Source organism: Miscanthus floridulus, chromosome 10, assembly GCF_019320115.1.
Source record: "Miscanthus floridulus cultivar M001 chromosome 10, ASM1932011v1, whole genome shotgun sequence".
In the NCBI taxonomy this organism is placed as follows: domain Eukaryota; kingdom Viridiplantae; phylum Streptophyta; class Magnoliopsida; order Poales; family Poaceae; genus Miscanthus; species Miscanthus floridulus.
In genome coordinates, this window is record NC_089589.1 from 74,166,629 (window position 1) to 74,238,717 (window position 72,089).

The 72,089-nt window shown below is 45.6% G+C and overlaps 1 protein-coding gene across 1 annotated transcript; it reads left to right on the top strand.

Annotated features, from left to right (window-relative positions):
- Positions 1–18,489: 18,489 nt before the first annotated feature.
- On the top strand, positions 18,490–24,162 carry LOC136484893 (disease resistance protein Pik-2-like). The gene is made up of 3 exons (XM_066481864.1): positions 18,490–19,814; positions 21,019–21,663; positions 22,330–24,162. Exons 1-3 carry the CDS (start codon positions 18,747–18,749, stop codon positions 24,160–24,162), a joined length of 3,546 nt encoding a protein of 1,181 aa, XP_066337961.1. The 5' UTR covers positions 18,490–18,746.
- Positions 24,163–72,089: the final 47,927 nt, after the last annotated feature.

Genomic DNA, 72,089 nt, shown 5'->3' on the forward strand with positions numbered 1-72,089 from the left:
GAAACATCGACAGTCCCCTCAAGGCATTGATTTTGCCTATGTGGAAGAATTTGATGAGGAATGTCGTGGAACACAGCTTCCCGTTCCTTGTAGAACCACTGTTTTGCCCTCTCCGAGATGGAGAAGGGAAACAAGCGGAGCCTGATGATTGCAGGCTCAACGTCCAAAATGACGATAGTGTCGCAGAGCTCGAGGAAGTGTTGGAGATGCAGGTTCGCATCCTCGCTTCAAAAACCAGAGAATTGTTTTGCCTGCACCATCATGATGAGACCGGTGTGGAGCTCGAAGTTTCCATTGCCAGTGTTGGGCATGATTGGAGTAGCGGATGGTGCGGGGGTGACTAGTTCATGTGTTAGTGGAGTGGCAGAAGAAGAAGCGGCACGAGACCATTTATTCCTTAGGAGTGCCTCTAGATTTGCGGTGTAGTTGTTTGGCAGATCAAAACCGGTCATACACTATCCTATTTTCATCCACAATAGGAGAAAACAAGTAAACTTATCCTGCATAAACAATGGCTACCTTACATGCATATCATCATAAACATGTCCTACTAGATTCTTTAATCAATATGCCTTTCCCGGCAATGACGCCAGAAATGCTTGTTGGTATTTCTCAACGTCACTACTAAGTATGGGGTTTGAATCCATCCTCAACAATGGCGCCAGAAATACCTTGTTGGTACTTCTTAGCAACATAACTAATGTGTAGCCATGCTACTAAGAAATAGCCTTGATAGTTCCTTAACAATTTTAGATATTTATCCGCAAGCGCACAGAGCTATCATTGTAGCATTTCACCTGAAAGTATTCAGGGTATCGTTATTTATATTTTCCCAAAGAAAGGCATTTGATTAAGAGTCTAGTATGGATATGAACTTGAATAATAATGCTTGCAAGTACACCAATATTTATAACAGGTGTAAAAATAGTACTCCCGAGATAGTGGACACACACTAGGCATTCCCCAAAGGATAAAATAGAAAAGAAAGGATAAAAGAATAATCCTAAGTCGAGCAGGCATTGGTCTAGTGTAGTCATACAAAGGTTAGTTGATAATCATATAAATTACATAATTAGTTTTAGGGCTAAGTGTGAAGCAGGTCGGGAGGCCACCGAGTACTGATCTACCAGCAACCTCATGTGACAATTTAGACTCCTACACCCTAAACGAACGTGGGGGTTACGAAGGACGGACAGGGCTGTCACCACCTGTCGCCCACCCCTCAACTGGCGAGAAGGACAATGCATTCACATGTCTCTCAATACCCAAGCACCGCGCTTGCGTATACAGAAACTACCCAAATCCCCTCGAGTCCCCGACCCTACGGATCGACAGGTAAAGAACTTGGGCACACCTGACGGCACGATGAACCGCCACCTCAACTTAGCTCTAATTCCGATTATATAAGTTATATGATTGTTTAAGCATAAAGTTAAGTGTGCTACTCCCATCACACATAAACTATGTACTAGTTCATATATCAAGATCATAACACAATAACTATACTCTAATTCTTAAGTATGACTATAATAAAATGAAGACATGACTTTGGAAGAACCCATATTGATATTCATACCAAGAATCTCTTCTTCCAAGGAGCCAAGCTCTCCAAGGTGGCTTTGTCTTGCTCTAATACAACTGAAAGGTAAAACTAAAGAGAGTAGAGAGTGAGGTGTTGCTCAATGTGGTGTGTGTTGAGAGAGGGGGGTACCCCTTCTATTTATATAAGAGCTAGGCGGTGTTGGGAGGCTATTCTTGGCACTTCCCCGGCTCCCACTGCCTTAGCATGCTTCCATGCCACCGCCACAGCAAGGGGTGGCTGAGCAGCGCCGGCAGGGGGCCGACCGCCCCTTGACCATGGCCACTCACCACCGCCTTTGCATGGCAGGCCGTGGGCGGGACCAGGATGGCTTCCCCGTGGTGCTTTGCCCCATTTGCATTGATTTGATAGGCGTCTCCCTTGTTTCTTTGCACAAATCAGCGTCGGAAAACGTCTTTCAGTGAATTATTCCATGTATTTGTGTTTGTGACCTGCAAAATAATATTCTCCAAATACATATGGAACTTGGTTAATAGTTAATGCATATGCGTTTAAGATTGCTTATTTCTCCTCTTTTTGTGTCTTAATTGACGGTCGAATTTAATCGGTAAAGACCGCCAACACAGCTCCACAACTCCGCTCTAGAAAAAAGATGCGACGCTCTACAAACTCTATGTTTGTATGAAGTTGCTCCATAATGGAGTCTACGAAGTAGTCCTGAAACCCTTAATTTTTGTGCAGGTAGGGATGGAAACAGACTGAATACTATAGATATATATATGGACACAAATACAGATAGGTTTTGGGTTTCATATTAGAACAAAGATATTGCTAGATGTCTCAAATCAATACTACAGAAATAGTTTTCACCAACAATATTTTCACGGCTTCTGCTCCGGTACTCCTTATAAAAAGCAGCATGCATTTTGAAGCAAACCGATTAAGCTATTTTTTTTTCTCTGGGTCACGTTTGGACCCAACCCGTCGAGCCCAGCCTTGGGTCAGCCCACCTCCAAATGTAAAGTCACGTACTCCCCTCCTCTGAGACGCACCGCTGCGGTGACCATTCCGGAGCAGCGGCAATTGGCGGGACGGAGCGAACGGCGGCATGCCGGTACCTCCACTCCCCTCCTCTGAGGATCTCGTTTCATCGTGTGCTGGCAGCCGGCAAGGAGGTCTGGCGGCGCCGTTCGATTTGGCATGAGGAGCTCCGTGCCTCCATCGTCGTCCTCGACGGGGGTGCCGTTCTCGACGGGCGGCGCTTGGCCACAATTCTGGCCACATATATCGGATGATCAGTGTTGCATGTACGCACCCATCAGTTTGCTATGGCACCTGCCGAATAGCTTTACTTGTGGAGTAGTCATCGTCGTCCTCACGCGCCGTGCGTCGAGAACGGTACCCACAACGAGGACGTCGATGGAGGTGCGGACCTTCTCGATCACGCCAAATCGAACGACGGTGCCGGACCTCCTTGCCAGCTGCCAGCACACGACGAAACGGGATCAGGGGAGGAGGGGAGTGGAGGTGCTGGCGTGCTGCTGTTCGCTCGGTCCGCCGGTCGCCGTGGCGGCGCCGTCTCCTTCGTCGAGGAATAAACGGCAGAGCAACACGAAAGGGGCAGAATGGAATACATGACTTTACTTTTGTAGGGGGGCTGAACTCAGGGCTGGGTTGGATAGGCTCGGTGCAAGCGTGACCCACACTCAAAATAATTAAGAAAATAACTATAATTAGTTTTGCTTTCAGATGCGTGCAATTTTTAAAGAAAGGAGTACCGGAGCAGATCTCTAAATAATATACTACCTCAATTTCAAATTTCAAGTAGTTTTAATTTTTTTAGATACACATAACACATATATCTATATGCGTATTAAAAGTTAAGTACCTAAAAAAAGTCAATAACTTATAATTTAGAATAGAGAACTAAATACACTTTAGTATTCCTTTCGTTTTAAATCATAATTTATGGTACCTTTTCTGAAAAGGTTAGAATGACCTATAATTTAAGGTATGTTTGATACATAGGCTAATTGCTAGCTAGCTAAACTTAGCTCTAGTGCACCAAACGGAAGAGCTAACAGGCGAGCTAATTGTTTAGTAAAAGTCTTGAACTAACTGTTAGCCAATCATAACTAATTTAGACTAATTTTTTAGTCCCAGCTAGTAACTAGATACGTGTACATCAGTAGCCAGCTATTTGGTTATATGTATACGACAACAAAGGCTGCATGTATGTGCTGGGCGTGTCTGGATGCAGAGCAAAATGCAGCAGCTACAGAAATACGCATGTTTATTCTCTGCATCGTGTGTTCAACTGTTCATGGCAGGTGGGGTGCGAGACATTATCGAGATCACGGAAGATGCGAATAATTCGCAATATGTATTTGTTCCATGTCGTCTTGTGCATACCTCTACCTGCCGTTTTTTTTTCATGCGTGTGTACAGGAATTAATATTAATATTTATTACCCGCTGGATATCCAATCGCCATGTACATACATATCACTACAAATAAATAAAAATACTAGTATTCGTACCAGATATCCCTTCGCCCAAGTTTCGATTTTACTAAGAAGCATTTTGATCCAGTTTTGATGGCGGCTTATGTCGCATCCACACACTGAGAGGGCCGGCCACTGCACGCGCGTGCAGTGTGCTGTCCAATGCAGAAGCCCACTAACTAGCCGGTTTGCAACTAAGGTCTCTTTGGCACGGCTTATGCCGACTTCGACTTCATCTATTTTACATAAATCGAGGTACTATAGCGTGAAGTCGTTTTATAAGCCGGGATTAAAATGAACTAGAAGCCAAGAAAAACCAGTTTTTCTGGCTTCACCAGCTTTGGCTTTACCGGTGAAGCCGTTTTGGATGAGCCGTGCCAAAGGGACTTTAACCCTCATCAGTGCCACCAGCACTGTATAAGCAGCACCAGCCTTATAGGAGAGGGCAACAGCAGACTGATTTACAATAGCTAGTGGAGTAGAGGTTAACGCAAGAGATAGAAGAACTCATCACCAATGAGGCCGCTCCTTGTGCTTGCTCTGCTTTTTGTGATTGCCGGTGTGGCGCACGGCGCGGGGGAGTGCGGGAGAGCCTCCGCTGACAGGGTGGCGCTAAGGCCTGCGCCATGCGTCTCGACCGCCGACGACCACGAGCAGCTGCTGCTCGGCCGTGCACGCCATCGGGCAGAGCCCCAGCTGCCTGTGCGCCGTCATGCTGTCCGGCACCGCCAGGGCTGCCGGGATCAAGCCGGAGGTCGCCATTACCATCCCCAAGCGCTGCAACATGATGATCGCCCCGTCGGCTACAAGTGCGGAGGTACGTGTATGTACATGCATATATATTTCAAAGAATATATATACATTTGTGCAGTTCGTTCTCACCTGAATCTGTTTGACTTTCACAGATTACACGCTGCCCTGACCACATCGTCAGCGAGACCGTGTGCGAGGGATTATGACAAAAGCTGATGAACGCGCCATGCAAGGCGTTGTGTTGGAAAAATCGAATCCTCTAGAATAAATAAGTACGTGGACGACGGGCTCTTGCTGTATCACTACTGGACTTTGCTTGTGTGTTGCACTTATGTCAAAAATAATAAATATGTTCCGTTTTCTAATATAAGAAAAATCTGTTAAGCTCATTTCACTGTACCATGATACTACAAAAGGGCAGATTTGTTATCGCCAAAGATGCCCCCAGCTGCACACTATATCCGACGGGACTGACATTACAGCCAGCATAAATTTAGACACGAAAGCAGAATCTTTATCGACCGACGATAATGAACAGGGACAGCCATTTTTGCTTTCGCACGGAGATGAACTAATCAAGTCGACCATAATATCAAAACAAAGGTGACGGACAGAAACTCAACAAAGTTTCTGCTATTTTTAGCCTCTACTTTTTTCCATAGCACACTACAATAGTAAAGGTTAATTTGAGGTGGGCAAAAAGAGTTTTGAGATGCAGATGCGGGGACACCTGTCACATAGCATATGTATAGATCCAGATTTACATCAAGTCGCAAAAAAAAGGGTCCAGATTTACACATGTGGTCAACGCTCATCTCTACAATTGAGATTTGAAAAAAAAGAGTTTTGGACCAGGATTAGAGTAGTTTAATATATTAGGGACCTAAATACGTAGTTCCATAATTTCGGGATTTGGGAGAGAATATTGTGATAGTTTAGAGACCGCCCACCTACTATAAGCTACAGATCCATACGTTGATTTCACATTGAAACACCACAACAGCTAATAACATGTGATGTGGCTACTTTGGACCGTAGTATAGCGACCTTTTTTAAGGGTCAGCAGGGGGAGGCCCCTACTTAATTTTTATATATACGAAAGGGAATATTTACAATTTACAAGGCTTGTAAAGCCCAAACAGGGAAAAAAAAGTTGTCTGCGCTTTAGATATGCAATTTCACACTTCAAGGACCTGGATGATGACGTAATAGTATATATAGGGATCACTAGTGTAATTTACGCTTATATTATATGGCTAAAAAAAGTTGAATTCAACAAGGGGAGGGGCTACATCAGCAGCATTAGGTTGAATACTTTCACTTTGTTTGAGATATCAGGTAGTCAATCAATTACAGAGGGTCATTATGGACATTTCATATGTTTATATTCTACTAGAAAACTAGAACCCATTTTACCAAATGCTTTTCTAAAATGCTTTAGCTCAACCGGAGAAACTGCTTCTATAGAGAAGCCAGAGCCATTTTAAAGAAGCCTCAAAATTGGCTATGATGTCCTTGTTTTTTAATATTCTTTTACAATAAATAGTTATCAATATGCTTAAATGTATATTCTATTGAGGTTAGCACTCTTGGTTTCTCATAGATCTCACACTAAACTGCACCGTCGATCTTGAGCACCGTAGTGTATACTTAAACGAAGGGGGAAGCTAGAATTTTAGCCCTGTTCGTTTCTCTTATAATCCGTCTTTTTTTAGCTTATTTTTTTTAGCCGGAACAGTGTTTCTCTCTCACAACAAATCAACCGGAACAGTGTTTTGTCTTGTTTTTTCAGCAAAACGAACAGGACTATTTTATTGATTATAAAAAGAGGTTTATAAATGTTAATGAGGAGATTCTAGTTGTTTTTTTGAGGGAAATGAGGAAATTCTAGTGGGAATAAGAAAAGCTATTGGGCTTAGCTGACCACAGTACAATTATGTACTCCCTCCGTTCCAAATTATAAGACGTTTTGCGAATTAATCATAGATTAGGTGGTTGGGTTCCTTGTGGTGGAACCTGCCCACCCGGGTTCCAGTCCTCGACTTGGCACAGATGTTCGCATTTTTTGGGATTTATTTCAGGATTTAACGGCGCTATGCTTTCAATTGTAGGCGACGTCTCCGTCAACAGCGAGGTGCTTGTGGTGACTTCGTAAATCTCGAGATCTGCCGGCTCAGTCCTTCAGAGGTACTCATAGAGTTTACGCGTGTGCGTTCATAGGGATGAGTGTGCGTACGTGTTGAGCGTCTACGTTGTACTATGTAATTCTAAAAAAAAAGACGATTTGACTTTTCTATATATATAACTTTGGTCGTACACTTATATATATACTAAGCAATGTATTTAGAAAAAGTCAAAATATGTTATAATTTGGATCATAGTGAGTTTACGCCATGGTAGCAATATATAAGAGTGCAGCCTGCATACAAAAATCATCATTTTTTAATAGCGCACAAATGATAAGACTATTTTTTTTCGTAGGCTTTGGTCAAAGAATATTTTTATTTAAGATAAAAGTAAAATAATATAAACTTTTAGAACCAGTAGAGTATGATAAGTGGTGCTCTTTTAATTATTATTATATGAAAATGTTCTTTTCCATGATGCACACATAACATTACAAATAGTACCGATCAATCTGTCTTCACTTGACAAGAAATATTCTCTTTTTCCAAACAGGTTACAGATCCACATCATTAAGGTATGACATAGTTGCAGAAACACCACTGCACATATGTTGAAGTATGTGAAACTAAAAGTTGAAGGGCTCAAGGGGGGCGACTGTGTTTTGCTAGTCAACGGCTAAGTTGATATATCAGAGATCCAACTCAGCTCACGGATCTGGCCAGGCAAGACTTGCTTTGCAATGTCCCTGAAGGACCGGAAACGGCGACCAGAGAGGGGGTGAATGGGAGCCTCAAATTTCTTTCGAAATCTTCAACCACTATCCCAACATCAATCCCCAAAAAGCATACACGAAAGACTTGATGACCACGACCCTAGAGAAGGGTGGATGCTCCCTCAGAACACAGCGGGTCACCACAGAGCAAACGAAACACAGATCGAAGCCCAAACGAGCAAACTCCCAAAAGAAAACAGCACTGCTCCTGCAAATATCGGACACGTCCGGTATTTTCGGACACGTCCGGTATGATCTCGGACACGTCCGGTATTTTCAGCAGCAAGCTGACCAAAAGAGAAAAATCCAAAACCCCGTCAAATGGTGTCCAAAAATCATGAAATTTTAACCATAGCTCTTTAGACACCAAGGGAAGGTCTCCACCAAATTTCAGCTCAAAACTCCAAAGTGAGAAATATCGGACACGTCCTAGATCATATCGGACGCGTCCGGTATGAACGAGCAGTTTCTCGGGAAAAATCAAATCAAGCCATAACTTGATCAAATCAACTCCAAATGACTTGAAACTTTGCACAAAGGTTCACAAGCGAGTAGAAAGGCAACCTCTAAAGGATCATGGCCCGAAACAAACTCTAACTCTGTGAATCGAAGGAATTGAAGAATCTCCCAAAAATAGGTCAAGAACTTAAATTGCTCGGATCTGCGATCTCGTGAGGAATTAGTGGATTTCCTTCGGTGGAAAGCTTCTACTCATGTCATTGATCGATCCAAGGCAACAAGAACGAACCAAAACCATCCCAAAACGAAGAAACGAGAGGAGAAACAAGAGGGGACAAAAGGAGCTCGTGAAGAACACCAAAATCACATCAAGAACACAACTAAATCATGAATCCCGGAGGGCATACGGTGGTTACGACCACCGATTCCTTCAAAACCAAGTCACAATTTGAGTTGTGGACCTCTCTCATACATGGAAGCAAACTAGAGGAAGAAACCCTAAAGGAGAAAATGAAAACTGGAGGAGGTGAGGGAGATGGGGCTCCCTCATCCTATTTAACAGGGCTATTACACATTCCAGTTTTGCCCCTGGATACAAATGAGTTGAACCGTTAAGCCCAAGGGCGTTGTTGTCCAACCCGGTGTAATCTTGATCCGACGGCCACCGCGCCTTCTCATCGGTAGCTTCGCCTCGACGCGAACTCCCCGATGCCGCCACGTGCCGTCCGTCCCTCCTCAGAACCTCCGCCCGGGTTTTGAGGCCCAAACCCGTAAACCGTCCATCCGATGGTTTTGAGGTCCAAACCATCAAACCGTCCGCGAGTAGCGTACTCCATACGCGTCCCCCGCCATCCGACGCGTGTCACCGCCGTCCTCGACTGGCCGACCCGCCAAGTCCTCCTGAGCCTCGCTCGACTCACGCGTCCGCCGTCTTGACCCGGTCAACACCGTCACTCCATGTCTTCTTGCACTTGTCGATGTCCCAAGTGTCAGCCACCGCGGCTAGTCACCCGGCCTCTGGGTCCCTCGGTCCAAGCCTCACGTCCGTCCTTCACTGCTCCCGGTCTGTCGGCATGGCACGTCCTCCTTGACCTTCACCTCACCGTTGACCACCACATCCGAGCTCTACACCTGCACAACACAAGCCAATAGACATGTCGCACACATAGCTTTCGCCATGGTAAGGTTAGTCACCACTCAACCCACTTCGTGGATCACATTGACAATCACTTATCACAAAACGAACACACAAGGGTACTTGTCAACCTTGTGTTCGCAATCTCCCCCTTGATGAGTGCATTGTCAACACCAATACACGAACAGTTTGAGCAAAAGAAAAAGAAAAAGAAGAGAAAAGAAAGAACTCACCCAAATGACCAAAAGCCAAAGAAAAGCCAAGAACTGGGTCATTTGAAAGTGAGCAAAACTTGGTCCCCAAAGACACGGGCAACGGCTCGACGCAACCAAGTAAAACAAAGGTAGCCCTCAAGAAGAGGCAACGGGCTCAACACCACTAGCAAAGCCCGAAAAACCAAAAAACTGCTAGACCCTCCAGAAGAGGCAAAGGCTCAACACATCTAGCCAAACACCTCAAATGCAACTCCCCCTGAACAAGTGCAATCTCTCTCAAATGAATGCATATCTCTCAACTTTAGGTGAAATTGGAAGTTTCTTCCCCTTTTCTAAATATTTCTCCCCTTGTGTCATTGTGAGTGTGGAAAACTTCTCCCCCTTGTTGACACATGCACTTATCAAGCTAGAGCCCAAAGATTGCATCTCCCCCTCAAATCATGCTATGAATGCAGAAATGCACGAATGCAGAAGCTTCAAGATTATAGTAAGTAGATTGAAAAGAGGCTCTAGTTGATGCTGTCATGTATATATAGCAACACATACAAGTGCTAGCAAATGCTCAAAGTAACCAAATGAGACGAAATATGGCATTTAAGCAATTTTGATCAAGTTTGAGCAATTTTAAAAGAGGGTTCACCACCAAAGGAGCACATAGCAAAAGTAGACAGGAGATCGACCTTGTGCTACACATGTATGCAAAGTGAACTACCCCAAACAAAGTTCACACATCATGTCATGAGACAAACTTGTGGTTTGATCAAATTTTAGACACCAATTGAAATTTATCAGAGTTATGCAGCTTATTACCAAAGTTTGTCAGACAAGTGTGTGCGGGAGGTTATCTGTGCCATCAAAACCTGACTTAGCGACCATGTCAAGCCTATGCCAAAGGCAATCAGAAGCTTAAGACAATGATCTCGGTATCCATTACAGAGCTCAAGTTCACCAATGAGTGCAATTTGGAGCTGTCTCGATACTCTGACATAGGATAGTACAGACCCATCCCGATCTTTTCAAATCACTTAGTTTGATTTTCAAGTTTTCGCACAAATTCAAGTTTCTCAAGCAAGTGTGTAACTCAAGGTATGAGCCGTAGCAACTAAGCATATATATGAAGCAAGAAAAAGATCTCGACACATTCTACACATGCTAGTGCCACAAGTAGTGGTGAACACATTTCATGTTTCAATAAGTTTTAATCAAGTTCACAGTTTGGAAAACAAGCTTAGCTCATAACATGCATCAATTGATCAAGAGGAGCCTAAGCCAAAAGCACATCATGTATATCCATAACATCCCCAACAAGAGCATAGTGTCAATCTAGCTACTATAAGGATGAAGCTCAGGATGCAATATGATACATGATGATATGATATGCAAGTATGATATAAAAACAAAAACAAAGGCTAAACTACAAAGAAAAGCAAAACTAGAATACAACAACCAAAGTTTCCCTCCTCTAAAAAGGGAAACAAACTCCAAGCTCCCCTCGCAAGCGAGCAAACTGGGCTTGGTCAAGTGGTTTGGTGAAGATATCTGCGAGCTGGTTTTGGGTATCAATGTGGTGCAGATCGATATCACCTTTCTCATAGTGGTCACGCAAGAAGTGAAAGCGAACTTCTATGTGCTTTGTCTTTGAGTGAAGGACTAGGTTTTTGGCTACACTTATGGCACTGGTGCTATCACAAAACAAAGGCACTCGCCTAAACTCTAACCCAAAGTCTCTCAGAGTAGCTATCATCCAAAGTAACTGGGAACAACAAGCAGCAGTAGCAACATACTCAGCTTCTATGGTGGATTGGGCGACGCTAGACTGCTTGCGAGAAGACCAAGACACAAGAGAAGATCCAAGAAACTAACAAGTCCCCGAAGTGGACTTCCTCTCAACACGACAACCAGCATAATCCGCATCAGAATACCCGCAAAGAGAAAGAGAGGAGGAGGCTAAAAACCAAAGACCAAACTCGGGTGTGAAACGAAGGTACCTGAGGATCCGCTTGATGGCTTGACGATGAGACGTGCGCGGAGAAGACTGAAAGCGCGCGCACAAGCAGACTGCGAACTGGATGTCCGGTCTCGTCGCCGTTAGGTACAGCAGGGACCCGATCATGCTTCGGTATTCCTTCTGGTCCACGGCTTCTCCCTCCTTGTCCTCATCCAGGGCCGTCGTGGTTGACATGGGCGTCGAAAGAGGCTTGGCCTCACCCATATCAAATTTCTTGAGCACGTCCTTGGTGTACTTGCCTTGGTGCACGAACGTCCCCTCACGAGTTTGCTTGATTTGCAGCCCAAGGAAGAAAGTCAATTCGCCCATCATGCTCATCTCAAATTCCCTGCTCATAGTATTTGAAAACTTGGCAACAAGAGCATGAGAAGAGCCACCAAAGATTATATCATCCACGTATATCTGAACCAAAAGGATGTCTATGCCTTGCTTGAGGAGGAACAAAGTCTTATCTACGGAACCCATCCTAAAACCCTTATCAAGCAAGAAAGCTTTTAAACGCTCATACCAGGCTCTCGGGGCTTGTTTCAAACCATACAAGGCTTTGTGGAGTTTAAAAACATGGTTGGGGTACTTTGGATTTTCAAAGCCAGGGGGTTGCCTCACATAAACCTCTTCCTCTATGTACCCATTCAAGAAGGCACTCTTTACATCCATCTGATACAGCTTGAACCCTTTCGAAGCTGCAAAAGCTAAAAGAATCCTAATGGCTTCTAGACGGGCAATAGGAGCAAAGGTTTCTTCATAGTCTATTCCCTCTTTTTGGCAAAAACCCTGAGCCACTAATCTCGCCTTGTTTCTCACCACCACCCTATCCTCACTCTGCTTGTTCTTGTAAACCCACTTTGTACCTATGGGGTGGCACTCTGGTGGAGGTGGAACTAAAACCCACACTTGGTTCCGCTCAAAGTTCTCTAACTCCTCGTGCATAGCATTAACCCAATTGGCATTAGATAGTGCGTGTCCAATATCTCGAGGCTCAAAAGAAGCTACGAAAGCAGAATGAGCGAAATGGGAAATATGATAAGACTTGGAACGCGTTACCCTTTCGTCGATGTCGCCGATCATGGTCTGAGGAGGATGGCGTCGCTGGATATGTCGAGGTGCACCCAAAGACGAAGTCGCCTCCCCCTCATCCATAGCTGGGGCCTCCTTAGTCGATTGAGGAAGCGGCTCGCACGGACCCCATGAAGTAGAGGTGGAGGGCTCGGGGCCATGAGCCGAAGTGGTCGAAGCTGGCTCGATCGGGGTAGCTGGTTGAGATGGCTTGGGATCATCCCAATCGATGTCATCGTCATCCTCAACGAAAATGCTGTCACCCATCTCTTCATCACCTACACGTTCAAAGACAGAAATAGAAGAGGGCATGGTTTCGTCGAAGGTGACTTCACAAGTCTCCACGACACGGTTAGTCTCAAGATTAAGCACACGGTACGCATGTGAATGAGAAGCGTAACCGAGGAATATACCGTCCGAAGATCTAGATTCAAACTTGTCAAGATTACCTTGCTTAAGAATGAAGCACCTGCAACCGAAGACTCAAAAATGACTCACCTTGGGTGGACGCCCAAACCGCAACTCGTAGGATGTCTTCTTTAAGAAAGCACGAAGAAAAATGCGGTTTGAAACATGGCAGGCGGTGTTGATGGCTTTGGCCCAGTAACGCCTAGGAGTCCTATGCTCATCGAGCATCATCCTGGCCATTTCAACCAAAGTCCGATTTTTGCGCTCAACAACACCATTCTGCTGAGGAACATAGGGCGAAGAAAACTGATGATCAAGACCCAAGGAAGCACAAAAGGTGTCAAACTGAGAGTTTTTGAACTCAGTGCCATTGTCACTACGGATAGCTCATATGGCATTCTTTGGTAACTCAGTTTGCAACCTCAAGATCAAGTCACGAGCATGAGAAAATGCTTCGTCCTTGCCCTCCATGAAAAACACCCAAGAATAACGAGAAAAATCATCCACGATCACAAGAACGTACCACTTCCCTCCCTCTGACCGAACCCGAGCCGGATCAACAGTGTCCATATGGAGTAGCTCACCGGGTCTCGTGGTCATGACCTAAGTCACTGGAGGATGGGAAGCAGCCACCATCTTTCCATGGCGACAAGGATGGCATACCAGATCCTTCTCAAACTTAAGTTTGGGCAATCCTCGGATCATGTCAAGAGAACTCAACCTCACTAGGAGATCGAAGCTCAAGTGACCAAGTCTCCTATGCCACTTCCACAAATCAGAAGAAGATCCGGCAACCAAACAGCGAGAAGAACCAAAAGACTGAGAGAAATCAGCTCTAAAAACTCAGCCAAAAGGAACGATCTGACAAACTAGATGTCCCTGAGAATCGAGCACACGAGAAAGTCCAGTCTTAAAGCGCACCTCAAACCCATCTTGAAGGAGTTGCGAAACAGAGAGCAAATTGAAATGCAGGCTTGAAACCAAAGCAACATCCTTCAAGATAAAAGACTCATTGACCTGAATGGTCCCACGAGACAGCACCTTACCTTTGCTATTGTCCCCAAATGTGATGTACTCCTTGTATTGCATGGGGTCGAGGCTGGAGAACCATTTGGAACTTCCGGTCATGTGGCGCGAACAGCCAGAATCAACAAGCCACGTGTTCTCCAGGCCTCCGCTCTGCATCAATAGAAAGACAGGGGGTGAGCAAATGGCACAACACTGGGGTTAGTGAAATGAGGAGAATACCAGTGTTGAGTCATTTGCCCTAGAAAAGTGTTAGGAAAAACACCATACATGCCATGTCCCATTGGAGAGAAGCGATCACCACGTGGAGGAAAATGTGGTCCGCTAGGAGTGTGGGACTGAAAGCCACCGTCGCGAGGTCCAGAGTCATATAGATCATGACTTGGGCCACGCCGGGCACGACCACCACGTGGTCTCGCCACCTGAGGCCTAGCACCTTGAGGCATTGCACCTCTAGGCCTAACACTGTGCCTCTAAACAGGCGGTACATGTACGCCATGGGGAGGACGGTACATGTTCCGGTTGTTCAACTCATACTCGCGCCGCTCATCTCTCTTCCTCCTAAAGCAAAACTCAGCCAAATGACCATCTCTATGGCAATAGTCACAGTGGTACCTCACCTCTCTCTTGGATGGTGGTTGACTCACTCTCTTGTAGATGTGGTTCACTCTCTGAGGCTTTTTGGCTTTAGGAAGGGATGCACTAGAGATGTTGGGTAGAGTATCGAGTGAGTTCCAAAAGTGGTTCGGTTTGGGAACCCAAACTTGCTTGGATGGTGGAGCTTTTGGTGGTTCTTCAAACACACCATCTTTGATCATAGGCTTGGTAGGCTCTGGTGGAGGGATCTTGATCAATTTGGGAGTGTTGGTGGGTTTCTCACTTGGGTTCAAACCACTATGTTCACCAACCTTGCCATAGACATGCTCACCCTTCCCACCTATAGCAAAGCCTACTCCCGATGAGTCAGTTCCCCGCCTGAACTGGCTCACCATCATGCCCAACTGAGGCTCACTGCACGACACCCAGCTCAAGATGGACCGAAGTTGTGTGTTTTCTTCCTCGGTTCCCATCTTGTCATGCCTGCAGGACTCAAGCTCCAACACCAAAGCTTCACATCGAACACATGTAGTGGTGGTGCTATCTGAGTTGGCCTTCTCAAACTCAGCAAGTTTGGCAATCTTCTCTGCCAACTCAGATTGCAAGCCTGAGCAGGACTTGCATGCACCGAGCAACCCAGAACGAGACTTCAGCTCATCACATTCATCAAGCAAAACAGCATACTTGGATTGCAAGTCAGAGAGGTTAGACATGTGTATAGCGCACTCATCGCACTCCTCCTCCTTTGACACCACTACACCACTCTTGGCAAGCTCCAACTCCTTCAAAGCAACCTCTAGCTGGCCCTTAAACTCTTTTCTCTCGCGGGCAGCACGCTTAAGCAACTTATCTTGACTCATCAATGTATCATTCATAGTATCAAGCTCAAGCATAAGTGAGTCAAGTGTGGGCGGTACCTTGTTTTCGTCATCGTCGACGTCGACGTCCTTTTTGAGCTTTGCTCCACCGTCAACTGCCATAGTGCAAAACCCACCATGGTTTGCACCGGCGACAAAGCAGAGACCGTTGAGCTTGTCCTCGCGCTTCTTCTCGGACTCATCGTCGGTCGAGGGAGAAGAAGAGTGATCATCGTCAGAGTCGTCGTCGAGGTCGCTGAGGGAAGCGAGGAAGGCGCGTTCTTGAGCTTTGGCCTTCCTGCGGTATGCCTTCTTGATCGCCTCCTTGTCAAAACCGCCCTTGGCCTTGTGCTTGCCGGAGGTGTAGTCGTGCTTATCCTTACGCTTGTCGGAGTCGTACTTGTTGGTGAAGGGCTTCTTCTTGGGGCAGTGCGTGACAAAGTGGTCCGGATCTCCACATCCATAGCATCCCTCCTTCATGCCACCACTGCGTCAGCGGTTCAAACGGTTGTTGTGAAACCGAGAGAACCGACTGATGACGAGTGCCAACTCATCATCCCCAAGAGACTCCAGCTGCTCCTCTGTGACTGACATCAAGCACGACAAAGAGAAGGAAGCTTGTGAAGGGTCAGTCAATGAACTTGAACCACTACCTGAGACCAAAGCCATGGTTGGTGCAGAAGGATTCTTGAGCTTGGCTTGGGTTTGGTAGTCGATCTCTGTGGACTTGAGCTTGCTGAAAAGCTCATCGACGGTGAGGGTGTCGTAGTTGGCCGACTCGATGATCGCCGACACCTTCACATCCCATACCTTTCGATCAAGGGCATAGAGAAGCTTGAGCGCCCTCTCATGATCACTATAAGGTAGGTTGGCCTTGTTCGCTTTCATTTTGTTGACGATAGTCTGAAAGCGGGAAAACATGGCATCGATGGACTCGCCATCAAACTGAGAGAAGTTCTCATACTCGTGCTTGTACGTCTCGTAGAGTCTGGTCTTGACCTGTGCGGTCCCCTCGTGATAGCTCTGAAGCCTCACCCAGATCTCTCGAGCTGTAGTACAATCGGAGACACGCTCGAACTCAGAAAGCGAAAGACTCGAGAAAAGCACACTGCGAGCTTTGCTATTTGCGTTGTGCCGATCCTTGTAATCCTGGGTGGTACGGGCCGCAACAGGGAGCACAACGTACGTAGCATCCTCGCAAATTTCCTAGACGAGCCAATTAATCCCCTGGAGATGCGCAGACATGCGGATCTTCCAATAAGGATAGTTGGACCCATCAAAGTGCGGTGGTTTCCCGGAACCACGCTCCATGTCGCCTTCGTGGATCACGGACCGATTAAGGTGGAATGATCCTTAACCGTCTCTGATACCAATTGAAGGACCGGAAACGGTGACCAGAGGGGGGGGGGGGTGAATGGGAGCCTCAAATTTCTTTCGAAATCTTCAACCACTGTCCCAACATCAATCCCCAAAAAGCATACACGAAAGACTTGATGACCATGACCCTAGAGAAGGGTGGATGCTCCCTCAGAACACAGTGGGTCACCACAGAGCAAACGGAACACAGATCGAAGCCCAAACGAGCAAACTCCCAAAAGAAAACAGCACTGCTCCTGCAAATATCGGACACGTCCGGTATGATCTCGGACACGTCCGGTATTTTCAGCAGCAAGCTGACCAAAAGAGAAAAATCCAAAACCCCGTCAAATGGTGTCCAAAAATCATGAAATTTTAACCATAGCTCTTTAGACACCAAGGGAAGGTCTCCACCAAATTTCAGCTCAAAACTCCAAAGTGAGAAATATCGGACACGTCCTAGATCATATCGGACGCGTCCGGTATGAACGAGCAGTTTCTCGGAAAAAATCAAATCAAGCCATAACTTGATCATATCAACTCCAACTGACTTGAAACTTTGCACAAGGGTTCACAAGCGAGTAGAAAGACAACCTCTAAAGGATCATGGCCCGAAACAAACTCTAACTCCGTGAATCGAAGGAATTGAAGAATCTCCCAAAAATAGGTCAAGAACTTAAATTGCTCGGATCTGCGATCTCGTGAGGAATTAGTGGATTTCCTTCGGTGGAAAGCTTCTACTCATGTCATTGATCGATCCAAGGCAACAAGAACGAACTAAAACCATCCCAAAACAAAGAAACGAGAGGGGAAACAAGAGGGGACAAAAGGAGCTCGTGAAGAACACCAAAATCACATCAAGAACACAACTAAATCATGAATCCCGGAGGGCATACGGTGGTTACGGCCACCGATTCCTTCAAAACCAAGTCACAATTTGAGTTGTGGACCTCTCTCATACATGGAAGCAAACTAGAGGAAGAAACCCTAAAGGAGAAAATAAAAACTGGAGGAGGTGAGGGAGATGGGGGCTCCCTCATCCTATTTAACAGGGCTATTACACATTCCAGTTTTGCCCCTGGATACAAATGAGTTGAACCGCTAAGTCCAAGGGCGTTGTTGTCCAACCCGGTGTAATCTTGATCCGACGGCCACCGCGCCTTCTCATCGGTAGCTTCGCCTCGACGCGAACTCCCCGATGCCGCCACGTGCCATCCGTCCCTCCTCGGAACCTCCGCCCGGGTTTTGAGGCCCAAACCCGTAAACCGTCCATCCGATGGTTTTGAGGTCCAAACCATCAAACCGTCCGCGAGTAGCGTACTCCATACGTGTCCCCCGCCATCCGACGCGTGTCACCGCCGTCCTCGACCGGCCGGCCCGCCAAGTCCTCCTGAGCCTCGCTCGACTCACGCGTCCACCGTCTTGACCCGGTCAACACCGTCACTCCATGTCTTCTTGCACTTGTCGATGTCCCAAGTGTCAGCCACCGCGGCTAGTCACCCGGCCTCTGGGTCCCTCGGTCCAAGCCTCACGTCCGTCCTTCACCGCTCCCGGTCTGTCGGCACGGCACGTCCTCCTTGACCTTCACCTCGCCGTCGACCACCGCATCCGAGCTCTACACCTGCACAACACAAGCCAATAGACATGTCGCACACATAGCTTTCGCCATGGTAAGGTTAGTCACCACTCAACCCACTTCGTGGATCACATTGACAATCACTCATCACAAAACGAACACACAAGGATACTTGTCAACCTTGTGTTCGCAGTCCCAAACTCCCAATTGACTATGTTCATGCCTAGCTGATATCCCCATGTTCCCATCTCTAGGTGCGCGGAGGCTGCACAATTCCTCCGAGCATTAGCATCACTAATCACTAGCTGCTACCACCGAGACAAATACACTGGAGTATCTAGGAGAGACAGGGGAAGCAATGGCAGACCTGGCAGTAAGCTTGGCCAAGTCGGTGGTGGAGGGGACTGTGACCAAGGCCCTGGCGGCGATTGAGGAGGAGGCAACGCTGCGGCAGAGCACGCAGAACGACCTGGCGTTCATCACCGGTGAGTTCCAGATGATGCAGTCCTTCCTCAATGTCGCAGATGAGGAGCGCGCCAGGAACAACGTGGTGAGGACCTGGGTGAGACAGGTCCGTGACCTCGCCTACAACGTGGAGGACTGCATCGAGTATGTGATCCACCTTGACAAGGCATCAGACTGGCACTGCCGCTGCCTCCCAGGCTTCATCAGGCCAGAGCTGCCGCTGGACAAGGCGGTCGCCGAGATAAAGCTGCTCAAGGGCAGGGTTGAGGAGGTGAGCCTTAGGAACATGCGCTACAACCTCATCAGTGATTCAGGTTCCAAGCCCGTCACGCAGCAACAGTTTGTGCCTGGTGCTTCTGTCGGTGCCACAACATTTGACATGCTCGTCAAAGCAAGAGATACCACAAAGATGCAACGAGGATTAGGAGATCTGACCAAGTTGTTGATCACCAAGAAACCTGGTGGAGACCTTGGAGTGATCTCAGTGTGGGCAGCAGGTGGCAATGCTGATACCACACCCATAATCAGGGAGGCTTATGGCAAACCAGAAATATGTGACAGCTTCAGATGCCGTGGCTGGGCAAAGCTGACGCACCCTTTCAACCCCCATGAGTTCCAGCGGAGCTTGCTGATTCAGTTCCACACAAACTCTCGCCTACAAAAGAAATCGGGTGTAGACGTTGGTACCCTCAAGAGATTGGAAGTGGCTGCAGAAGGCGAACTTATTGAAGAGTTCATGGAGCAAATGAAGGAGAGGTACCTGGTTATCCTGGAAAACGTTTCCAGTATGGTAGAGTGGGACACCGTCAGAGCTTACCTGCCTGAAAAGAAAAATCACAGCTGGGTCATCATCTCTACTCAGCAATCTGAAGTCGCCAGGCTGTGTGTTGGAGATCCATGGCAAGTGTTTGAGCTTAAGCAGTCCTCAGCCGAACACTCTGCATGTGTCTTCTTCAGGGAGGTAAGCAGCTGAAACACAATCGAATAAATTTCCGGAAAAAATGGCCTTAATCTCTTTTGCTCTTGTAGTTTTGATCATTGCATATTCAAATCATATGCTACAACAACAACATAGCCTTTCAGTACCAAGCAAGTTGGGGTAGCTAGAGTTGAAACCCACCAAGAGTCCCAAGTCACGGTTCAGGCACTTCAATAGCTGCTTTCCCAGCACTCCTGTTCAAACATAGATCTCTAGGTATATCCCAAGCTTTCAAATCTCTTTTTATTGTCTCCCCACATGTCAATTTCGGTCTTCCTCTACCTCTCCTCATATTATTAGCTTGGCTTATGACTCCACAATGCACTGGTGCCTCTGGAGGCCTCCTTTAGACATGGTCGAACCACCTCAACCGATGTTGGACAAACTTTTAAACTATTGATAGATATAGAAGTACTTTGATTAAAAATGTACAGTAGCAGTTCTACTTATGTTGCTCATCACCAGTGAAACTGTGAAAGGCTTGAAGGGCTGGCTGTGCAAACAAAACGAAAAAGTGCAGACAATGCTAGTCATTAGTATATTTATCATTAACAAAAGCTCCCCCGGCCCCTGCACACACACACAATGAGACTGATTCCCCATAGTCCCCACATAGGGAATAACGGAAATAGGTTTAGGAGAAAGTAGTGGAATAAATTCTTATATTTGTTCAGTCAAATCAGCAAATCCCAACTCATAAGAGCATCTCCAAGAGTTTGTCAAATTTTACCTCCCAAAATTATATGCCAAGTAAAAAAACAATCCATCTCTAAGAGTTTGGCATTTTTGACTTGGTAAAATAAAAAAATCCGTTAACAAAACGAAGAGGCCCGCTAAGCGAACGAAGAGCCCCGCTAAGAAACGAAGAGCCCCGGATGCCAAGCCGTATACGCGCGTGTATATTTGCGCGCGTGGAGGGAAGATTTGCCAAGTTGCTATTGATGCCAAGTTGTTTTGTCAAACTGTTGGAGGCTATTTTTTCTTGTTTTGCCAAAATTATATGGATGACAAGTTGAGATAGCAAACTCTTGTAGATGCTCTAATGTAACACTTGGCACAGGATTCAGAAACTGTGCCATCCCTCCAATGTTTGTTGCATGTTACATTAATTCCTCCTCCCAAGTGCACATGTCCCCTTCTCTTGAGGTCTCCATGACCACCCTTCTTAAATTTTCTATATTTTCAGGGTTCTCAAGGCGACGGAGATAAAAGCAAGCAAACCACTATGGTGATGGCTAACAATAATGAGGCATCATCATCAATGGGTGTCCAAAACAACACTGATATGTGGATTGGTCGATTCCCCCTAGTTAAAGTACGCAATTCACAGATGAAAGATCTCCGTGGCTATTTAGCCAGGGCATGTGTTAATGGTTTTCCTGTGATATCCGTGTGGGGGATAGCTGGTGTTGGGAAATCAGCTCTAGTCAGGAACTTATACTACGACATAATGTGTGACAGTAGCAACAAAATATTTACCATGTACAGTTGGGTGGATGTATCACATCCATTCAATTTAAGGAACTTGGCTTGGAGCTTACTTTCAGAACTTCAGTCAGATTCTCCTCAGCAAAATGGAATCAGCAATCCCATTCAAGAGTTTCATGAGCTTCTGGAGAAACATCGCTGCCTTGTCGTAATAGATGGTTTGCAATCCACAGATGAGTGGGACCTAATACGACATTACTTGGTGTCTATACATTCTAGAAGCATTATCGTTGTGATTACAACTGAAGCAAGCATAGCCATACATTGTGCAAATCGAGAAGAGGCCACGTACAATGTCAAAAGTCTAGAAGACGATGAAGCACGTGATCTCTTCAAAAAGGAGGTGTGTTTTCTTGCAAGATACTTGCCTATTCTCTTGGTCTCATTAAATCTAATTTCTCAGATACATCTTGATGCTCAAATGCAACAATTAGTCTATGATTTATCTTTTTCCCCCTCTAGGTGATTAAACTATGTTTTGCAAAAGAAGAAAAATGGTGTGATTTTTTTTTTTTTTTTTTTTTCATCAAAGTAGTTTCATCCAAGCTTTTTTTCAGTTGCTATGCTCATCCCATCTTAAAAGACACAGAATCATCTTATCCAAGTCTTCTATAGTATGCCTAACAAAACTCATCCAAATGGTATCATAAAAGTTCAGAACAATTCTTTCCTAGGACCAGGAATACAAAATTTTTTCTATTAAAGAATTATATGTTTAGTAGTATTGATTTCATAAACAATAGACCATATTACAAGCATACTGGCAATATAGATATGTCATAATATTTCAACAAAAATTGTATCTTTTTTCTAAGTAAAAAGTTAAATTCAAACAACAAGCGCACCCCACAATTTGTAAGATAAACAAACAGAGCCTGATGCACATGTAATTTTTCCAACTTTTCAAAACATGAGTTTATGCATGCTAACAGCAAACTAAAACTAAATCTAAAGTGTGATTGATTGATACAATAATTATTACTAATTTAGCTTCTTTTCAATAATATAGGTAGACATATTTCCAGATTCGTCCGCTTTAAGGGATTCTGAAGATCCCGAGCTTCTAAAACTTATTTCCAAGTGTGGCGGACTTCCCAAAGTAATAGTTGCTGTAGCCAACTTTTTGGCACCCATGACAGTCAGCTGGATGAAAACCGCAATGAATCTTAGTGACAGATTTATGCATGATCTGGAGACTAAACCGGAATTTGATAACTTGCGTGGATTATTTGGTTGGATGCACAACTACTTCCGTACTTGCCCAGATTACCTCAAGCCATGTATCCTCTACCTGTCCATTTTTCCGCAAGGCCAAAGCATTAGACGGAGGCGTCTAGTGAGGCGGTGGATCGCAGAGGGTTACTCGAGGGACACGTCCAACAGGTCAGCTGAGGATAATGGGGAAAAATTCTTCTCGATGCTCCTTGATCTGAGTATCATCCAGCAGACACCACATTCAGTCACCACTGCAGATACAAGAATGGTCTTGTGCCAAGTCAACGGCTTCTTCCGTGAGTACATCATATCAAGGCGAAAGGATGAGGACCTTGTCTTCGAACTGGAGGGCAGGTGCACATTGACCAGTCAACGCACAGGACGACACCTTGTCATAAAACAAAGCTGGGACAGAGACAAGATCGTGTTCAGTAGTATTGACTTCTCAAGGCTACGCTCCCTCACTGTGTTTGGACAGTGGAAGCCCTTCTTCATCAGTGAAACTATGAGGGTGCTCCGGGTGCTTGATCTCGAAAATGCAACGGGTGTCACATATAAATGCCTGGAGCAGATGCTGAAGGTGCTTCCTCGCCTCAAGTTCCTCTCTCTGAGAGGAATAAGAGAGATCTGCTATCTGCCACGTTCATTTGCTGGTCTGAGGCAGCTTGAAACTCTGGATGTCAGGGGCACCTCCATAGTCACTTTGCCACCATCCATCACCAAGCTTACCAAGCTGCAGTACATCCGTGCTGGCATAGCTAAGGAACCATCAGTAGCATGTGCTCATTTCTCTTGGTTGCCTAGCTGCTGTAGATCTTGTCATGTAGGTGGTGTTGAAGTGCCTGCAGGGATTAAGAAACTTACAGCCTTGCACACTCTTGGTGCTGTCAACGTTGGTTTTTCAGGGAGCAAGGCCATCCTGAAAGAGCTCAAGAAGCTCACCCAATTGCACAAGCTTGAAGTGACAGGCATCAACAAGAAAAATAGCAAGGAGTTCTGTTCCGTCATCTCAGACCACGTTCATTTGGAATCCTTGTCAGTGTGGCTCATCATGGGCAATAACAAACCTTGTTTGAATGACATGTTCTCGCCTCAGAAGAAGCCTCCGGAAAATCTTCAGAGCCTTAAGCTATATGGCCTTGTAAAAGAAGTGCCAGCATGGATCAGAGATCTTCCCAAACTAACAAAGTTGGAACTGGAGATAACTATGTCAGAAGAAGTTGAAGTAATCAAAGTTCTTGGGGACATAAAAGAACTATGTATTCTACGTTTTTATGTCAAGCCGCTTAAAGATGGAGATGGTAATAAGCTTAACTTTTTTGTCGAGGTGAATGGAGTAGAGCAGAGCAGTTATTTGAACCTCAAGATACTTGAAATTGCTTGCAACTCAGAGTTAAATGTATCCTTTGGATCATTAGCAATGCAAAATCTTGAGCTGCTGACAGCTAAATGCTGTACTGGGTCGGCAGTGAAGTTTGCTGACCTGAAGAGTCTCTCTAAAGGAAAACTCAAGGAGGTGTGGTATTTTGGTTCCCTTGACAACACAGTTAAGTTGGACATGGAGAATCAACTTAACCAGCATCCTAAGACACCTGCTTTGAAACTGGAGGAACCACGTTCGTCCTGATGCATACTGACAATCTGTCTGTTGTTTGCTGATTCTGGCACCAGAGCACAGGGCTAAATGACTGGTGCTTTTCATTTATACCTTCCCTCTTCCTTTTCCTACACTCTAGGCATTTTGAACTAAAATATTTGCGTCCATGGCACCGTAAAGATAATTGTTGTTTCTTCGATGTCAAAATCTACATGGAGACAATTGAGTGAACATATATAGCTAAAATGCTAAATTGACTCGAATTTGTTCACTCTGTACGGCAAATGTTATATGCACATGTGGTATATAATGAACCTGTGAATTGACATCGTAATTCAATTATCTTATTTTCATTTGTGTGCTTGTTTTCCCCTGATTTCTTGGGTGATGTTGTGTAGATGTTGTCTCTTAGAGCCAAAGGGCGCCTAGCTCAAACGGTTAGGTGACCCAGCGGCACTCCTCTGGTCCTAGGTTCGACTCCCCGTGGGAGCGAATTTCAGGCTGAGGTTAAAAAAATCCCCTCGTCCGTCCCCATAACCAAAGCACTGGGGGGGGCACCGGCCCAATTCTCACTTGGGCGACGGAAAGCCACCGTGTAAGGGTGGGGGCGGGGGTTCGGGGTTTTCTTGGCCGGGTGAGAAGGTCCTTCTTCTTATTTGTAATGCTGCGGGGGCAGTCTTAACCCCCCCGGTCGAGTTTTTTTTTTTTTTTTTTTTTTATGTTGTCTCTCAGTCTCGTATTATTGGGTCATGTTAATTCCAGGTCTCATGGAGTCGATCTGTCGATGTGCCTAACGTTTTGACCAGTTGTAGGAACCAATCTTTCTCCATTAGAGTACACGATCTCCTGTGCTAGGTGCTATGCACATCTGATTGTTCTAGTCCATCAAAACGTGCTCCTGCACGGGCAAGTAATCCTAAGTGACAAGGATAAATGTGATGCACATAGCTAACTAAAACTGCATATCTTTGTTTTTTTACATTCGTTCTTATTTTAATATTTACTCATCTTTGTCTGGTTGTAATAGAGTTTAGTACCAACTAAATATATGCTTTCCTATGCCCATTCATAGTTTTTCACCTTTCTATCACCATCCATGCGTGTTTGACATATGTTTAGTTCAAACTTTACGTTACATCCATTGCTTCATACATACAAGTATACATGGTCAGTATGGTGTGACACAGATCATACATGTATGTATTGAGTTAGTTTTTTTTTCTATATTAATAATGGCCAAAGATGGTAAGTAGAAAAACAATTCCTTGGGGACATTTTCTTTATAATGATGAGGCAGGCATTTAGATTACATATGTCTTCAATTTATTTTTACTAATGGTGGAAGCCAGTGACTTATACGAGAACTTAGAAGACTACTATAGATTATTTTTCATAATTGTATATGTTAGAGATGAACATTAGGGGTACTTGAATGGTAATGGTGGGTCATTTAGATATGGATTAGGTTTACTTTGCATTTTTCATAATGGCAGAGTTGGGTAATTTTTAATGGCATAGTTTCGTAGTTTAGGTGGAGGTTATGGGCTACTTTAGATTATTTCTCACAATGACATAGGTAGGTATAGTTTTAAGAAAAAAACATGATGAAACCAAATAGCAATGGCAGACGCAGAGCTTAGTCATAGGGGGTCTCATTTCTTTTGCATACAACATCGTCCCTTATTGAGTTATTTCCTTCTTCCTTCTCATCCTCTGCTAGCTCAAAGGTGCTCATGCATAGGAGTAGTGCCAGAGCAAACCCACCCCCATGTCCTTCACTGCTAATGGGTATCATTGCTAAATAAGGCTTGTGAGGATCAGTATGGAGGCTAGAAAGGGTCCTCTAATTAGTAATAGTTCTAGGAAGTCTTGTGAGGATCAGTATGGAAAGGAGCCCCTAATTATTAATAGTAAGATTGCTGCAAAAATCCAATAACCTAAACGGGACATCTTCAAAATGATTATATGCTCATATTTTGTACCACTTGTTTAGAAATTAGAACAAGTCATAATTACCATATCGACCAATGCCCAAAATTTTATGCCCATGACAAAAATCTGAATTTTAACTTGCACTATATGAAATCAGTTCCGGCAGAGGTAAAAGTCTCTATTCTTTGGTCCTAGAAGTCTTGGGTTTCAACCAATCTGTTAGTAAATTTTAATTTCCAAGGACAAGGCTATCTAGAATCTAGAAATTCCCATCTTTAGACCTCATCTTACGCTGGAACTTTTTAGCACTGGCCCGTTAAACTGCAACCATTGTGGCTCAGAGAAGCAATAAGCAAGGTTGCAAGTTAAGCATCAACAGGTAAACTAGATCTAGAATAAACAACAGACCCTCTTATCCACCTTGGGCCACAAGGACGGATTGGGGCAACACGCAACAGGAAGAAGCGACGCGCAGGTGTGGACGCCCTTCGTCTTCAAGCTCAAGCTGCTAGTCTGCTACTGGTTCGACGTCGATGGAGCGGACAGGGGCTGCAGTGTCGTGGCTTACTGTGATCGGCGGCGGTGGGGATTTCGTGGAGTAGCGAGAGCGGAATCTGGGGACCGGGTGTTGAGCACCGTTGGCGGACGCTGGGACTGGAATTGGGGAACGCTGACCGGCGGCGGGCCCTGTATTGCCTGGCCTGGGCAACAACTCCAGCAACGCTGGAAGCGCTTGAACTAAGCAATTTCTCAAAGCAAACAACAGCCCGTTGAGGCTCGTGGTGGATGGAACTCCAGAAGAACTCTAGTCAACTAGAATGCCGAAGGACTTGCAGAGCACAAATGTTTCGTTCTTTTTCGAGGCAAATGAGAAACAGAATTCCATCGCATTTGTACCCTAAACTTACAACCTATTTTGATTCCAATTTTTATGACAAAAATCTTTATTACGAATAAGATTATAACATTATTAGGCCGTTTTGACGATCGGAGTCCCAGATATGTAATTTTCTCCCTTAACTATAGAGGTGGAGAACTCGCTTCTAGGAGAAGAATACGATGGCGTCCGCACGCCCCCCTCCCCCACCTAGCCCGCCGGCCACCACCCCGGAGCCGCCGACCACCAACCCCCCTCCAGCCACCCCTCAGGTAAGGGACAGGCCTCCCTCTCCCCCGACGCCATCCCCTACTACCCCTCTTCCACCCCGGGGCGCTCCAAGGCCATGCGCTGGTCCTCGGAATCTGACCTCTCCGACGGAGACACCGACGCCGACTCTGCACCGCGTCCCCAGGGCTCCGCCGGCAACGCCGTCTGCCGAGGCGACTCCGCACGCGTAGCCTTGGAGGCAGGGGCCACTCCCCAGCCGCACTACCGTGTCGAGTCGCAGCCGACGGAGGCCGCAGATCTGGAACAGATCCAGATCCACGAACGCCAGCGGTGAAAAAGGGGGAAACGACGGAGGAAGCCTCGCCACCAGAGACGGCTGGAGAAGCAAGATCAGCGGCCGACGGCCACGGAGCTGCCCCGCCCCACGGGGGCCCAGGACCACAGCGACGGCGGCCGCGGGGGTCGGGCACTCGCCCATCAGCGCCTCAGAAGTCTCCGTCAGCCCGTGCACCAGCGTCTGGGCCGCCGCCCAGTTCATCAGCGGCTGGGCCACCGCGTAACGCTGGAGGGCCGTGTTCTGGCTCATCAGCGCCTGGGCGCACGTGTTCCCCGTCGCGGCCGCCGCCGCATATCGCCGTCGAACGAGAACGGCTGGCGGGAGGTGCTCAATCGCCAAGGCGACGGCCCGGGAACCCTTGGGGGAGAACAACAGCAGCGCCAACGCAAGAAGATCCCCGATGTACTAAAAGGCCGGTGCTTCAACTGCTTCTCCTACAACCACCGCATCGCCACCTGCCGGCGGCCGCTCCGATGCGTCAACTGCCATGGCACCAACCACATGGCGCATGAGTGCAAGCGGCCACGCTCTCCAAACAATGGCGCCGGAACGGACGCCCCGGCGTGGGACCGTTTTGTTCGGGCAAGGCGTGGCCCAGACAGTGACGGAACTCTGGCGGCCTCTCAGGCGAGTGGTTCGACGCCACCGCACAGCACCACGCAGGGACAACCGCGAAGCCCAACTCCGGAGGACCGCGAGCCACTACCGCCAGGCCACCCAGAGGTGCGGCCTTTTGAGGTTGCCTGCATCATCCAGAGGGGTGCTGCCATCGACAGCGCTGAGGATGGCCTGAGGCTTGCGATCACCGCGCTGGTGGCAGACTCCACCAGGGAGGTGTCACTCGTCGACGCAGCCCGAGGCATCCGAGCCATTCAGGGTGTTGAAGAAGGGGCCTTCTCCATCAAGCCGTTCTACCCCAAGAACTTTCTCATTGAGTGCCACTCCACCGCAACCAGGGATAGGATCCTCGCCGCGACTCCACTGCCCATCGCTAGCACTTACCTGGCGCTACTGCCATGGACACGTTTGGCGCACGCGGATGCGGCCATCATGAAGTTCAAAGTGGCATTGGAGCTCGAGGGGATCCCACCGCACGCATGGGCTGAGGGTACGGTGGCCAAGATCCTGGCCCCATGCTGCTGGCTCTACACCACCAACCAAGCCACGGCGGCCAAGGCAGACCTCTCCACCTACAAGATCACGCCCTGGACGACCGACCCACGCACCATCCCCAAGGTGGTTTGGCTGCACATCATGGAGAACGAGGTGATTCAGGTCAGCAGCGTCCCGAGTTTCGGCAATCTACCACCATACATCAGGAGGAAGAAGGTACTCAGCTACCGGGTCCTAGTCCACCTGAAGAATGTCACCGACTTCGAGCCCGACAACCCTACGCCGCCACCCTCCCCACCTGAGTCTGAGGATGGGGACAGCGGACACGACGGCAACCCGGATCGACACCACTTCTCCGGGGGGCTGTACACCGCATCCAGGGCTTTCGCACCGCACGAGGGATCGTCGACGGGGAGCCGACTGTCAACAATACTGCGGCCGCCAGCTGCAGATGGGCCTGCCTCTCGCTGGCCGCGCCGACTGAGCCGGCCATGGCAACAGCTGCACCCCGGCTCATGAGCATTGTCCAAACGATGGAACGGCTGTAGCATCATCACGCCATGGACGAAGCTGATCTGTTGTCCTCAATCATCCACAGGAATGGGGACAGTGCCACCGAGAAGCAGAACTCAGACTCAGATCCAATGGTGCTAGAGGCGCGACTACCAAACGCACCATGGGCCTCGGCCCGATACGACGGAGCGGACGTAATCGCTCTTGGAGGGATGGACCTCGTCGTCCCTGAGCGTGTGGTGGAACTTGTTTCCCCCGTTCAGCACAGTGACGCGGCCCCAACAACAGGGACCAACCCAGCAGAGTCGCCCGCAACCGAGCAGGCAGACCTTCAGTGGGCTGAGTGCGCGGCGGAACACGTTTCCCCCGCTCAGCCTTCAGAGGTAACTACAGCCTTGATCGAGCAGGAGCAGAACCGCCTCACCCAAACGCTGGCAACGTCCCAGGAACCACGGACTGTGAGCTGCGCGACTCATGAAACACTGGCACAGGGGGTGGATGTGACCGCGGCAACGCCGCCTATGTCTGCTGAACATGCACCACCCTCCAGCCCACCAAGCGAGCAGACGCCGACACCTCAGGAAGCGGCGCGTCGCTTGGAGAGATTCACAGCCAAGGTTCAGCTGAAACACCCTTCACCTATCCTCAAAGAGCCACCAAAGCAGCGGGAGCTCGCCAGGAAGCCGCCGGTGCCAATCCAAAGCCAACGCATCGCCGCTCAGTAGCTGGACCACGTCCCGACTTCCAAGAGGGGGGAAATTCTCTTGATGCGCAAGCTAGGAGTGCTGCCGGCGAATGCCGCACCCTCCTCGGCATCCAGACGCTCCTTCGACAAGCTCTTCACCGACCTATCCAACAGCGACGCGGAGGCGTTCGATGAGCTATTCACAGTAAACAGAGGAAGGGGAACACGGGTGGCGGGGCGGCCTGCGGCCACCATGGTCTGAGGCCCCCCACCATGACGACCTAGGCGACCCTTTCCTATGGCTAACACCACAATCTTATCATGGAATGTGCGCGGGCTTAACGCGCAGGCCAGACGTGACAATGTCCGCACGCTGACTGAAGACTTAAAGCCTAGCATCGTTTGTCTCCAGGAGACCAAATTAGATGTAATTTCAGAGTACACTATCTTCTCCTTGTTGGGAAGGGACTTCGCTGAGTTCGCCTATGTTCTGGCCTCTAGCACGCGCGGCGGCATTTTGATTGCGGGACGGCGGTCTAGCGTCGTACTCTGATGTTTTGCTAGGATGTTTTTCCATCACTGTCGCGGTCAGGCCGGCTTCATCCACGGCCAATGACGACGCCAAATGGTGGCTCTCCTCTGTCTACGGACCAAGTGAGGACGAGGACAAGTCCATCTTCCTTAAGGAGCTTGAGGCAATCCGAGACAACTTCACCGGTCCCTGGACGGTGATCGGCGACTTCAATCTGATTCTTAGCGAGCAGGACAAGAACAATGATCGGGTGGATCACGCTAACATGAGACGTTTCTGGTGGACGACCCACGCTCTCAGCCTCCACGATCTACACTTGCATGGCCGGACCTTCACCTGGAGCAACGAGAGACTGACACCGACTCTTGTACGCCTCGATAGAGTCCTCATCTCTCCGGAATGGGACGCTCAGTTCCCGAACGCACTGCTCTTGGGACTTGGGTCTGATGCCTCAGATCACTATCCTCTGATGCTACAGACCGACGCCTGTGTCACGTCCAAGGGGAGATTCCACTTCGAGCTTTTCTGGCCGAAGTTCGAAGGCTACGACGACGTCATCACAGAGTCATGGGTGCAGCCGACTGGGTACACAGACCCGCTGGCACGCCTTGACAAAATGCTGAGGAACCTGGTTTGCGCCCTCCAAAGATGGGCAGCAACTAGGATTGGAGATGTTCGGGCGCAGCTTCTGATGGCCCGCGAGATCGTGCGGTGAATGGACACCGCGCAAGAGCAGAGGCAGCTGAGCGACGGTGAGACGGCCTTACGCAAGCGAATGAAGCTGCAATGCCTTGGCCTCTCATCAATGGAGAGAACGATGGTGAGGCAACGCTCTCGGTTACGGCAACTTAGCGATGGAGACGCCAACACCGCTTATTTCCACATGATCGCAAGGGGACGCAAACGGAAAAACTTCATACCTGCCCTGGCCATCGACGGCCACACAGTTGCGGAACACGCACTGATGGAGCAGGTACTCCATGCTCACTTCTCCAACGTCTTTGGGACTACACCGAGCAGCGGCACCACGCTTGATTTCTCTGCGATCGGCGCGCTGCCGCTCGATCTAGGGGAGCTGGACAACCCAATCACCGACGACGAGACTTGGGCAGCCATCAAAGCCATGCCGAGCAACCGCGCGCCCGGGCCCGACGGGTTCCCTGGGGCGTTCTACAAAATGGCATGGTCAACCATCAAGCCACAGGTCATGGACGCCATCCAGGCCTTCTGCTATGGCAACAAGCAGCGACTCAACAAGCTAAATAACGCTATTGTGGTGCTGCTCCTGAAGAGGGTAGGAGCCAACACGCCGGCCGACTTCCACCCGATTACCATGATCCATAGTTTCGCCAAGCTGCTATCCAAAATTCTGGCAATGCGGCTGGCACCAAGACTGAAAGACATCGTCGACAAGAACCAGAACGCCTTCATCCAAGGCCGGTCAATTCATGACAACTACAAGTTCATTCAACGTGCGGCCGTCTTGATCAGGACAAGGAAGCAACCCATGCTACTACTCAAGCTTGACATATCCAAGGCGTTCGACACCCTGTCTTGGCCTTTCCTACTCGATGTGCTCAAGGCCAGAGGGTTCGAGGAATCTTGGTGCGGCTGGGTGGAAGCACTTCTGTGCACAGCCTCATCGCGGATCATGCTCAACGGCCATCAGGGCCCTTTGATACAACACTTGAGGGGCGTGCGTCAAGGAGATTCGCTGTCCCCGATGCTTTTCATCATCGCCATGGACATGCTACACCGACTTTTCGCTAAGGCGGTGAGTGACGGGGTACTCAAGCGGATGCGGCCATCAGAAATCAAATACCAATGCAGCCTATACACTGATGATGTTATCATGTTCATTAGGCCAACAATTCAAGAGGCGCTGGCGGTAAAACACATTCTGAACTTGTTTGGCAAGGTCTCCGGGCTCCAAACAAATATGACCAAGTGCTCCATCACCCCAATCTTTGGTGGTGAAGCGGTTTTGGACGACATCGTCGGTATACTCGGTTGCCAGGTTCAGCCCTTCCCCATCAGGTACCTTGGACTACCACTTAGCACGAAGGCCATTCCGAAGGCAAGCTTCCAGGCCTTGGTTGAGCACGTCGCGGCAAAGCTCCCTCCATGCCACGGCGCACTCATGGCCAGGAGCGGAAGACTAATCTGGATCAAGTCCGTCCTACGATCGGTGCCCATCTATGCGATGATGGCTGAAAGCTTGCCGGCCTGGGCGTGCAAGGGGATCGACGCTATCTGCTGCCGGTTCTTCTGGGCTGGTGCCGACCAGTCAGTACGAGGGAAGTGCATGGTAGATTGGCCCACATGCTGCAGACCAATGGAGCTCGGTGGGCTAGGGATCACGGACATCAAGCTGACGGGTTACGCCCTGCAAACACGCTGGCTATGTCTGCAAAAAGCCGACCAGGACAGAGCTTGGAGCCAACTGCCGATCAAGACATGCCCCCAGGTGCAAGCTTTCTTCAAGGCGTCCACATACTCGGTCGTCGGCAACGGGGAACAGACGTTCTTCTGGGAAGATAGATGGCTCAACGAAGAGTCGGTGGGCGAGTTCACGCCATGTCTTCTCAGTCTGGTACCGCAAGCAATCCGTAGCCGACAAACAGTGAGCATGGCCATGAACAACAGGACCTGGGCACGGAGCTTCACCGGTGGAATGTCCATGCAGGCGATCATCGATTACCTGCACCTATGGCAACTGCTGGAGGGCGTCCAGCTGACTGGAGAGCGAGACCGCACAATGTGGCGCTGGACGGCGAGCGGCGAGTACACGGCTAAATCGGCCTATACAATGCTGCACGCCGGCTCATCTCCATTCCCCGGACACAAACTCATTTGGAAAACATGGGCACCACTCAAAGTAAAGATCTTCCTATGGCTGGCCATGCGTCGGCGAAACTGGACCGGCGACAGGAGAAGAAGACATGGTCTTGAAGCCCGGGAAAACTGCTACCTCTGTGACCAAGAGCCCGAGACTATCGATCATATCATGGCGACTTGCTCCTTTATCAGAGAGATATGGTTCTTGGTGCTCAGGGCCCTGGAAATCCAATCGCCTCAGGCCGCAGTCACCACCTTGGGCTGGTGGCGACGAATTCGGGCAGCAGCACCCGGTGAGCGAAGGAAAGGTCTCGACACGCTCTTCGCCCTCGTGTCCTGGCAGTTGTGGAAGGAACGCAACGCGCGGTGTTTTAGAAGCTTGACAGCTTCCATCGCCGAGACGCTCCACATGATCAAGATCGAAGCTGATCGTTGGATCGAAGCGGGAGCTCAGGGCCTACGTTGCCTGGCGCAAAGATGACAGCTGCCTCCCTTCTAATCGAAACTTCGATGCGCTTAATTACAATGTAGTCACCAAACAATTGTCACTGCCGTCTACGGCATTCTTGTAACATAAACCTTCCTTCTTCTAATACAAAGATACGCACTCTCGTGCGCATTCGCGAAAAAAAAACTATAGAGGTGGACTATTATTAGTTGAAGTATAAATGATCTATAATTTCAAAAAAAAAAGGCATTGGAGACAGATTGAGGATTATTGTAATCCGGTGGTTCAATTTTTATAATCCAACCCATAACCTGCAGTGTTTTGACCATCTTCAGATTATTTTATTTGATTACTGTAATTCAATTGGCATCCAAACAACCTCTTAATTTGTTCATGTATTTAGTAAAAAAACCATTTGAAGTGACACAAATGCACGTTTGTAAAATCAGAAAATCCATTCAATCACCATACTAGACAATTGTACTGTGACTTGCCACGTAGGTATCAGCCAAAACATCCTGATATATGTGTACTATTACTAATGTACGCCTCACAAGATGATTCTACTGCCTCCTGACTGTATATGTACTATATAACTCAAGAATATTTTCACAGGACAGAAGTCACGGCAAACCACATTCTTTCAGGTTCGACTGAAACTTTACTGTAAACTTAAATTCTTGATATATTCATTAAGGGCATGTTTGGAACAAAGAAATACAAAATAGAGGAACTGTCATATGGGCCCACGGCTACATAAGGAAACAGCGCACCCAGGACGCTCGCAAAGCCGCAGACAACACGCCAGTGGCACCATAGGCGAGGTCACCGCACTCTGCATGCGCGTGCGGAAGAAGGCAAGTGCCTGGAAGGCGGTAGAGCCGATCATGGCCTTAGATTGAGGAGCAATTGGCTCCAAGTTGTTATGGCCGAATGGCCTATATAATCTTGTATTCGGTATGGTGATAATCAAGCAAGAACAATTACCCAATTGCCTAATCTTCATCTGCTGAAACAACTGGGCGCTGAGGGGTAAAACCTAGCCCTTAACCACGGATCGCGGCTACGATCTACATAGCCTAGGTCCTCCTACCCTATCCCTCGACGCCCTTGACAACCTGGTATCACGTTCCAGGCCTTCCTCATCTTGCCGATCATCTTCATCCTCGCCGCCGCCGCGTTCCACCTCTGCACCACCCACTCCGCAAAGCACTGCCGCCATGGGAGAACCCAGTGCCAAGGAGGCCGCCCTCCAGGCCACCCTGGACTCTCTAGCCGCCACCCTCTAGTCACTGCAGGTCTCCGTCGATGCCAATTCCCAGCCAATTCAACGCCTGGACGTGAATCGGCTGCCGTCGTCTGGCTCGGGCACCAGGCCCGCCTCCGGGGAGCACCACCATGACCGCCCACCGCGTTTCCAGAAGATGGATTTCCCGCGCTACGATGGCACGTCCGATCCCTTGATTTTCCTCAACCGCTGTGAATCGTACTTCTATCAACAACGTATCATGGAGGAGGAGAAAGGTTTGGATGGCCTCGTACAACCTGGAGGACGGGGCACAAATGTGGCACATCCAAGTCCAGCAGGACGAGGGTATCCCATCATGGCACCGTTCCAAGGATCTACTACACCTCCGCTACGCCCCCCTCTTCGCTCCAATCCACTCGGTGAGTTAGCGGCGTGCAAACGCACGGGCTTCGTGGAGGAGTACCAGGACCGCTTCCAAGGGCTCCTCCTGCGTGTGGGGCGTCTGGACGAGGAGCAGCGGGTCTAGCTCTTCACCGTCGGCCTCCAACCGCCGCTCGGCTTCGACATCGAGGTGCACAATCCCTAGTCCCTCGCCATGGCCATGAGTTTGGTGCGCAAGCTTAAGCTACGGGATCAGTACACGGCGCTTCCACTCTAGGTGACGCCGCGCGCCCTTCTTCTAGCACCCGCGCCTTGCCTCACCCTGCCTGCGCCGCCAATGGCGACTCCGACCACGTCCACCCTAGCCACGATCACCGTGGAAGGCCGGCCGGTCAAGCACCTCACCCAGGCTGAGCAGGAGGAACGTTGCCGCCTTGGACTTTGTTACAACTATAACGAAAAGTTTGGCCGCGGCCATAACAAGGTCTGTCAATGCCTCTTCCTGCTAGACAGTGCCGTGGAGGACGAGGTCTCTACTGAGATGCCAGAGGAGGGCGCAATAGAGGAGGTCATCCAACACTTCTCCCTCCACGCCATCGTCGAAGTCCGCATCCACGAAACAATGCAGATCCACCTCAAGCTCGGTGACACCTCCCTCGTCGCACTACTTGATTCAGGGTCCATGCACAACTTCATCTCTGAGGCGGCAGCATAGTAGACGGGGCTTCCCCTGCAACACCACCCCCACATGATGGCCACAGTGGCGAACGGTGAGTGCATCTCCTGCCTGAGCGTCATTCACCACACCGTGTTCATCGTCAATGGCGATGACTTCCTCGCCGACCTCTACATCCTTCCCCTTGCTAGGTATGAAGTCGTCCTCAGCACCTAGTGGCTTGCCACGCTAGGCCCCATTCTCCAGGATTTCAGCTCTCGCATGGTGATGTTCCAGCAGCACGCGTGCTAGGTATGCTGGCAGGGCGTGGCCGGGCCGGAGGCACCCCAGCAGCAAGCCACCGACACCAGCGACAACCTGCTGGACGCGCTCCTCAGCACCTTCACCGATGTCTTCAAGGAGCCCAACGGGCTTCCTTGTAACACCTCTGGTGTTACGATCTTGCTTAGTACTTAGATCAAGGCCTAAAAGAAATTAACAAGACAAGTTTTCGGGTGTTAAAAATTTTAAAACTCACAAGAAAGGATAATTAAATTGTAGGTCTCATTTTTATGATAAGAGAAGCCAACGGGATATTGCGAGTTAGTTCAATTAATGTGTAAACATGCTTATAAAATTCTAATAAGAAAAATAGGATAAGTTGTTTTAGATGTTCGGCATAAAAAATGATTTCTACAAATGAAAATGTGACATAGTTTATAATTAGAAAGTGCCATTTTTGAAGAATTATAATGTGCAAAATACTAAAATAGTGCTTTAATATTTTGTTCCCATGAGTTAGTACGAAGTATGGACTAGGTCATGACATGTTGCCAAGTTGAAATTGATGAAGTTCTGACCTTTTAAAAATTCAATCAAAGTGTTAATGGTTGTTTAGTTCAAGCGGGACTCTCGTCCCTTCTAAGTCTGTAACGATAACCGACAATGCCATTTCGACATTTAAATTCCAACAAAAATGATTACGCAATTTTTATATGTTGGACCACTATTGGTTGTCTCAATGTGAGCACTTGAGCATAGTGTAGGTTATAGTCATGTTAGGTGTTGCGATATTCTCGCAAACATTGTTCGAACTTCGCTAAGAACGCGCTGCGAATTACAATATGGTGCTCGTTCACGAACCAGCGTTCAGGGCGACGAACCCAGATTGGCATGCTTCTATCTCCCCTTCTGGTTGTCCTCTTCATGTGCCGATCGTTTCTTTGGAATGTTGGTACTACAGGCCTAGGGATAGGGGAGTTGATTGAGCCTCAAACATGATCGTTGATAGTTTTTCGTTCACTTTAAAACTCGTGCGTGTTTTCGTTTCGGCCGTTGGGCTCCCGTGGCCGCAGTCACCACACGAGCCTAATGCCATGGCTGCCCGGCCGCTCCTAGCCATGGCCGCTGCTCCACTGGCTGCACATCGGGTCGGGGTGGGCAACGCTCGTCTCCATGGGACTGGGCTGGGGTCGTCGCCGGTGAGGCCATAGGCGGGCCGAGCGGATGCCGTGGCGGCCACTATCTCGACGATGTGGCGACTGCCCCGCCCCTCATTCCACCTACCACAATGATGATTCGGTCACCCTAGAGACGGGACACTTCCCTGCCTTGCCTGTGCCGCTATAGCCTCACCGTGGCCATCCGGTCCTAGTCATAGTGCCGAGGTGACACTCCTCTTCCTGCCTTGTCCCGCTAGTTGCCATGGAGAACTCTGCTCGGGTTCGGCCGACTCAATTCATGCACGCCGCGCCAAAGCTTGCTCCGTCTCATCACTTGTGTACACGGGTTCTGGTGGTAGCTAATGGCCGGAGCCTCCGTCTTAATCCGCTTGAGCTCATTCACATATTCCTCTGCGAAACGACCACGACCTGAGCTCCATGCCGCCACCCGTCAGTTTAGCTAGCTTGCGGCTCCACGATTCGATTACTCGCGCCAGTAAGCGGCTTAGGGAGCCAACTGGACTCTCTATCTTCCCCATCTCCGGCCGATCACTACCGACCTCCAATTTGGTATTTTGCTTGGGGTCGGCTGGAGCACCGCCGCGACCTCGAACTTGGCGATAAGGCCCGTAGGGCCGGTAGAAGCTCAATTACTTGCAGCCTGCAGCTCGTCTTGACCTTCTCTAGCTGGTGCTCGTGTCCTTCTAGCCAGGGACCTCGCTGGAGATGCGGTGACGCACCAGTGTCCGGTCAGAGCGCCGCCGCCCTGTCAGCTCACATGTGGCCAGCGCTGTGGGGCCCATCTTCGACTTCACCACCACCTCAACCATGTTCACTGTAAGCTACTGATGCTTAATCGCCCCCTGTTAGTCCGTTAATTGCATTAGCTCGCTAGACCGCTCGCGCCACCATGGTGGTTGGGCCGCCGCCGTGGGTAGCGCTGTAGAAGTCACCGTTTAACTCCTAATCGTCGCCCAAGGTTTTGTCTTGGCTCCGCGGCGCTCGTCGACTCGATTGTGGGGCTGGTGTTTCGTTCCGGTGGTCGGAGTACATACACTGCGTCGGCCGGAGTCGCGCCGTAGTGCGCAGGCCGCCGGGACCATCCCATGGTAAAGACAGGCTAGTTCAGGGGTCTCTCTACAAAGCGTGCCTCTTGCAGAATAGTGCGCAAGTGCTCTGCGTAAAAACTCGCTAGGTCAGGGGCTCTTTCACAAAATGTGCAAGAGCGCTCACGCTGCGGGCCTGTTGGGCTGGCCTGCTACACACACAGGCTCCCCGTCACAGGCCATTTAGGTTGCTGGGCTGAATAGTTGGCCACCGGCCTTTTCTTTTTCTAAAGTGTTTTCTAAATTAGTTTCTAAGGTAAATTTGTAAATTCCAGATAAAATTGTGTAGATGTCCAAAAATAGTGAAACCAATTTTGTTAGGGTCCTAAAATCATGACCTATCTGCTAATGTATTTTGTTCACTTAGTTTCATAGAATTTTCAAGAGTAGACTAATTAATTTGAAGCACTTAAAATGGGTAAAACACGAACTTGTAGGAATTTTTGTGAGAAAATGGTGATAGTGTCGACTCTGAAAATTTTACAGTAAATTGCTAATATTATTAGCTACTCACTGTAATTTTTGTAGCACCAGAATAATTATTTTGCTAGATAGATAATGATGCCCTATTTCAAATAAATATTAAATCGATAGAATGGAATAAAGAAACAACTTGGGTTTGTATAACTAAAACACTCACTGGGAAATAACATCTTGTTCAACAACGTGGATACATAGCCTAAGTACGGCCGTCGTTAGAACTAGCTCATTAGCTTGAGAGGCGTAAGTCGTATTTTATGAGTCACGGTTGCAGTTGGTTGTTTACGTCTCTTCATTGCATCCATGTATACCATAATAGGAACAACGATGGATCATGGAGTCGACCGAAGTAACAGAAAGGTGGTGTCTTGAGGATCGTGTCGCCCTGATGGAATGCTAATTTTGGTTATATCTTACCTAGGCAAGCCCTGGTGCGTAACCCCTATTATTCTACACTTTATTTTATGCTTGTGCATTAAGTTTAAGGAGTTCAATGAAACCCACTTGCATATATATATATCCTTATCCTATGAGTTTTACTAGTATGATAGGATCGTGTAGATTGCTATGCTACAGGACTCTGGTAGAAGTCGAGTGATTTTCTGTCACTTGCGAGAGATAGGAAAGATGTTATTATTGCTATTATATTATTATCACTGAAAATATATATGAATGATAATTGGAGACCGGGCGGAATGGTACTTTGGATCTAGACTTGGGTTTGGCATTCGAGCGAGGCTCGGATTGCATTTGTTCCGCCTGTGTCGGTTATGGACTGGCCATTGTATTGGGTTTTAGGCAGGTCATAGACTTATTATCCTAAGCGCATACTTGTTTATGGGAGCAAGGAAGCCTCGTTACTCTCTTGTCATGGGTTCCGGCTCTTTTCGGACTGTCTGATTGGAGGCAGGGATGGTGAAGGTCTAAGCACCACACTGAGTCTGGGACTCAGGTGTGGAGGCTTGGAGTCCAACTTTGGATGGGGACCTGGACCCCTTAACATGAGAGTGGTGGGTTAGTCCTGTTTATGCCAGGGTACAAGCAGGGCATGTGTTTCAGGGTACCCAGCACTGGTAGAGAACCGAGCTTTACTCCCGGTGGGGAACCCCCTCTAGTCCCGGTTCCCCACCCGGGAGCAAGCATCCGGGACTAAAGGGGGGGTCCTTTAGTCCCGGGTCAGGAACCGGGACTAAAGGAGGACCTTTAGTCCCGGTGGGTAACACCAACCGGGACTAAAGGTGCCTCCTGACATGCCACGATGGCCGGCACCTTTAGTCCCGGTTGGTAATACGAACCGGGACTAAAGGTTTTTTTCTTTTTTCTTTTCTTTTCATTTTTTTGTTTTCTTTTCAAAATAGGTTTTCGAAGTCGTATTGTACGCTGCTAATTATACATTTATATGCGCATATAGTATGTTTCGGTTCAAGCACAATGAACGTATTAAATCACACAATTCAAGCATAGAAATATATATATATATATATATATATATATATATATATATATATATATATATATATATATATATATATATGCATGCATCATATATATATTTACATGCATGCATGCATATGTGTATTTTATATTATATTATTTCATGTGCATATATTACAAAAGATTGCATTATAGTTGTTGTGACATAACAAGTTTCTTCTCATCCTCTAGCTTGGCTTCAATGGCAGTGTTGGGTCGAAGTAGAACTCGCCCTTGGAATCGATGACCTGCTCATTAAAAAATCCGGCTATAGACTCTTGAATTGCTTTGATTTGGTCTTGCCGTATGACCTTTTCCTCCAACCATCGAGTCTACAGGTTTGAATTAAAGGAAAATAAATTAATATATGTACATATATATATATATATAAAGACATAGTAACACAATCAATAATAATAATTAAATGAATATATAGTGTATTTTTAACGTACTTTGAGTCTCTCTGTAGGAGTTCTTTGGGAGAGCACCTTGATAAACTTGCAAACATAGTAACCACAGTAGTTGTTCCCCTGTTCCTGCCTCAGACACCACTTTACGAGAAAAAGATTTGTCATCCAATCTGGTGATCCGGTGAAAGCTATATGTTTAATTAATAAAGATGATGCGATTCAGGGGACTTACTTTCAATGGGATTACATTCAGTGGCGCTTTGCATTTTTCCATGTGTTGCTTCTCAATAAAGGTTTTCCAAACACTGCCCAATAAAAAATTTGCCACGTCATCAGATATAGTTAATCATCATGTTTGTGTGTATATATAGTTGCTAGAGATCCCGAAATTACCTCTGGATAATATCTATCATATCTTGGTAGTCTTGTTGTGGTTTTCTCATCGAGTCATAGATTATCAAGTGACTTTTCACCAGATCGATGTCCATCAATATCCAGTGATTGCTGCATGTGTTTATAGGATATAACGCATAACACTCATTAATTAACTAGAATCAACATATGAGCCATTAAGGCTATGATCGACATGATTAACACTCACTTGAAGTTATAGGGAAAGAGTATATCCTTCTTGTGGCGTTGGTTCACTAAGAAGTTCATGATGTTACTCTCTGACTCAGACTTCCAATTAGTCATTGGAGTAATTGGGTCTTTGAATACTATATGGGGATCAACAAAACCAATTTCATTGCAGCCTTCCTTTCTGAGCTCTGTCATTGTAAATCTGCATATATATAGTACTTGTTAGGATAATTTATATGCATATGCACACATATGATGAGTTTAATAATAGATCGAAAGAATTATTACTTACAGGCAATAGCAGCTAATGATAACTTTGTCCAGAGAGGTAAGGTGGCATAGTTGATGAAATTCTGCAAAGTCAACATACATAACATCATCGCCACGGAACCAATGTTCGTCTCTAATTCTGACACCAACGCAGAAGTCTCCACTGGTAGACGCCTGCATGTACCACTTGTTTAGCAGGTACATTTGCGTCCCCAGATCAGATAAGGCTTGAGGGTTGTATAGACTCTGGCCTAGTACAAATTTTTTCTTCCAAATATCAACCTCCGCCGCACTCTCAATTTTTCCATCACCAAACATCTGGTAAAGGTCGAGACCAGTCTCATCAAGAAATTCACCAAGGTGATCCAAATCGACATCCGGAGGTATGTTTGCCTGATGCATTAATCCTAAATTCGAACCATATTCATTACCAACAACTAGCGGGGGGATTGATTGGTGCGCTTGTTGTCCGAGTTGGGCAACTCCTTTCCCTGCCCGCTTCTTTTTCTGTGCCGCCTCAATTGACTTGGTGAGAGTGCGGTCATAGTCTGATAACGTTGATTTGGACGGCTTACGAGATTCCCGCTGTTGATGCTGGTAAGAAGTCACCTTTTTTCTTAAAATATCCGGAGCTACGAAGAAGTACGGTTTCTCTGGGTTTCTCCTTGCTTCTTGATTCATTTTAAGTTTGTCATAGAATCTAGACATGTCTTTTTTATATGCATCAGTTCCTTCTTCCTTCTCTTCAGATATTATTTTGGGAATAGCCCTTGGTTTCACGGTGGCTTTCTTTGCAGGCGGGGACTGATTCTTCGTTTGAGGGGCTGGCCTCTTGCTAGGCTTCTTGGTAGGCGGGGGCGGGGGAGGCGTTGGAGACCTCCTTGGAGGTGTTGGCAGCGGCGTTGGAGACCTCCTTGGAGGTGGCGGCTGTGGCGTTGGAGACCTCCTTGGAGAGGGTGTGGATGCAGCCTCGTCTTCCAACACAATGTCATCGTACAGAGCACTATGATGATCTGGCGATTGAACAATTGGATTTAGGTTGGGGGAGGATCTGCTACAAAAAAAGGAATGACATATTATTATGAGCAGATTGTTAATTATTTAAGCCAATACAAATTAATGATGTAGTGTTTTCATCCGCACGTACCTATGGTGAGGTAGTTCAGAAGGAGGTGGAGCCAACATCCCTGGAATGATGATGTAGCGCTTGCGCCATAGAATGAATGTCTTCTCCGCTTCTCCTAGAGTCTTCTCGCCATCACCTCCAGGAATGTCAAGAGGCAAATCACTAAAACCTTTTTCAGCTTTATCTACCGAGATGGTGGCATATCCTTCTTGGATTATATTCCCATGAATCCTTGGTGTCTTGGTTCGGTCGATAGGATTAACAAGACCGATAGCCACCTTGATTGTGGAATTCTCCTTCGGAATGTGTAGCTCACACGTTGTACAAGGTTCAGTGACGTCATCCACAGGGAAGCGCAGTCATGTGTCCCCTTGATTTGGTATCTCCGTGGAAGCGCAGCTGCTTTTCAACTGAACAGATTGGCTAATGTTGATTCCTGGCTCTGATGCCTGCTTGCTTGCACTCACTGCTATTTGCACTTGCCTTTTGATTTCCTCCTGCATTCTCGCTTCAAGGTTTTTTTCCCGCTCCTGTGCTTCACGCACCGCTTCCTCCAACCTATGGAGCCGGTGTGCCTCTTCTTCCTTCTTTCTCTGGCGACTTCTGTAGGAAGGTCTGTCCTGAGGGAATCCATGCTCCCACGAGACACTTCCTTTGCCTCTAGTTCGGCCACCATGTTCAATAGTCCCGATGGCGTATGTCAGCTCATCCTTCTCTCTGTTGGGCCTGAACTCACCACTAGCAGCAGCTCTCTGAGCATAAAACAATCTTTCTGCTGCTTCTTGCAGTCTTGCGCCATAAACGCACTTCCCTGTCTCCTGGTCTAGTGTTCCCCCATGAGCGAAAAACCAATTCTTTGCACGTTCTCCCCACTCGAGTGATTCTGGTCTGATACCCTTGGCAAGAAGGTCTGCTTCCATTTTGTTCCACTTCTTAATGGCAGTCGGGTAGCCACCTGATCCCAAGGTATGGTGGTATGTCTTCTGTTGGGCATTACGTTGGTTCTTTATCACCCGACTCACACCCTCTTCTGAAGTCTTGTACTGTACAAACTCATCCCAATAGGGCCTCTGCTTTGAGATCGGGCCTGGGACAGTAAAATCTGGTGCTATATTCTTCTTGACATACGTCGTGTATAGGTGTTTCTTCCAAGTCTGAAACTGGGTGGCCATCTTCTTCATTGCCCAATCCCTAACTCGCTCCTTCAATTCATCACCATCTATTATATCATCATAATCATCTGTTTGGAGCGTGAAATGTACCAAGACATCATTCCAAATTAACGCCTTGTCACGATCGGAGACAAAACTGATATGAGGAGCATTGGTCTTCTTCTTCCATTCACGGGTACTAATCGGGAGCCGGTCCCGTACAAGGTAACCACAGTGGTGCACAAATTTCATTTTATTCGGCCCCCCCGGTTCTCCTGTATCCACATTGAACTCCGAGATGATGAAGCGACCCTCCAATGGCTTTTTGGGACCTCGAACATTTTTACTCTTCGTTGTAGTTGTTGATGTCGATCCAGAGGGCTACAAAACATAAACATTATTTTTAATGTCATGAGCACACATAAGACATATGATAATATATATATATAGCTAATAATAAAAAATATATACTTGGCCAATATGTTGTTGCTCATTTTGTTCAAGAGCTAAGTACTGACTCCCGTCATCTACATCCTCTTGCACGTTATTTTTAGCACCATCATCGCCGGCAACTTGAGTGCCAGTGTTGATCAAATTCATCATCAACTCCTCCTCATCCATATTTCTCGGGTCAGCCATCTAGCTTCAAAAAACAAAACCAATATATTGTACGTCAAATCTTTGCTTATTACATGCGTAAAATCTACAAACAATATGCATTATTAAATCTTGCCCCTCGATCACGGACGCAATTCGCCACACTAGGACGAACTACGTCGGTACTAGGGCGAATTAGGGCACGAGAAAGGGCGGTGTGACAAGAGTGGCGGTGCTCCACTCCGCCGTATATATGTCTGTACACATGGGTGAACGAGGGCGGCGGTGCTCCGCCGTATACATAGAAACGCATGGACGAAATGCATATGAATACAAATGACGTATATATACGTGTCGGCGCGGTGGCCGGTGTGCTGACGACGATGACGTGAGGCGGGCCGGCGTGCTGACGACGACGACGACGTGAGGCGGGCCGGGGCGGTGTCGGTGCGTGATGTTGTGATCCTATGTACCATGTGATCAACCATGTAGTCATTCATCATATGAGAAAATTCTATGTTAATAATATAAGTATAAGCCATTATGAAATGTAAGTATACGTGTCTTATTGCTCATATAACCATTACTATTTCTGAAATGATAAGAATTTATTTTCTTCTTCTACAGGCGATCTCTGATGCTATGATATAAAGTTTGAAGATAGTCTTCCCGGAAAAAAATATGTAATGCTCATATTACTTTAGCAACATTAATATATTATATCTGTATATTCAAAGTTCACAAATGAAGAAACATGTGATATTTTTGATAAACTAAAAAACGCTTAGTTTATAAACTGGGTATCAAAATTGAGTTCCTATTTGACCATTATATATCCTACAACAAATCCTTCAAAAAAAAGACCCTACATGAATATATTTGGATAAAATTTCGTTAACAAACATTGATCTATGAAGATAGAAAAAATTCTTCTATTGAAACTGCATCTTGAAATAATGGCATATCATATAGTGATGAATATATGGCGGTTGATGGGCTGGATCATTAGCGGATGGTTCGTAGCGTTGTTTCCAAATAATATATAGCGTGTTTATTATACAAGCCATGGATTTACATCGATCTAATTAATTTCTAAAGTAATTTCATTGGTGATCCTTAATTATACTTGTCATTTAGAGTTCCAAATATTCAAAACTTGCCTTAAGATATATTTTTATTTAAAATCATTTAGAGTTCCAAATATTCATTTTTAGTTTCTATAGATTTTGTGATTCAAAATTTGGAATTTTCAATCGACCTCGACCGTTGACATGGCTTACACCAAAGTTGTAGTTTTCGACGTGATCTATAACTCGGCAGTGGAGGGCTCGGACGAATGTACAAAGAGATCGACGAATATATCACCTCGAAGCTCGGCAGTGTACGTACTGGAGGGCCTCGGGCCGGCGCGGTGGTGCAACGCGCGGTGGAGGGCCTCGGGCGCGGAGGAGGGCGCGGTGGAGGGCCACGGGCAAGCGCGGAGGAGGGGCACGGGCGCGCGCGGTGGAGGCCGCACGAGGAAGAAGACGGCGGCGCCGGTGTCATGGAAGGCGAACGGACGCGGCGCGAGGTCGAAGAAGAGGCCGGGCGGCGGTGTTCGACGAGGAAGAAGACGAGCAGATCGATCTGCCAGGCGCTGGAGGTTATATAGCAGAGGAGAATTACTCCCGGTGCCAGCCACCAACCGGGAGTAAAAACCCTTTACTCCCGGTGCGTATTACCAACCGGGACGGTGCGTGTTACCAACCGGGAGTAAAGGTATACCTTTACTCCCGGTTGGTAACACGCACCGGGAGTAAAGGCTTTTTTGGCGGGCCACGAAACTGCAGCCCACCTTTACTCCCGGGTGGGCTTCCCACCCGGGAGTAAAGGTGGCCTGCAGTTTCGTTTCCCGCCTGTTTTAAGCAATAGTCTTGTTAAATACAATAGAAATGCAATAGTTTTTATTAAATACATAGTAAATTAAATAAAAGGCATAAAATTATTTTGTTAAAAATATGAATTTTATTTTTGTTTATTGCACATAGGAAAAATCGATAACCTAACTTTTTTTATTTTTTGTTAGAATTATAAAACATAATGTAACTAATATTTATTATTTCGTTAATGCAAAAATGTAGTGTTTAATTAAAATTATTAAAATTATTGGTCCGACTTGTCCTCAATTCCCACGATGACTCTTTTCCCTGAAAGAACTATGTGGCGCTTTGGCTCTTTGGTTGAGTCATTATCGTTTTTCCCTCTTTTTGGTTTGGTAGACATATCATTGACATAGAACACCTGATTCACATCCTTGGCAAGGACGAATGGTTCGTCTTTGTACCCAATATTACTAAGGTCTACTGTTGTCATTCCATACTCGTTGTCTACTGTTACTCCGCCTCCGGTCACCTTGACCCATTGGCACTTGAACAATGGGATCTTCAAAGTAGGTGCATATTCTAGTTCCCATATTTCATCTATGCGTCCATAATATGTCTGATTATTCCCATTCGGGTCTGTGGCATCTATGCGGACACCACTGTTTTGGTTGGTACTCCTTTTATCTTGGGCTACTGTGTAGAATATGTTCCCATTTATCTCGTACCCTTTGTATGTGACGATATGCCATGATGGTTGCATAGCCAATAAATACAGTTGCTCATGGATGCTCTCATCACCTTGACATTTTTTTCGCAACCAACCGCCGAAAGTTTCCATGTGCTTATGCGTAATCCAAGCTTCAGTCTTGCCTGGAAACTCGGATCGTAAGAGATCCTTGTGTGTCTCAATATACGGATCTACCAAAGAGGAGTTCTATAGAACTGTGTAGTGCGCTTTATTGAAATAATCATCATCCGTACCAATATATGTTTTCCTCCCTAGTGTCCCCTTTCCGCTTAGTCTCCCCTCATGTCTCGATTCAGGAACACCAATCGAGTCAAGGTCGGGAATAAAGTCAACACAGAACTCAATGACCTCTTCTGTTCCATAGCCCTTGGCGATGCTTCCTTCTGGGCGAGCACGGTTGTGAACATATTTCTTTAGGACTCCCATGAATCTCTCTAAGGGGAACATGTTGTGTAGGAACACAGGACCGAGAGTGAAAATCTCCTTGACTAGGTGAACTAGGAGGTGTGTCATAATATCAAAGAAGGAAGGAGGGAACACTAACTCAAAGCTGACGAGACATTGAACCACATCATTCTGTAGTTTAGCTAGATCAGTTGGATCAATTGCTTTCTGAGAAATTGCATTGAGGAATGCACATAGCTTTACGGTGGCTAGACGTACATTTGGAGGTAGAATTCCTCTTAATGCAACTGGAAGTAATTGCGTCATGAGAACGTGACAGTCATGGGACTTTAAGTTACAGAATTTCTTCTCTGTCACATTTATAATACCCTTTATATTCGAGGAGAATCCAGATGGTACCTTGATGTTGTTTAAGCATTCAAACATGATTTCCTTCTCCTCTTTGCTTAGAGTGTAGCTAGCAGGACGTAAGTAATGGCGTCCATCATCTGTCTTCTCTGGATGCAGGTTGTCTCTTTCTCTCAAACAACGCAGGTCCTGTCGTGCTTCAAATGTGTCCTTAGGCTTTCCATACACACCCATAAAGCCTAGCAGGTTCACACAAAGATTCTTCGTCAGGTGCATCACGTCGATCGAGCTACGGACCTCCAGGACTTGCCAATAGGGTAGGTCCCAAAATATGGACTTTTTCTTCCACATGGGTGCGTGACCGTTAGCGTCTTTCGGAATAGGTTGGCTTCCATGTCCTTTTCCAAAGACGACTTTCACATCATTGACCATATCGAGTACATCCTCACCGGTTCGGTTGCGAGGCTTGGTCAGGTGGTCTGCTTTCCCTTTAAAATGCTTACCTTTCTTTCTTACGGGGTGATTTGCAGGAAGAAATCGACGATGGCCAAGGTACACGACCTTTCGACATTTTTTCAAGAATACACCTCTAATATCACCGAAGCAGTGTGTGCATGCATTATATCCCTTGTTTGACTGTCCTGAAAGATTACTTAGAGCAGGCCAATCATTGATTGTTACGAACAACAATGCTCGCAGATCAAAGTGTTCCTGTTTGTACTCATCCCACACACGTACACCTTCTTTATTCCACAAAATGAGAAGTTCATCAATAAGTGGTCTCAGGTACACATCGATGTCATTGCCAGGTTGCTTCGGGCCTTGGATGAGCACAGGCATCATAATGAACTTCCGCTTCATGCATAACCAAGGAGGAATGTTGTAGATACTTAGAGTAACAGGCCAAGTGCTATGACTACTGTTCTGCTCTCCAAAAGGATTGATACCATCTGTACTTAAAGCAAACCTTAAGTTTCTTGCGTCATTTGCAAACTCCGGGAATTCTCTATCGATTGCTCTCCACTGGGACCCATCAGCAGGGTGTCTCAACATATTGTCTACCTTACGGTCTTCTTTGTGCCATCGTAACAATTTTGCATGTTCTTTGTTTCTGAACAGACGTTTCAAGCGTGGTATTATAGGAGCATACCACATAACCTTGGCAGGGATTTTCTTACATGGACGTTCGCCCTCAACATCACCAGGGTCATCTCGCCTGATCTTATACCGCGACGCATGGCATACCGGGCATGCATCCAATTTCTCGTACTCTTTGCCACGGTATAGGATGCAGTCATTAGGACATGCATGTATCTTCTCTATTTCTAGCCCCATAGGACAGACAACTTGTTTTGCTTCGTAGGTAGTGGCGGGCAATTCATTGTACTTCGGAAGCATCTTCTTTTGGATTTTTAGTAACTCTCCAAATCCCTTGTTAGATACACCATTCTTTGCCTTCCATTGCAGCAATTCTAGTGTGGTTCCCAACTTTTTCTGCCCTGCATCACAAGTTGGGTACAACAATTTCTTGTGATCTTCTAGCATCCGCTCGAACTTGATCTTCTCCTTTTCACTTTCACATTCTCTTTGTGCATCACGAATGACCTGACAAAGATCATCAGCCGGCTCATCTTCTGCGGCTACCTCTTCTTCAGCTTCTCCCATTGCAGTATCATTGAAGCACGCACCATCAGGAATAATATCATTGTCGTCCCATTGTTCTTCTTCATCTTCTTCCATTACAACACCGGTTTCTCCGTGCTTTGTCCAACAAATATAGTTTGGCATGAAACCCAACTTGAACAAGTGTGAATGAAGAGTCCTTGAGCAAGGATATTCCACCGTATTCTTACATATGGCACATGGGCAGCACATGAAACCGTCGCGTTTGTTTGTCTCGGCCGCACGTAATAAAGAATGCACGCCGTCAATGAACTCTTGTGAGCGGCGATCAGCATTATACATCCAATGACGGCTCATCTGCATTACATGACATAAATATCATATTAAAACCTAGATCATAATTAATTATTTATACAACATGCGTGCCACCACAAAAGATACAAATTTATGAAAGCATCGCTACAATGTAGACAATCCCAACTACCACTAAAAGAACTAAAGCTAAAATACATTTCAGGAGCACAAGGATTTTGCGACCAATCTCAACTAAAACAGACAGATCCCCCGATTGTGCAACATCTTTGGGCTTCTTCGACTGGATCACTGCCTCATTAGCCGCCGTATCTGCCTGTTGTGCAAGATATTTTTGCACGAGTTCAACATACTCTTCCTCCCAGTAGAAGCCTGAACATCGTCCACTGCCATCCCACTGAAATTAAAACAAAAAACTAGAACTTTAATCACAACCATCATGAAAATAGGTATAAACTAACCATAATCATTAAATACGATAAAATAACTCACATTGCGATCCGGACACTTGTAGAAGATACGATCCTTGTTGGGACCCTCCTTCTTCACTCGGTACTCCATCACAATCTTCATCTCATCACGACACTTGCCGCATGGAATGAGAGGAAGGCCCGGCCTAAGTCGCTTTGGAAACCCATGAGAGGCCGAGGACCCGGAAGCAGTTGCCATCTACTCTCTATACTCATTTTTTAATACACTATAAATTTCTTCTTTTATAAACAAATAAAATTAACAAACTATAAAATTATCTAGATCTCTAAACAATGATATTTTTAATGGTCATTGTGTTCTCGTCTTTTACTGCGGCAGGTAAGTAATTCATATGATATTTCCGCAAATTAACAGAAGAATGGGAATGTACACACATAACAGACTACTACGACGATATCGGGACGTGTGAATAAATAACCATCCGTACTAGTTGACCTTGCTTACGTGATCATCTCGGCGAGCATTTCTCCACCGGACAGCACCGTACTTGGTCAAGGAAGAGCTCCGATTCTATGAGGAAGGGAACACGGTCTCCCACGACCGTTGTCGCTCTCCCTCGTAGAATCAAAGCTCCTCCTTGATGTCCGTTACCGCTCGACAGAGAACATGCTTGCCGAGCTGAACACGGTCCGCAAGTTCAACTAGTACGGATTTTCTATAATTTTCTAACTATTTTCTAAGTTTTTATTTATATATACTACGTTTAGGTACGGTGATTGACAGACTACTACGACGATATCGGGACATGTGAATAAATAACCATCCGTACTAGTTGACCTTGCTTACGTGATCAGCTCGGCGAGGATTTCTCCACCGGACGGCACCGTACTTGGTCAAGGAAGAGCTCCGATTCTACGAGGAAGGGAACACGGTCTTCCACGACCGTTATCGCTCTCCCTCGTAGAATCAAAGCTCCTCCTTGACGTCCGTTACCGCTCGGCAGAGAACATCCTCGCCGACCTGAACACGGTCCGCAAGTTCAACTAGTAAGGATTTGCTATAATTTTCTAACTATTTTCTAACTTTATATTTATATATACTTTAACCTTCTTTCATGTAAATATGCAAGCTTAAAGTGATTTTGAGCTCAAATTGCTTACAAATGAAAAAAAACCACAATAAAGAACCATAAATATATATAGTGAATAAAATGGTATAAGAAAATGGTAAAAAATGAGAGTATGAGATTGGTAACCTTTACAACTGAAGAATCGACGGAGGAATCGAAGAATGGATGGAGGAACAATGGAGGGAGGGAGGAAGCAAGAACACTACTGCAGTGAGCTTCAAAATGTGCTGAGCTCGGGCTCGGGGAGGAAGGAGGAGACGGCCGATTTATAAAGGGAGAACATTTAGTCCCGGTTGATAGATCCAATCGGGACTAAAGGTAACTTTCCAACCCCGGGCGCAGCCACGGCCCGGGAGTAGACCTTTACTCCCGGTTGGAGCCACCAACCGGGAGTAAAAGTATACCTTTAGTCCCGGTTGGTGGCTCCAACCGGGACTAAAGGTCCCTGCCACCTCTGTCTGGCGCAGTAGCCGTTGGGCAGGAACCTTTAGTCCCGGTTGGAGCCACCAACCGGGACTAAAGGTATTTCTAGTCCCAGGGGCAAAAAATTCCGGGACTAGAGCCCATTTTGGCCGAGGATCAAAGGTCTGTTCTCTACTAGTGCAGCTGGGATACATTGGTTCACGAATCGTCAGGCAATCCAATATGACTTGTTTACAGTCTAGCACCATAGTAAGAACTGGAATATGAAAGATGATAAAATGGTTCTGATTTCTTACCACCTGCTTGAAAGTAGCACATGTGCTTACATAGAATGGTTAGTTAATGAACTAATGATGACTGCTAATAAAATTGAATATAAAGACGCATGTTTAGTAATGCTCCTGCAGATGCAATAAAATCATAAGCCAGATAGCCTTACATATCCTTGGAGTCTATTCTTTCCTCCTGACGGGTAAGTTTTGCAGAGTACAATTGAGTACTCAGGGTTTGTTCTACCCTATTGCAGGCGACAGGAACATGTGGAGCTGGCACTTATGTGTGGAAAACTCCTGGTGGGCTCAGCGAGGATTTTCTTAAGGTTGCGGACATAGAGTTTATTTGAAACTTTCACCCAAAATGTTTTACAATGGAAAAACTTATAACCTGCTATGATGTATATAACGAATCATCATGTTAATGTTTAACTTGTCATTAAATGATTTTATTTTCGCTGAGACTCTGATAACATAATTATATTCCGCTATTATAAACAATAAATATTATACTCTGATGTTGCATGAAAAGTGATGTAAGAAATGGCTAAAATCTTGTAAGCTTTATTCTCCCATTGATGATCTTGTTGAAAAATGTGGAGTTTTGTGTTCTCCCATGGGGTGTGCTCGACGGAACTGCATAATTTAGTGTCCTCCCTTGAGTACTTAGTGTTTAATAGAAGACAAGTACTCCTGGGAGGCATTAGATTAGGCAGTTCTACCATAGGTGGTATCAGAGCATAAATGAGGAAATAAAGCTTCAGAACGTATTTCTAAATTAAAACTTGACAAGAAATTTTTTTCAAAAAGTTAGGACGTTGCATGCGAAGTTATATAAGTAGCCCTATTACTATGGTTATATATCTAGGATAGATGACACTCTGCTGACTTAGGTAGGCTTAATCAAGTTTTCTATAGGTACACTGACCCCGAGCATAGTCCGATAGTATCGACTAGCTAAAGGGAGAGAACAATATGCCAAAAATCTAAGAACGGTTGCCCTATATGTTGGCAACAGTAGAAGGACGTATAGGACATGCATTCACGCATATCCTGTTTGTGCATTGTAGTGCCCGTATTGCTTGTAGATACGCCATCCATAGGTGTCACACATGTTGTATTGTGCACGACTGACCCGTCCTTGTTCCGGAGTTATTATTGCACTGTGACTTCGTGCTCCATGTTTGCCTGTGGTTCACGCCTGCCATGACCCATGTCTCCCTATACTCTTTCCTATACTCTTGTTGGACCCTTGACCTACAGTCGTACTAGTCATTAATGGCCTCGGACATCGCTCGCCTCATATGCGCGGAAAAATTCGGTCGATTCGTTTGAAGTGGCCTGTGCAGGAACCTTGGTGGACTGCGCTAGGACCACTAACCGCTCTGCCATTATAAGCAAGGCCTGGCCTAGCCATTAGTACCACCACTCGGTGCACTTTAGCTCACCTAGCTTTTTCTTTTGAGCAAGCTTTTTGCTCAGTCCTTCCTTGCAACCATCACCAGGGATGGTAGGAGCCTAGGTTAGCAGTTACTGCTTGAACACTGAGGGTTTTCCCAAAATCCTATATGCCACCCTACAAAAACTTAGAGTCAAGGATCGTCCTGAGTATGAGGGCCATGAGTATGAAAAGCATGGCACTGAGCGGTGTGAAGTTACCATCTACATTGGGAAAAGTGAGGAGTTCCCCGACATCACTGATGCCTAGAATGTGATCACAACCGGGTTTCGCTTCATCGACACCTACCAGGTTGTGGCCCGCAAAGCCTTGTGGTATCTTTGCCAGATCTATGAAGAGCCCATTGCTCATACTGCCATGAGGTTCTTTCCACCTTTGGAAAAGAATCAACGGGCATGGAGGGCTCGCATGGAGGCTTTGCAAGGGTGGGATGCGCAAGAAGACAGTCCAACCATGGTGCACTTGACCATGTACCTACTTGCTCTGGATGAGCAGTCTGACCGGTAAGCCTTGGAGCTGAGGAAGTGCCTCCGACAAGCTGAGGAAGCCGAGATATTCTCCAGGATGCTCCAGGTGCAGCTTGCCGAAGCGCATGCTAGTGCGGCAGCCATAGAGAGTCGGGAGACTACCATGTTGGAAGCCTTAAAGGAGGTTGAAGATCGGCACACCCACCAGCTAGGAGAGGCCTACCTTGTCACCAGGGCTAAGCGTAGGATGCTGGCTGCTAAATGGCATGATCCCTTGATCATGGATGGAATCCCTGTCCCCCACCGGAAAGAAGGAGAACCAGTGTTGCAGTACCGCCAGCATCCCCACCCTCAGAAGTGTCAGAAGTAGAACATTTGCTTCCCCTCACTCAGCCACTGCCCAGAATGGAGGCGAATCCATAGCCAGGGCGGTAGAAAATCCACTAAGCCCAGGAATGAAGATGCGTGGTCCAAAGTAGATTAGTTGCCTTGGGATGATGTACTCGTTGTTAGTAGTGTCTTTCGTTGCTGCTCTCCAGTATTGTAATCTTTCCGTTGTATTTTGTCCATAGTTGTTGCGACCGTCCGATCGTGGGGAAGGTGAATGATGTGTCGAGAATGGGAGAGTGAGTGCCTATATGTTGTACCAGCATAAGAACGTTTGGAATATGCATTTTATTTATTTGGCTGTGTTTATTGCATCCATCTACCTTTAAGTCTTGTTAGACGTGCTTAGGGTTTTCGAGGACGATGTTAAGTGGGTTACAAGAGAAGTTACCATTCAGATGCCAGCAGATTAGCCATGATTGGATAACATAGAACACTGTATCAGCTAATTGTGGATGTCCTAGCAGAACACTTGAATCATTTTAAATCAAATCCGTTGTTGGATTTGAATTCCTTGTCCTTTGTTGCGAAAGGAACCCTTGTTGTTTGAATCTTCCCTTGAAATACTCCTCTGATTCTGTGGTCTATGACCCCACCACCTTCATGGTGTGTAAGTTGGTAATAGTTGCCTGGTTAATAGCTTATAGTGACATGATGAAACTGAGGGCCCTTGTGGAATAGCTGCCACATGGTGACGCTGCTCGACACGCGCTGGTATCGAGGTTGTTGACCAAGTACCTTTACCAAGTTACACCGCCATACCACTTTTGATACAAATATTCTTCTTGGAAAAAAAATCGGGTGTTCCAAATGGGAAATCGACAACGGGTTGATGAAATAGTGTTCCCTCAAGTAAACAAGGGGAGGTGGTTTTGGAGTAAGCACATATATCGCGATCTTAGTTCATACAAAAGGTTGGCGCATATGGTGAACAAGGAAGGAAAGGAAAAAGAAGAGTAGCAAGAAAAGTTAGCCGTGGGTAGTCGAGAGAGAGTGGAAAAGCCTGAGTGTACGTCATGTCCCAAGCCTAAGTCGACCACGCTACGCACGCCGGTCACTATTGTCGTGGCCCCACGGACGCCGTCTGTGTTGGGCCCATTAGCACCTCATTCTCGCATGGCCATGACATCGTGCCGCACTAGCCGTCCTCATGCACTGTGCACTTTTCCTTTTCCTCGCATCCAGTCGGCTCTTGATCCTCACCCTCGTCCCCATACCAGAACCCCCCCTTCCCCTCTCCTTTTTTTTCTCTTGGGAACACGGCCGCCCACACGCCTCCCTCATCAAGCGAATCCCGTCCCCTCTCCCTTATCCTCCCTCTGCTCACGCAGGGAGCGCACCATGGCCAACTTTATTCCCACAGCATGAACCGTCAGTGTATCCCACCCATGCCGTCTCCACTTCCGGTGCATTGCGCCCCACCTCTGTTCGCCACTATAAGATGCCCTTGGCTTTTTCTCTCCTTCTTCATCCCCATTCCCCCTCGCATCCGAAGCAGAGCTACGAGATCCAATCGTCATTCGTGGAACTAGTGTTGTCAGTCAGAGGTGATAGCATAATCCAAGAAGAAGAAGGGATCCGGATTTCTATCAAGGAAGCTCAAGTCCCCTTTGGTTAGTTTGGTCTTAGGGTTCACGATGTTTGATTTCTCCGTCTCCTATTTCTGGATCTGCTGGACATACGCCATGTTTTGGATAATCATTTTCTTGTTGTTTCTCCATTGCCCTCATCTATCTCGACTTCTGGATTAAGCCTTGGTTGTACTAGGTTGCTCTTAACCATGTATCTTTAAATTCCTGTGTAGTTTAGCGTTTGACGTCGTGTAATCTTTCGTGTAATTTTAGATCTACGAAGTGTAATCATGTTTCCCCTCTTATGATTCTTGTTCCGAATCTCAGGACTAGATTCTTTTTAGGGGGGGTTGGTTGTAACACCTCTGGTGTTACGATCTTGCTTAGTACTTAGATTAAGGCCTAAAAGAAATTAACAAGACAAGTTTTGGGGTGTTAAAAATTTTAAAACTCACAAGAATGGATAATTCAATTGTTGGTCTCATTTTTATGAGAAGAGAAGCGAACGGGATATTGCGAGTTAGTTCAATTAATGTGTAAACATGCTTATGAAATCCTAATAAGAAAAATAGGATAAGTTGTTTTAGATGTTCGGCATAAAAAATGATTTCTACAAATGAAAATGTGACATAACTTATAATTAGAAAGTGCCATTTTTGAAGAATTATAATGTGCAAAATACTAAAATAGTGCTTTAATATTTTGTTCCCACGAGTTAGTACGAAGTATGGACTAGGTCATAACATGTTGCCTAGTTGAAATTGATGAAGTTTTGACCTTTTAAAAATTCAATCAAAGGTGTTAATGGTTGTTTAGTTCAAGCGGGACTCTCGTCCCTTCTAAGTTTGTAACGATAATCGACAATGCCATTTCGATATTTAAATTCCAACAAAAATGATTAAGCAATTTTTATATGTGGGACCACTATTGGTTGCCCCAAGGTGAGCACTTGAGCATAGTGTAGGTTATAGTTGTGTTAGGTGTTGCTATATTCTCGCAAAAATTGTTTGAACTTCGCTAAGAACACGCTACGAATTACAATCTGGTGCTCGTTCACGAACCAGCGTTCAGCGCCATGAACTCAGATTGGCATGCTTCTATCTCCCCTTCTGGTTATCCTCTTCATGTGCTGATCATTTCTTTGGAATGTTGGTACTATGGGCCTAGGGATAGGTGAGTTTATCGAGCCTCAAACATGTTCGTTGATAGTTTTTTCATTCGCTTTAAAACTCATGCGTGTTGCCATTTCGGCCGTTGGGCTCCCATGGCTGCGGTCACCATGCGAGCCTGATGCCATGGCTGTCCGGCCGCTCCTGGCCATGGCCGCTGCTCCGCTAGCCACACATCGGGCTGGGGTGGACAACGCTCGTCTCCGTGGGACTGGCCTAGGGTCACCGCCGACGAGGCCATAGGCGGGCCGAGTGGACACTGTGGCGGCCACCGTCTTGCCGATGTGGCGACTGCCCCGCCCCTCGTTCCACCTACCGCAATGATGATTCAGTCACCCTAGAGACGGGACAGTTCCCTACCCTGCACGTGACGCTGTCGCTGCACCGTGGCCATCCAATCCCAGTCGCAGTACCAAGGTGACGCTCCTCTGCCTGCCTTGTCCCGCTAGCTACCATGGAGAACTCTGCTCGGGTTTAGCCGACTCAATTCATGCATGCCATGCCAAAGCTTGCTTTGTCTCGTCACTTGTGTACATGGGTTCGGGTGGCAGCTAATGGCCAGAGCCTCCGTCTTAATCCGCTTGAGCTCATTCACATATTCCTCCACAAAACGACCACTGCCTGAGCTCCATGCCGCCACCTGTCGATTTTGCTATCTCATGGCTCCACGGTCCGATTACTCGCGCCAGTAAGTGGCTTCGGGATCCAACTGGACCCTCTATCTTCCCCATCTCTGGCTGATCACTACCAACCTCCAATTTGGTATTTTGCTCGGAGTCGGCTAGAGCGCCCCCATGACCTCAAACTTGGGGGTAAGGCCCATTGAAAGCTCTAGTTTGGTTTTGGTGAATTGATGAAACCCTATGTGCTAACCTAGTTTATCAAACTGATTATCAGATAGGTGGCACATTCCAAGTCATGAAGCACATGAAGATCATGACATGATGATGGTGATGCCATAGTGATGATCAAGTGCTTGGATGAGTGACCGGACGCTGGGCGAGTTCGGTCAGGTGTGATCGGACGCGTCTGGTCGAGAAAAACCGACTCTAGAACCTTACTGGAAGTGACCGAACTCGGGCGTTGCAGTGTCCGGTCATCTTCATAGTGGCGTCTAGTCACAACTTAAGTGCACCGATGACCGTTGAGATCGGGTGATCAGCGTTTGAAGCCGATGACATGTGGCGAGCATCGGGCAACCGGACGCTAGGGTCCTACATTCGGTCAACCTGATCGGCTCGTCCGGTCTCCCCGAGTTGGGCTACTCTATGAGCCCAATGGCTCTATTTATTTGGGACTGTATTTAAAGGCATGTGGCCGGCTCTAGCTCACAATCTTGGCAATTTGCATTGACATAGCAACCTTGTGAGCTTAGCCAAAGCCCTCCCACTCATCTCCATCATTGATTCATCATTTTGTGAGATTGGCAAAGAATCCAAGTGCATTGCTTAAGTGATTGCATCTAGAGGCACTTGGTATTTATGTTTCGCTGCGGGATTCACTTGTTACTCTTGGTGGTTGCCACCACCTAGACGGCTTGGAGCAGCGAGGATCATCGAGCGGAGGTTGGTGATTGTCTCCGGCTCCGATCGTGGTGATTGTGAGGGGTTCTTAACCTTTCCCCGGTGGAGTGCCAAAAGGTACTCTAGTGGATTGCTTGTGGCTTATGTGATCCTCATCTTGTGTTGGTTGTGTGGCACCCTATTGAGGGTTTGGCGTGTGATGCCAATTAGCACGTGAACCTCCAAGTGAGTGAATCACCACAACGAGGACTAGTTTGCCGGCAAGCAAGTGAATCTCGGTAAAAAATCATTGTGTCATCATATGATTCCGAGGTGATTGGTCTTCATTGATATTCATTCTTGTGATTGATTGGTTCATTCCTCAACTCGGCGGTATAACCATTCTTACTCTCTCATTACATTACCGCAAACTAGTTGTTAAGCTCTTTAGTGTATCTAGTTGTGAGAGCTTGTTTGTTTGATTAGTGTGGCTCTTTAGTTAGCCTTTGAGAGCACACTAACTTAGTGTAGTGACATAGCCATTGTGTGGATAGAGACTATAGAAACTAGAATTGTGGTAGGTGGCTTGCATTTTTAGTAGGCTAGCGCAACACTCGCTTCGCTTCTTATTTGTCTTACCGGTTTGCTAAGTGTTGTTGTAGAAATTTTTAATAGGCTATTCACCCCCTCTAGCCATTAGGACCTTTCAAGTGGTATCAGAGCCGAGGTCAGCGTGATTTGAGGCTTAACAACCTTTGGTGTAAAAATGGCTCAAATCAACAACACCAAAAAGCCACCCCAATTTGATGGCTGAAACTATCCCTATTGGAAGGCTAAGATGACAACATATATCAAGTCAATCAATAGGAAGGTTTGGAGAGTGGTGGATACCAAGATTGAAATAGAAGATCCGAAAAATCCCACCGCCGCCGAAGACGTGCTTCTCCAAAACAATGACATTGCTCTTAGTGCCATTCATGATGCTATTGATGAGAGAACATTTGAGCAAATTAAGAACATTGAGATGGCTCATGAAGCATGTGTTTACACCAAAATTTGGGAAGAAGAGTGTGGGAACTCGAAGCTCCCAAGATTGTGTCATCAAGGAATCGATTGCATGAAGGTCGGTATTAGCTGATTCAAGTGTAACACTAGAATCAGCTCTCTTCAGATGATGCCAGCAGATAACAACAAAAAACTATGGTTAGCGTCAAGAAAAACATATCAGACTCTACAAAAAGGGAAAGATTAGGGTCCAAGTTATCTTAAATTAGGAATGTTTTTCTCTAATGCCAAAGATTGTAATGAGTCGTACTTAAGTAGGATTCAAGCTTATGTTCCGGGTATAAATATTGGACCCCGACTATTGTAAAGGACATCCAATCAGTCAAATACATTTTACTTTTTTTGGCTCCGTGCCAACCCATAGGAGTAGGAGTAGAGTAGATCTCGGTGAGTTCTTCAACAAGTAGAGATGCATCGGTCCGGCCGACCTCCGGCTTATCTGTTAGTACCATCATGACTTATACTTTGGTTTGTACGGCTGCATCGGTAATGTTCGACCTCCACTGCGAACTCTAGTATAAGCTAGTTATCGACTCTTATCTAGTTCAAGTATGGCTACATCAATCCGATAGATCTCCACTGCTCAAATTAGATTAAGGTCAAGTTATCGCTCTACCTAAGGGTGGCGTCCTTCAGGTAGATTCATTAAGTTACTGATGTTGCTGATGTTTTCATTGTTATTAGTTTGCAGTAACATCAACCTGCCCGGTCGAGATCAATTTAGATCGGCCTCATATCCTTTTAGTCTGTCGTTTGCTTTGTCACAACATGATGTTTCTTACTCTGAACGATGGGTTACATTTCATCGGCTATTTTTATTTCGATCTTGATCGTGCATAGTATGCGGTTAAGGCATGTATGATCTTGAAGGGGCTTGCTGGCCAGTTAAATTCGGTGTATAGTTCGCTATTATGGTTGCAGATTGGAGGATGCTAGTTAGTTGATTTGTTCTCGATTAGGCGTGACCTTAACTATTTGCTATGCCTGTATCGGCTAAATAGTCGATCGCCTATGCTTTAACGCCTACGGTGTCTTCATGATTCTGTTAAATGTGAATAGATCTGTCTACTTTAAAGGTTTGATTTGTTGTCTTTATCACGATTGCATCGATTCGGTCGAACCCCACTGTTAGATATAGTAGGTTAGGTCTGATGAGTTCATAGGTTTATCCACGTGAAATAGTTGATTGTTCACACGATGTAGTCCCTCTTCACCCGAATCGGCTATTTCAACCGATTCGCTTTGAGCTTTCACATATATAGTGTGTCTTTCAGAAAGCCTGTCGACATGTAGATGGTTTTACAGATTGCAAGGTTTTAGTTTGTTATTATCATCATAGCTGCTATCGATCTGGTCGAACCTCACTATTGATGGTAATAGATTAGATTCAGAGTGTTTGTAGATCCATTTGTGCTAGATAGTCGATTTATTTGAATGCTATATCCTTTTTTCGATTAGATTCATCGGCTCAATGATTCATACTGGTAGTATCCACCTAGCTGATGATTTCACTTACATCTACGAGCATTGCACTTACCGACATAAAATCAATCGTGGTCCATAAGCTTTACTATCCGTAACAACCGATTTCTATGCGTATCGGCTATTTAGTCGATTTTCCCGTCTGGCTGCTCCCGAAGCGGCACACTTAGAACTGTTTGGGCAAAGACCGGCATGTTCCACCTTAAATTACTGATAAACTTTCTCTCCTTGTCAATTATAGGTCAAATTGATTGGCACGCCTTAGGAGGAATTCGTATGATCGGTTAACCCTACGTTGAAGCCAAGCGGATCTCCAGGCTCATCCTAAGTAGATCCTTTCAGCTTGCCGTGTGTCGACACATTTTCTTGCCGACACACGTTTTGGCACGCCTGGTGGGACACCACAATTGTCATGGCAACTTACAATAACAATGACATCCTTATGGTGCCTTATGAAGACCTACCTAATGAAGATAAAGATGTCATCAGCAAAGTTATAGAAGAATTTCAAAACAAGTGTTTGTTGTCCTACACCAAGACACGTGATAATAAAATTGTTCAGAAATATCCACTATCGAGAGTTCTGTTGCATGGGCAGACAGATGCAGATGAAGCTAAAGACATGCGTTTCTTCATAGAGGCTGTAAACAAGTCTGTTCATGATGCCATGTCGAATCACAATTAAGTTTTCTTGAACACATTCCACAACACCATGAAAGAGGTGTTTCATGGATTTTCTAGTTGATTAGGTTGGGCCAGCTTATTACAACATTCCACATCCATTGACTAAGGGGACTAATCAAGCTAGTACTAGCCATCAAGAAGCAGCACCAACTAGTAATGATGATATCCAGGTAGTTCGGAGCTCATCCGAGTAAGTTCAGGGTGCCACTGCTAATCAGATACAGTATAATCCTAGATCATCAGAACAACATATGCAACAGCCGACGGGGCAAGTTCAGAATCAAATGGTCAATTTTGGCACATCAGGCCAAATACCGTCGTCGGCTCAAAAAAATAGCGCCATCAGTTTAAAGGATTCGTAGAGATATAGATCCTAATATCTATAATCAGAGACTTCAAGCAGCAAACCAGCAAAGAATCCAGCAGATAGAGATTCCACAAGGGTATCATTATGGCATAGATTACAACACCCTTCACATGATTCCAAATCCGGGGTATCAAGGTACCCAAAATTTTAATCCACAGATGGGTCAGCAATTATAGAAAAATCCAAATTCAAATGCTGATGAGTTGTTGCTTAGAGTGACTGAGATGATGAAGAATCAGTTCGGTTTGAAGCCAAAAGGGCAGACCTTCTCGTACAAATGCCCATATCTAGAGTGGTATGATTTGGTCGCTCTTTCTACAAATTATAGGCTCCCAGAGTTTGCTAAGTTCACTGGCCAAGATAGCACAAGCACAATAAAATATGTTAGTTGGTATCTTACACAGTTGGGCAAAGCATCCATTGAAGAGGTCCATCGAGTTCGCTTCTTCTCCTTGTCCCTGTCAGGACCAGCCTTCACTTGGTTTTCATCGCTGCCAGTCAACTCCATTGCCAATTGGGCTAACCTAGAGAAGAAGTTTCATACATATTTTTACACTAGGATAGGAGAAAAGAAAATTATTGATCTAATGACCATAAGGAAAAGAACTAATGAATCGGGCACTGAGTTTCTTTAGAGGTTCTGAGAAACCAGAAATTTGTGCTTCTCATTGAACTTGACTGATAATCAGCTAGCTGCTTTAGCCGTTCAAGGAATGTTGCCAACATGGAGAGAGAAGCTGCTGGGATAAGAATTTGATAACTTGGGTCAGTTAGCTCAATGAGTGGCAGCGATCAATAGCCAATTCCAGAATATGCGCAGATATACATGATTCTAGAAGAGTACCGCAATTGCCGAAGCCTATAATCCATATTCGGTTGATGATGGCTATGAAGACGATGAAGAAGAGGAGGTTGCCATGGCTGAATGGAATTGGGGTAAGAAGACAGTAATGGTGCCAAATCCTTGGGGAAGAGGAGTCAAATAAAGCTATGACTTCGACTTCACAAAATCAGACAAGCTCTTTGATTTCTTGCATGAGAAGGTATAGATCAAGTTGCCCGATAATCATGTTATGTTGCCTCCTGATCAGTTAAAGAATAAGAAGTTTTGCAAATTTCACAATGCCACTTCTCATTCTACTAATGAGTGCAGAGTTTTCCGACAGCATATACAGAGGGCTATTCAGCAAGGAAGGCTCAAATTTGATACGCCTCGAAAGATGAAAGTCGATGATAATCCTTTCCCAAGAGATCAGAACATGGTTGATGCTAGGCTGCTCAAAGGGAAGACTAAAGTCCTAACATCAATTAGATAAAAAAAAACTAGAACAGTTGATCCCAAGATGCAAATATCAGCTGATGAATATAGAGAGGTTAGAAGGCGTCGTGACCAACAAAAGAGCCGATATGAGCAGGGAGAAACATCAAAGGATGGGGCAACAATGCCGCGTGTTACATCTCGAATTTTGTTAAATAAATGGCAGTGGCAGAAGGAAAAGGATTATTAGCGTTAGTTAGAAGAGCAAGAATGCCAGCATCAACATGAAAAAGAGAGGTATGAAAGAAAGCAAGCTGAGTCACATTAGAATTGTCCTTTCTTCAGACATTGCTGGAACGAAGGTTTGAAATTGCCTACTAGAAATAACTATCCGGAGTGCAGCGAGCAATATTGGGAGTTTAGGCAATCTCAAGCCAACCGCTGGTCTATCCATGCTCAAGATGAGTATCATCATAATAACATGGATCAGCGCTTAAAAAATGGAAGTATTCATGATTGGCTTGGAAAGCGAGTTGTTGATCAAAACTAGGCTCATTATGAAGAAGAAAGTAATGAAGGAAAATATGTTTGGAAGGAAGGCCAATGGGTTCAGGAGGTTTGACAAGAAGCCAGAAAAGGAGGGTGCAACGCCTAAGAAACAGAGAACTAGAACAGGCTCAGGCATCTAGTAAACCTCAAGTGTGGCATGCTAAACAAACAGCCGATAGGGGGCATCCATCGGCTAATATTCAAATGACTTTTCTGTTACCATCAGAATTTAGGGCTCCAGCAGATTAAGAAGTTTATTCAGATTTTGATGAATTAGAGTATGAGAAAATAGTTGACAGTTATACAGCAGGTTATATTCGATAAGTCGATCAAGCATCGGCACTTAAAGGCTTTATATGTAAAAGGTTTTGTTGATGGGAAGCCGATGAGCAAGATGTTGGTAGATGGAGGTGCTTCTATCAATCTTATGCCTTACACCACTTTTTGTGAACTTGGCAAGGGACCAGGAGATTTAATTGAAACTGATATGATGCTTAAGGATTTCGGAGGTAATGCATCTAAGACCAGGGGGTAATAAACATCTAATTGACAATTGGAAGTAAAACTTTGCTCATCACATTCTTCGTCATTGATGGAAAAGGGTCATACAATTTACTCCTCGGTTGTGACTGGATTCATGCAAATTGTTGTGTGCCATCAACCATGCATCAATGTTTGATTCAATGGCATGGAGATGATGTTGAGCTGGTTTGCGCTGATGAATCTTTGAGTATCACAACAACCGATTCAGTATATTGGGAGCTAGAAGACTTTGAGTGTTTTTCTAGTGGGCTATGGGAAGGAGGCTTCATTAAAGTCAATGATGAAAGCCAACAGCCGATCCAAGCAGTCAGCTTTGAAAATTTGTTTTAATGGATAATCCAATAGATGGTACAAATGGTAAACTAGGACATGGCTTTACGTCGGTCGATGAATTAGAAGAAATAGATATTAGTTCTGGAGATAAGCCTAGGCCAACATATATAAGCGTCAAGTTGGATCCTAAATATAAGCAAGAGTTAGTAGATCTATTAAAGGAATTCAAAGATTGTTTTGCTTGGGAATACTATGAGATGCTTGGTCTAGACCGATCGATTACCAATCAAACCTAGATATCAGCCATTTAAACAAGCTCCAAGGAGGTTCAACCCAAATGTACTTGATGATATAAAAAAGGAGACTGAAAGATTACTAGAAGCGAAATTTATCTGACCGTGCCGATATGCAGAGTAGATATCGAATGTTGTTCCTTTGTATAAGAAGAATGGGAAGTTAAGAGTTTGCATCGAATTCAGAGATATGAACAAAGCTACACCCATGGATGGTTATCCGATGCCGATAGCCGATATGTTGGTAGATGCGGCAGCCGGGCACAAGGTTATCAGTTTCATGGACGGCAATGCAAGATATAACCAAATTTTTATGGCTGAGGAAGACATAGCAAAAATAGCTTTTAGATGCCCTAGCGCAATCGGTTTATTTGAATGGGTTGTGATGACGTTTGATTTGAAAAATGCCGGTGCAACTTATTAGAGGGCAATGAATTATATTTTCCATAAGTTGATTAGCAGGATTGTTGAAATTTACATTGATGATGTGATGGTAAAATCCAAAGGGTACAAGGAACATCTAGCTGATTTGCGGGAGACTTTGGAGTGCACAAGAAAACATGGTCTAAAGATGAATCCTAATAAGTGTGCCTTTGGAGTATCAGCTGGACAATTCTTGGGTTTCATGGTCCACGAGAGAGGAATCAAAATTGATCAAAAAAGCATGAAAGCAATTGATGAGGCAGTGCCCCCGACTACTAAAATAGGGTTACAATCTTTGCTTGGTAAGATTAATTTTATCAGAAGGTTTATTTCGAATTTGTCGAAGAGAGTTCTACCGTTTTCTCCTGGGTTGAAGTTGAAAAATTATCAAGAATTTAAATGGGGTGATGTACAACAAAAAATGTTTGAGGAGATAAAAGAATACATGAAATGTCTACCCGTGCTGATCTCGCCTTAGCAAAGTAAGCCATTTAAGTTGTACGTATCGGCTGATGACCAAACGATTGGATCGACCCTGATGCAAGAGTTCGAAGGGAAAGAGCAAGTTGTCTTCTATCTCAGTAGAAGGCTTCTGGATCCAGAGACAAGATATTCTCCCATCGAAAAGTTATGCTTATGCTTATGCTTATATTTCTCTTGCACTAAGTTACGACATTACTTGTTGTCAGCTGAGTGTACAGTTGTCTCCAAGACTGATGTGATCAAGCACATGCTATCGATGCCAATATTAAATGGAAGAATGGGAAAGTGGATTCTTGCGTTATCAGAATTTGACTTGAGGTACGAATCGTCTAAAGCAGTCAAAGGGCAAGTAATAGTCAATTTTGTCACCCAGCATCATAAGCGAAGTGTTGGCTATGTGGAGCCGGTACCCTGGACGTTGTTCTTTGATGGGTCATCATGCAAGCAAGGTGGTGGCATTGGTGTTGTTATTATTTCACCTCGGGGGGCAAGTTTTGAGTTTGCTTTTCTAGCTGAACCAATGATTACCACCAACCAAGCAGAATATGAAGCTATTCTTAAGGGGCTTCAACTTCTTCATGAAGTAAAGGCCAAAGCAATTGAAGTATTTAGAGATTCACAGTTAATTATTAATCAGTTGATCGGCCTATATGAGTGCAAAGAAGTTACTCTGAGGGGATATTATGATGAGTGCCAGAGGTTGCTCAAGGAATTTCCTCATGTCTCTCTTCAGCATATTTTGAGAGCATAGAATCAAGAGGCTAATCGTTTAGCTTATCGAGCGTTTCAAGAGATCTTAAGTAGCGAGATCTTGAATAATGATTGGAGAGTTGAAATAGCCGATTACCTTAAGAACCCATCACAGAAGGTTACCAGGAGGCTAAGGTATAAATCGACTAAGTATGTTTTACTGGATGATCAGTTATATTACAAAACAGTCGATGGGGTGTTGCTTAAATTCTTAAATCAAGAAGAAACACTACAAGATTTTCGGTCTACTGCAACGCCAAAAAAGTGTAGCAAAAGACCCAAAAATGGTAGCCATAGTAATTTTGCTACCAATTTTTTTTGGTTAAATGTCGTTGCACTTGTAAGGGTAGCAATAGCATAATGCAATGGGTTACATTTTAGTTGCGACACACAGCCCCTCTATTGCAACACTTTTGACGCTTTTGCAACACCTGGTGAGTGTTGTAACAAAAGCAATTGCAACCACTATGGGTGTGGTAATAGTATCAATTGCAACGAACTAGGCGTTGCTAGCGATACGTATTGCGACACGCTGGTCGTGTAGCAACACAATGCAAGCGCAACGCAACACAGGTGTTGCAATCGTGGTTGTTACTACGCAGAGAAAGCATTGCAATAGAGGTTCTCTATTGCCACGTCGCCTAAATGGTTGCTATAGGTGGCTTAGGTTATTGCAACATCTCTTCCGGTTGGTTGCTACAGAGAGGTCGTATATTGCCACGTTTCTGAATGGTTGCTATAGATGGCATAGGCTATTGCCACGTTACTTAGGTTGGTTGCTACAGACAGGTCATCTATTGCCACGTTACTAACTATCTGGTTGCTATAGGTAGATTCCTCTATTGCCACCGTTATCTTTTTGTAGTTGCAAGAGATAGTTTCTCTATTGCCACGATTATCGTACCTATTGCCACGACTAAATGTGGTTGTTATATGTGCCATCATATATTGCAACGCCAGATTAATATATTAATAATTCATGTTGGGACACTTTGTTTGGTAGCTTAAATTAATAATCGCAAAACGACAAATACATAATGAAGGAAGCATCGACATCCATTAAAACGAAATATAATTTGTTTATACAAATTCTTTAACAAAACACACCGAGTGTCAAACTAAATGAGAACACAAGTAGATAGCTTAACACATAATAATGTGTTAAGCACGGACAACTGTTTGAACTCATTCGAATCAAAAGACTAATGTCTACTGTAGCAGCGAAGGTTCCCTTGATATGTATGTTGGCCATCGTCCCACCATTCCCATGCTCCTTCTCAAACTCAAGATTCCTCCTGAAAAAATCATTGACATGCATTAGTTAAACTGAGACTAGTGGTGGCAAAGCTAATTGAACACTGAAGCAAAACACGAGCTGTAGTACTAGAGTTCTGTGAGCTGCAGTACTATCAACCATGAACTTTGAAGCGTAAAGCAAATATAAACATACATGCAGCTGCCTCCCAAGACATTTTATGAGCACAAACACATCCATATATATTTCTAATCAGCAAGAGGAAACTAAGCCTGGACCATATTTAGGAGCAGAACAAAAGAATAGCTATGTACTTCTCCAAAAGGACTATATGTTCCTTTTTAATGCAAAGAGAGATAAAAGGTTTCACATAGTACCTGTGTATTCTTTTTGGACAATGCAGATCTTTTCCTAGCCGCAGTTTCGTTCAGTTGCTTTGCTGTAGTATAAACAGCACCCGAATTCGCTGCCAAATTACTTCTAGTCATGCGCCCTCTAGTGAGACGTTCTTCAGCTGCGGAAGAAGGGGGTTGTTGTTCTGGCTGGCTGGTTTCTTGGGTAACCTGAAAATAAATGGTTGGTGGTAAAAATTACACCCCTTGACAAGAATATGACATGCATGTTACAATTAAACATTCTTCAATTATCATCAAACTACCTGCTGACTATGCATCATGTGTTCTCCCATTGTAGTTGTTACATTTTGTGTCCCCTCAATTGTTGTAGCAGCAGCAACATTTTCAGTTGGCTCCACAATTGTGCTAGCCTGCATTTCGAATTGGGTTCAAGATCATGATTTTCAGTTCAATAAACTATGAGAACATAGATGTTGTTAATATTACCTTTTGTACTGAAGCTTGCTGTTGGGCTGCTTGCAACATTAACATAGCTTGCCTAAGTGCTTCTCTATCAGCCTCCCTTTCCTTGTTCATCTGTTCAAGCTGACGCCTATGTTCTTGCCTCTCGGCTTCCCTTTCAACTTCTTGAGCTTCTAGTCTATCTTGCAGCCGTCCAAACGATTCAATGAGGGCTTCCTCCTGTTGCAGTTTGCGCTGGTAGTCCTCCGATAGTAGCTCCTTTCTAGTTGGGTACCTTGCAAGGTAACCATTAGCATGCATCTTGTTTGATTTGATTTTTCTCGTTTCCTTGTAGGTTGATTGGAAAATCTGGTTCTGCTCCAAGTCTGAGACGACATTTGCGTCAGGCCTTGACTCCAGCTCCATAATCTTCCTGGTTGCATTGTCCTAACAAAGCAAAGACATTTAGTTAATTAAAAGTTTAATTCTAAGCGAGGACAGTTGCATCACTTAATAAGGGTTGTAAAAACTGTTTAATACTCACATAGACTTCCCTAGATTCCTCGCTTGTCCATTGTCCATTTTGTTGGTGGGTCATCATAAAAAGCTCCATATCATTTGGCTCTTCACCAGTTAGTTGGTCCCTCTAATTAGGCAAGAATGTAAAAAAAATAGCCATATTTCATAATCTAGTGAAATGTACAAGCTTTTATAAATTGTAAAGATCAGGAAGATATTCACCACGAATTTAAAAACAGAAGATAACAGAAATATTTATTGCTATTGAAAAAGTACAGGAATCCAAGTTCTTCTTTTTGTTGGCACACATTAGTTTTAGTACTTTTCAGCTTTCTGTATACAAGGATGCAAAATATATTTTTTTGTAGTGGGCAGTGGGCTAAATATCTCTATCAAATACAAAGACTATATAGGTTATAACAATATCATGTCATTGTCATTCAGGGGCACAAGCACAAACCATAAAAAAAATGCCTGAAGGAAAACCTTGTGACAGAATTTTTTACCTTCTCATAGCTCAATTGAGAAAAACCCTTTGATCCTGTAACATGGTGTATCTGTCGATTGTGCCGATTCTGAGAATTCTTATTGCTAATCCTCTGCACAGAACCAGCAATGATTTGATTTTTATAAAATCAACAGTGCGCAAAACATAAACCTTGACGTCAGAAGTGGAATTGGCAAGTTTTTTTAAAAATTGGGAACAAACCTGAAATTCTTCGGTGCCAAAATACGACACTAGATAGTGCCACTCAACAATGTCTAATTCTTCTGGCCTATGTCTCATTCTCTCTTCATAGGTGCTGTACGCCTTGTAGGTAGCACTAAATGTAGATCGCCATCCTTTGTAACGGTCATTAGCCACCGTCCATATCTTGATTCTGTTCGCCTCGTTATCCTCAAGGTCCCACTTAGCCTGCTCAAGGTAAAGCCTAAATAAATTACTTCTTAAACAATAATTTGGTATTGAAATCTTGACATCCACATGGATAACAGAAGCTTACCAGCACATCGTTTGCTATTGCAATTTTGACATCCACATGGATATCTCTCCATGTTCTTACTCCGATGAGAGGTGCTCTTTTCCTCGTGAACAGTGTTATTTCATCAACAAATATTCGTTTGTTTGAACCTACAGGTCCTCCAAGCCTAGAGAACTGGATGCTAAGCTTCTGAGACGCCTCCCTGGTTCTCTTGTTTGTTGCTGTCCATCCTTTCAAGTTACCTCTTGGCTTCCTCTTTTTGGAGTCTTGTCCATGGAAAACAATTATATACAAAGCAAAACACTTAAAAAACTATTGACATAGTTTAAAATTAACTGAACCTCACAATAAATTAAAAATATTCATTACTTACTAGTTCCCTCTCCATGTGGAATGAAACGCCGAGCATGAGATGGTCTGTTTACTGGCGGTGTGGGGTTGCTATCTTCACTTGAAAGTACTACATCTGTATGATGATTACTGTCCACATATGCCACTGTAGAAAATATTGGTCACTTGTGTAAGATATGATATGTTTGTGAAGGAATATTAACAATAGACATGTAGGGACAGATGTTATATTACTAATATCATTCAGTTGTCCTTGCACCCTTAACCATTCTTTGTAAGTTTTGGTGGTGTCATCCCTGTCGATATCTTTCAAATCTGGGTCAGCCAAGCTAATATTAGTACAAAGGCTTCTCCAATATAAAATAATACAACAATTTTGAAATATATAGGAGTCCAACATAACACTTACCCGTGAATCGGTTTTCCTTATGCATGACGTGCAACCATTCCTTGTAAGCATCAATTGACTCCTCATCTTCATCTATATTCTCTTCCCTAATGGGTCTCCTTCCAGGTACTTTCAAGGGTGTTATGTTCACATTCTGGTCTATTTTTTGTTCCTTGGACATCAATAGTCTGACCTGTCTTTCCTCCTCATTACATGCTATCATAGCATCTGCATTGACTTCTTCTTTGATTTCATGTAATGTTGCTGCATTACCACATCTCCTCTTGTAGTACAAATAGTCCCTTACCCTATACCCCAATTGTAATTTCATTGCAAGCAAGTTACTCAGGGTGAGATCAGCCCTAGTGATTGTAATAGTAGAAGACTCTTGCCCCCCCGGCAATCCCTCGCAAGTGAAATAGAGAGTCCATGTTTGATCCGAGCTGCCAAATATTACAATAGTATCAAACTTAAGCACTAGTGATGATACAACAATATACTTAAAAGGAAACCAGTGTACATATAGTATGTGTACAGACAGAGAAAGTAATTAAAACTTAGTGCCACTTATTTGAACTATATGTGCACCCCCATGACTGAAATTAAAGTAAACCAAAAAAATATTTATACTAGGAAACACTAAATATTGCACACTTGTTCTTCTTAGCTTAATTGATAGGAAATGCTTACAGTCCCATTCTAAATTAGAAATATGTATACTATGTGTATGGACAGAGACCAAACTCATTAATCCCTACATATCATTAATCCCAGGCATTCGATCTACATTATCCCCATGGCGCACTGCTTCCTGCATGTCCCTACAGCATCGATGCTCTTAGGCTACATTTTTCCCAGAACATTTTCAAGATTATATATCTAAAACTCTAAACCCGAGATGTTGAATCCAAAAATAGGAAGCCAATAGGTGTTACCTATCATTGGTCTCATTGATTG

What these genes read in the sequence shown, in the direction of transcription:
- LOC136484893 (XM_066481864.1), top strand. Translation starts at nt 18,747, where the DNA reads ATGGCAGACCTGGCAGTAAGCTTGGCCAAGTCGGTGGTGGAGGGGACT. An exon ending in CATGTGTCTTCTTCAGGGAG is followed by an intron (nt 19,815 to 21,018) that starts GTAAGCAGCTGA and finishes CTATATTTTCAG; the next exon opens with GGTTCTCAAGGCGACGGAGA. An exon ending in GTGATCTCTTCAAAAAGGAG is followed by an intron (nt 21,664 to 22,329) that starts GTGTGTTTTCTT and finishes TCAATAATATAG; the next exon opens with GTAGACATATTTCCAGATTC.